The sequence below is a fragment of the Electrona antarctica genome, assembly GCF_951216825.1.
Source record: "Electrona antarctica genome assembly, chromosome: 4".
NCBI classification, from domain to species: domain Eukaryota; kingdom Metazoa; phylum Chordata; class Actinopteri; order Myctophiformes; family Myctophidae; genus Electrona; species Electrona antarctica.
This window is the reverse complement of record NC_136809.1, coordinates 54,695,247-54,767,335: the sequence shown is the minus strand read 5'-3', so window position 1 is coordinate 54,767,335 and position 72,089 is coordinate 54,695,247. Positions and strand designations below refer to the sequence as shown.

The 72,089-nt window shown below is 42.9% G+C and overlaps 2 protein-coding genes and 1 long non-coding RNA gene across 3 annotated transcripts; 1 reads left to right on the top strand and 2 right to left on the bottom strand.

Annotated features, from left to right (window-relative positions):
* The first annotated feature begins 4,343 nt into the window (after positions 1-4,343).
* Positions 4,344-5,358, top strand: LOC306921450. The gene is made up of 3 exons (XR_013789758.1): positions 4,344-4,394; positions 5,108-5,172; positions 5,290-5,358. It is a non-coding gene; the product is annotated as an uncharacterized lncRNA (long non-coding RNA).
* Positions 5,359-30,882: 25,524 nt separating this feature from the next.
* slc22a7a (solute carrier family 22 member 7a) lies at positions 30,883-46,830 on the bottom strand (the record flags this gene model as incomplete). The annotated part of the gene is made up of 12 exons (XM_079498484.1): positions 30,883-30,955; positions 32,078-32,283; positions 32,395-32,507; positions 34,301-34,468; positions 34,680-34,726; positions 35,501-35,610; positions 37,722-37,845; positions 40,411-40,579; positions 42,308-42,462; positions 43,634-43,737; positions 45,924-46,089; positions 46,601-46,830. 12 exons carry the CDS (start codon positions 46,828-46,830, stop codon positions 30,883-30,885), a joined length of 1,665 nt encoding a protein of 554 aa, XP_079354610.1.
* Positions 46,831-60,631: 13,801 nt separating this feature from the next.
* Positions 60,632-71,875, bottom strand: LOC306921372 (kyphoscoliosis peptidase-like; the record flags this gene model as incomplete). Its single annotated transcript, XM_079498482.1, has 8 exons — positions 60,632-61,980; positions 62,067-62,257; positions 63,090-63,281; positions 64,167-64,284; positions 65,097-65,211; positions 67,463-67,716; positions 69,364-69,472; positions 71,717-71,875. 8 exons carry the CDS (start codon positions 71,873-71,875, stop codon positions 60,632-60,634), a joined length of 2,487 nt encoding a protein of 828 aa, XP_079354608.1.
* Positions 71,876-72,089: the final 214 nt, after the last annotated feature.

Below are 72,089 nucleotides of genomic sequence, written 5' to 3'. Positions count from 1 at the left end.
TTTTCATTTCACTACACCTTTAAGCAGTGTCAATAAATATATTTGCTGTAGCATGTGTGGACCTCAGAAAGAGGGTTTGTTTTCTTAATTGTTATGAGCAAACTAGTGCATTCCATGAATTATTTCTGCTCCGTTGTGCAGTTTAATAGTAAATATTAGAAATAATATAGTGAACACAAAGACAGTTTATGACATCAGGAAAACTCATGCCGTTTTATTTTCGTCTTTTGATAGATTTATAAAGTAACGGTTTTGTTTGGAGATATACAGTGAAGCGGTTCTGCGGTGTTCCCAACTCTCGTGGGGACATCTTGCGAGGTTTCGTTTGTAAACAAGTCGCCACGCTGTTTGAGAGGTCCATAAACTGTGGACCAAATACGTTTGTTTACATCCAACGGCATTCCAATAATACACTTCGGGAGTGGGTGCAGATTTGGACCAATCAGATCGTTCTTTACTAGGCATACCAATCGGATCTTCTTTCTACACAAACTAGTCAACAAGACAACGTTGACATTTTTTATTAAAAATAAAACCGCATGAGTTTTCCTGATGTCATAAACGGTCAGAATCAGCTCTTGCATTATGTGCTAATTCAAAACAGGTGGTACAGAGGGCAGTTGAGTGATATCTAACGAGCACTTCCAAACTCCAGCACGTAGAAAAATAATCACCTGTAAAGACACAAAGTAGCTCATAACATGTACTGTATACAGTGGATTTTTATGAAACACACACTTTGAGGATAGAAAGAGAATAATTCAAGCTTTCTGTACAGCTGCAATGTTAGTGAGTTTGATGTTGTTCATTACAATCTTTTCTGTTTGGATGAATGGGCTGCCAATGGAAGTTGCACCTAGGTAGCACCTTGCCATTAACTTATATGGTAAGATGGCTGCGGTCTGCATATGGAGAATACCTGGTTGGCTTCCAAATGTAATAGGAGGGGAGTGGGGACTACAAAAAAGAGAAAAGAAAATAAGGAGGATCAAAGCCATAGCCTATATCAAGCTCAAACTGGAATCACACTGTAGCTGTACCATGGGTAGTCTGTAATATTTTATTTGATTCCTTATTTTTTTCTAAAAATGCATATTGGGAAGGTATTTTGTTTTTGGGTAACAAACTTGTATTTTATTTGTATTTGTATGGTGTATGCATGGTGAGATATACTGTGTTCTGCATTTGTGGTCTGGTGTATGGGCAGCCAGGGCAGGCCGGGTTCATGAGATGAGACACTAATCAATTCATTACAATCACCTGTTGGCAGTGGCGTGCACAGACATTTAGAGGGGCAGGTGCTCAAGTTAAAAAAGGGCACCTTGTGCAGCGCGTGGAACCGGCCGGTTGCCTTAATCCATTTTGGGCGGGAACCCCTTTTGGTGTTAGCATTATGTTATGCTTTAGCTATTGAAAAATAGCAGATCTACAAGCTCATAGCGCGCCACCGAGTGGCGCGCTACGAGCTTGTAGGTCTGCTATTTTTTTTTAAAGAAAAAGAAAAAATATCGTTTTTTTTTTTTCAAAAGGGCACATTGCCAAAAGGGCTAGTGTCTATCTGTGCACGCCACTGCCTGTTGGGTTTGGAAATGTCAGAACAAACAGAGCAGAGGTGAACAGAGGAGCTCTTCGGATAGCGTTGACATCAAATGTTAAATTATGGAAAGGATGGTAACAGATACATGAACTTGAGAAGTATGTTGGCTAGTTGCCAGAGGTGAACAGAGGAGCTCTTCGGGTGCCCAGAAAGAGTCTCTACAAAATATAAAAATTAAATATATAAAAAAGCACCAATAACTTAACTGAATTCCTAAGAGTCTGTGCAGAAGGCGCACGCATCAGTTGGAGCGTTCAGCGTTATTCTATTCTATTTAGGAGCATGTTGAGGGCCCACAAATAGCTCACACCTCAAACAGCATAAAACCCCAAAACCCAAACGCATTAACCCCCTCCTCAGATTCCTCAGGTATAGTTGGGTGCAACCGATATTGTCCCTTATCATTTGACCCATTTAGGCCTGACCTCAAATTTTTAAAAAATCCTTCTAAATCCTCCAGTTTTCTGAAATAAATATTTTCACGATTTTTCAAAAATAGCAGACCTACAAGCTCGTAGCGCGCCACTCGGTGGCGCGCTATGAGCTTGTAGATCTGCTATTTTTCAATAGCTAAATTATAACATAATGTTTAAAACACCAAAAGGGGTTCCCGCCCAAAATGGGTTAACTGTCCTTTTGCGCAGATCACGCAAACCTCAGCAAAAAGAAAAGGACAATATCGATGGCCTCCAACTGTATAGGCCTACTGGCAGATGCAATCCATGACTTTTGTAATGTACAGATGTGAATTATATTCTCATACTGCATTAGAACTCATTACACCTGTGGGCCAACAGATGGCAGTGCAGTGCAGCATGCTGCCACATGCAGTCGACTGAGCATGCACGCACGCACGCACGCACGCACGCACGCACGCACGCACGCACGCACGCACGCACGCACGCACGCACGCACGCACGCACGCACGCACGCACACACACACACACACACAGCTGTGCCACACTATGAGCTTGTAGATCTGCTATTTTCCCAACAGCTAAAGTGTAACATAATGCTTAAAGGGGATCCCTTCCTGAATGGGTTAAAGCAGAGGTTCCCAAAGTGGGGCCCGGGGACCCCCAGGGGTCCTTGAGGGAGTTCCAGGAGGTCCCCAGCTATGATGGATAGTTAGGAACCAAATGGACCCATAGATCTGTAACTCTGAGAGTGTACAAATGTAATTTGGTTCCATTTGTACACTCTCAGAGTTATAACATTGACTTTACAATATAAATTGGGGTCCCAGAGATATAAATGCCATTAAATCCGGGGACCGTAGCCTAATGCATGTCAAACTGGGGGTCCTTGAAATTGAACTGGTTGAGAATCACTGCTAGAGCTGTAAAAATATCCTCTTATGGGGGTCTCTGGCATAGATTTTCAAATGGGCGTCCGCGGGCTGATGAGTGTCAATTTGGGGGTCCTTGACATGATAAAGTTTGTGAACCACTGGGTTAAAGAGCTGGAGAGATGGACCCCTAACTGATCACTGAGTCTATATCAATGATTACTATCAGAGTATAAAGAGTCTATATCAATGATTACTATCAGAGTATAAAGAGTCTATATCAATGATTACTATCAGAGTATAAAGAGTCTATATCAATGATTACTATCAGAGTATAAAGAGTCTATATCAATGATTACTATCAGAGTATAAAGAGTCTATATCAATGATTACTATCAGAGTATAAAGAGTCTATATCAATGATTACTATCAGAGTATAAAGAGTCTATATCAATGATTACTATCAGAGTATAAAGAGTCTATATCAATGATTACTATCAGAGTATAAAGAGTCTATATCAATGATTACTATCAGAGTATAAAGAGTCTATATCAATGATTACTATCAGAGTATAAAGAGTCTATATCAATGATTACTATCAGAGTATAAAGAGTCTATATCAATGATTACTATCAGAGCATAAAGAGTCATATATCAATGATTACTATCAGAGTATAAAGAGTCTATATCAATGATTACTATCAGAGTATAAAGAGTCTATATCAATGATTACTATCAGAGTATAAAGAGTCTATATCAATGATTACTATCAGAGTATAACGAGTCTATATCAATGATTACTATCAGAGTATAACGAGTCTATATCAATGATTACTATCAGAGTATAAAGAGTCTATATCAATGATTACTATCAGAGTATAACGAGTCTATATCAATGATTACTATCAGAGTATAAAGAGTCTATATCAATGATTACTATCAGAGTATAAAGAGTCTATATCAATGATTACTATCAGAGTATAAAGAACTTCAAGTGGAAATACATCTTTATCCCTCTTAATGCCTGCCACTCCCTTGTCTGATTTGTCATCCCCGTAATTTAAGACAAATGTATTAAACATGCTATATTTCCTTCCTCAATTAAATCATTAAACAAACAGGATTGAAAACAATGAACCATCTTGATACGTTTGGAAGTGCCGATTGCACTGTAATTCTATGTCTATTCTATTATGTTTGCATTCAAATGTCCTTTAAAATATGTTTCTTTCATGCACCTTCTTGATGCCCTTGATGTTTTGTGTAAGGAGCTTGTTGTTGCAATGCGCTACACAAATAAACCTGTCTCGCCTTGTCGTATTAGGTGGAGATGAACGATTTCATAATATTAAGTATTAAGATTTGCTGCAAGACTGCATTTTAATGAGCTGTCGACAGAGGCTAAAACACTATATATAAGAAGTGCTCTTGACTTGGTTTCAACAATATCACTGCAGCTGTCCTGAGTCCTGACAAGCATCTGCAATTAAAGAGAAGACTACAATAAGGTAACAACTTCTTCAGCATGTGTATTGATATGTATGCTTTTATAATTAAGAGTCATGGAAATGTGTTAATCTGCTGTGATTTTTATGTGGGTTTTTTATATTTTAAAGCATATGAAAACTATATGCTATATCCATGAATTGTGCCATACAATAGAACCATTGAACTATACTGCAGTGGTTTGTAACCATGCAGTGGTGTTTTTTGTGACTTTCGCCTTTATTTTATGTATTTTGTGGGGGGGCAGGCTGTCGGGGGGTGTGTGGGGGGAGTGGGCGTGCGGTGGGGGCCGTCGGGATCGGGAGTCGAGCCCGCGGAACACTGCCAAGACTGGGTTATCAGCCAAGGTGCCTGGACCGCTGAGCCACGGCCCAGGCCCACCAGTGGTCCTTGAGCGTTCCAGGTGGTCCCCCAGCTAAATGATGTAGAGTTGGTAACCAAATGGACCCTAATAGATCTTTAACTCTTTAACGCGTTATAATTATTGCTAAACATCTGCATTACTTAACTTCCGAGAAGTCTACACAATTAGAGAATGTAGAAGGAATTGTTATTTTTGATATCTCCAATGGTACCAACATCAATACAGCATGGAATGGTTCCGTGGCTTAAATGCTGAATAAATAATGGACCTTGATATGAAAAGGGTTGTAAACCACTGTAACTATACTACTATACTACACCACTATAGAATTTGTTCGTCTTCACTTTACAGCTGAAATCATGCTGAAGATAACACTCTTGTTTGGCTGCCTCCTGAGCCTCGCTTTGGCCTTTCCTGTGAGTATGAAATGATAAAAGGTCAATTATTGTCTTCCACATATACTGCACTGTAAGTACAGTATCACCAAACCAACACTGAAGGTGTACATTTAATTAAATGTTTTACTCCCGTAGGTCGAAGATGAGCACCTGCGAGTTGCGAGATCCGACTCAAACTCCAGTGAGGTTTGTGAGAAGAAAAAATACAACACAATTCCATTTGTGAGAAGACTGAGATTGTTGTATTTAGTGTCATTCATTAATCTACGTATACAATTAGTTTGTGATTTTTTTTTTATGTTCCTGCTTTTGTAGGGTTTTTTCGGGAGGTTTTTCCCTCGCCCAGCCCAGCTGACCCCACAGCAACTGATAGCACTTCTTCAAGCACTGTACCCAGCTCCAGCTCCAGCCCCAGCTCCCGCAGCCCCAGCCCCAGCTCCCGCAGCCCCAGCTCCCGCAGCGCCTGCCCCTGCAGCTCCGGCTGCCCCTGCAGCCCCTGCTGCCCCTGCTGCGCCTGCAGCCAAATGATTTCACCGAGTGATCATTGATTGACCCTATTTTGGTCATGATACACATTTTGAACATGAATACATGAAGTGAAAATGATGTTGTACTTGTAATGAATCACATTTGTTAAATAAATCTGCCATGAGGACAACATATGATTGTTTGAGTTCATTCACAGTCAAGCCTGCATCATGATCACAATCACAAAATGTCAGAATTAGGTTAAACTTACTGAAGGAACTAGAAGTAGCCATAGATAATCAATAGCCTTGCCATGTTGTGGCTATAGAATTGATATGGTTGATATTGATAACATAAGTTAAGGACCACTTTTGTTTGTTGTTATCTTTTGCCGTCTAGGCCGGGAGGTGGAGATTATGTTGTTGCCGCCCCTGTGAGTGATTTGTCACCAATCACCAAAAACCCTTTCCAGTATTAAAACACCCCAACCCAATTCTTTCAAAATATGGTGCCCTTATATAGCTCTTCACGTTGGGGCCAATATAGCTCTTGATCAAAATGTATTTTTCTCTTTATTGCTAAAACAATTATTTTATAATTATTCTACAGATTTTGTTCCAAACATTAGACACATAGCAGGTACACACTAATATCTATAGTGATTTATTTTATATTTTTTATAATTCCATCCTGAATGGCTAAGAGTGGTTTCCAAAGTTTGCACGAGTGGCCATTTTTTAACAAAATGCCTCAAATCATGCACGAATACAGCGTGCGATTAGCCCTTCACTATAGTCCCTCCCCATCCCATCCTTGTCCAATAGGCACGTTAGCAGCGAAGAAAGCTTGACCTGCATAGCAAATGTTGCTAAACTATTTGGATTGGCATTGGACAATCGCTTTTTGGGGTGGGATTTAGTGAAGGGCTAATTGCCATGAAACATTGCTTGCCCACAATAACCTACCTGCCCTGCTCTGATGAGCAGTTTATTATTTCGTATTTTTTTGCAGGCGAAAATAGGGCCCATAACTGGTTGGCTTCCAAATTTAGTAGGAGGAGGGGTGTATGGTGTATGTGTAGCAGAGTGGCTCAGAGCCTCTGCCTGATGGCCTCAAAAGTCTAATATCTCCCCCAGTCCAGAGGGATATCCCTTTGGTCTAGTGGTTAAGATGTTGGACTTCCACGCGGGAGTTCGAATCCCGGGCGTTACATATGCATGATGATGCATTTGTGGTACTGTGTTCTGCATTTGTGGTCTGGTGTTATGGGCATGCCAGAGCAGGCCGAGTTCATGAGATGATTGAGACACTAATCACCTCATTTCAATCACCTGTTGGGTTTGGAAATGTCACAACAAACAGAGCAGAGGTGAAGAGAGGAGCTCTTCGGGTGCCCAGAAAGATAAGAAAAATATATAAGAAAGACAATATAAAAAAGCAACAATAACTTCACTGAATTCCTAAGAGTCTGTGCAGAAGGCGTACAGTTAGTTAGTTACTTACATATAAAACATTGGGTCAAAAAAAAACATGAATCAAAAGGTACAATACATTAAAATATACAATACACAACACAATCCCTTTACAACAGGAGCTTTCTATTGCTCCACAAATGACAGGCAGGCATGTACTGTAACATAGTCTCTCTGTTAGTGCCCACAAAGAGTGAGCTCAAATCAATACCCTCATGTCCATATTTCACTCTGATGTCTTGTGTGAGGGGAGTCGGGGACACACCAGTATGTCCTGTTCGTCTCACATTGACAAAACCGCTGTTCAGGTGGTATGCGGCTCCATCTTCCCATTTCCACAAGCAGTCTATGAGCGGATCGACAACCGAAACCGTGTAAAGGTTATCCTCAAATAGTCTTCAATGTAAGGTGTACTGCTGGTGCTGGTATATAGAGTGGAACAACTAGATACAGAACAGATAGATCTGGATTGATGGCTTGGTATGTCTTATATCTTGTTCCCTCTTTGGATTGTAATTTATGAATCATGTCCCTTCGGTCACTCTCTCTCAATATGATCTTGTGTTACTTTCCATTATCTCAGATTAATGAGAATACATGGTTCTCCTTCTTCAGCAATAGAAGAACATACCACAAGGGGTCATCAAGCATGCCATTTCGCAGCTGTATGTTGGTGAAGAACCTGGCTTGCTTTTCGCTCACCAAAGCTTGCACTGAAGGCTTCCAACAGGCAGGTTAAGTTAGGTGTAAGTAACCCTCACCCCAAGTAGGGATTTCACTGTCTCCAGACATGTAGAGAGTTTCAACAGACTTTAATTAAGGGAGTTTTCAACCAAGCCTCACACCCATACACATGGAGCGTTGTCTATTCTTCTCATACTGCATTAGAAGTCATTACACCTGTGGGCCAACAGATGGCAGTGCAGTGCAGCGCATGCTACCACATGCAGTCGACTGAGCAGACACAACACACGCACACACGCACGCACGCACGCACGCACGCACGCACGCACGCACGCACGCACGCACGCACGCACGCACGCACGCACACACACACACACACACACACACACACACACACACACACACACACACACACACACACACAGTGACATCTTTGCTGATATACACGTTGTGAACTTGTGTGATCTTTTTATCAGATAAAAGTGATATTAGTTAGTTGCTGCGAGAGTGATCCAGGGGAGATATAAGACTGTTAGGTCATCCGGCTGAGGTTGTGAGCCACTCTGCTACATTATGGAATATGAAAAAATATAATTAATTTATAAGTCCAAATTTCATTCTGACCCCTCCACGAAAAGACGTTGTCCGGAACCCTTATCTATCATTTATACATTATGGATCAATAGTGTGGACTGTTTTTCGTCTGTGGCATTCTTGTTTAAAGGGGGACATCGATATGTGGTGCTTGAAACTTCTTATACGTTCTTTACTTGTATTTCTTTATTGTTTAAAGGGGGACATCGATATGTGGTGCTTGAAACTTCTTATACGTTCTTTACTTGTATTTCTAGCCGGGGAGCCACATGCAGGCCGGGAGCTCAAGGGTTAAGGATTAACCTGTGATGTCATGACATGACTTTTTATTTGTGTTTTTTTTTCCATTAATTTGGTCATTAATTCGGGAGACATGGCCAAAGCATTTCCGGGGGTCCCCAAAAACGTTAAAAACGTTGAGAACCCCTGGTGTAAAGTAACTATACGTTTAAGTACTTAAACTTAGTTTACTTAAGTTTTGTAAAAGTATTCCTCTGTCTCTCAATCTCTCTCTCTCTCTCTCTCTCTCTCTCTCTCTCTGGGTGGCAGCGGTGGCCGAATGGTTTGCGGAGCGGTCTTGATACCGGAAGGTCGCCAGTTCGTATCCCCGGACCGGCACGTTAAAATTGCCACCGCTGAAGTTCCCTTGAGCAAGGCATTGAACCACGACCATGAAATGTTCTATGAGCAGGGCCTGGCTGTAAACAAGTATCTGATGCTTAGTCCAGTTACCCTGGGTAAATATAGTAACTTTGCTTTGCTCTCTCTATTTGCCTCTCTCTCTGCCTCTGCTTCTCTCTCTCTCTCTCTCTCTCTCTCTCTCTCTCTCTCTCTCTGTGTGTGTGTTGTGTTTTCTGCAGAAGATCGGGGTCAACTCGGGGTCAGTACGAGGTCACATCCCCACCCCCAGCTAGAAAGTGTGTGTGTGCATGTTTGTCTGTACGTGCGCGTGCGTTCGTGCGTGCGTGCGTGTGCGTGCATGCGTGTAATAGGTCTATGAGACAACGAGAGTACGAGACAATACATTTATTCTAATTGAACGGTACCTACATGAGTCCATATAGTTATAGTTATCTTATTTATCTTATTCTATGCTGTTCATGATGTTAAAATGTGCTCCATATATAAAGTTAGATTTGATGTGACACGCTCCCTTAAAGTCACCCCTTTCGCAACCAGATCCTTTTATTCTTATCCTTTTGGTGTTAGCATTATGTTATGCTTTAGCTATTGAAAAATAGCAGATCTACAAGCTCATAGCGCGCCACCGAGTGGCGCGCTACGAGCTTGTAGATCTGCTATTTTTGAAAAATCGAAGAACGACTGACATAGAAACATAGCTTTTTCAGAAAACTGTCAGGATGTAGAAGACATTTTTAGAATCTGATCTCAGGTCAAAATGGGTTAATGGTCTTTAGAACAAGAAACACTTTCCTGAGGTAGGCTATAGTCACGACGCCATGTTGTTCATGACCAAAGATCTGTCGTGAAAATGTGGTCTCGCTTCCTTCCTGGACTACAAAGTCACACCTCCACGCAGCCTCCCCCCCCCCCTCTCCACAAGGAGGGGACGTGCACTAAAGCATTATGGGCATTGTAGGAATTCAGCAATCCAGTCAAACCCTATATATATAGTCAAACACACAGACTAGTACTACAAATACTATATTAACATTGAGTGACTGCAAGTTTCTTCCAGCGGTGAAATGTCCCTTTAAAAGTGTGTTGTCCTGCATGGGAAGCAGTCAGGTGTTGGAACGGGGGACAGACAGACAGACAGAACAGACAGAGTTCAGTGTGTGTGTGCTTGCGTTGCCGTGCGTGCATGTATGTGTGCATGCGCGTGTGTGTGTGTGTGTGTGTGTGTGTGTGTGTGTGTGTGTGTGTGTGTGTGTGCGTGCGCGTGCGCGTGTGCGTGTGCGTGTGTGTGTGTGTGTGTGCGTGTGTGTGTGTGGGAAGGCCAGCGTCTGGCTCTGCTTATAACCCTGATAACAACTGCACCCACAGTACATGTCGTCATCATCATCATCATGGCTGTCTGACAGGATGAAACTCTATCGGAAGTTATGCGGGAACGCCTACTGAGTGGCAAAAACTACTGTCTGGCCTTGACAACCCCATACATCCACACAGAAAAGTCCTATCTGATTGTATTAAACGACGTTAAATGATGTTAAACTTATTTTTACACTAACTTGATTTGACATTCACTTTATGCATGCGCATACCCTCTACTACCTTGTGTTGTTCTTGCTTACTGTAAATCGCTCTGGATTAAGAGCGTCTGATAAATTGTAAATTTTATTGTAAACCGTTTTTGACATAATGAGGTCTCCACCCGACAGAACATTTGCAGTACTCAAATACTTTATTTTATATTTAATGTCTAATGTCCATTTTTCTATAATCTGTGGTATACTTCTACTCCATTACCAAAGGGTCCATTTGGTTTCATATTAGGCTACATCAAGTAGTTAGATTATTGTTAAACATCTGCATTACTTAATTAACAAAAAGTCTACACAATTACAGAATGTAGAATAATTGTTATTTTGATCGTTTACCTGTTAGCTATCCTATGGTATACCAACATCAATACAACATGGAATTGTGGACAAAACCTTATCCAACGACACCAAAATATTCTTTAGTTTTGGGTCTGAGAGGCTAAATGTCATCAAATGGTGATTTTGTGGCTCAAATGCAATAAATAATGGACCTTGATATGGAAAGGGTTGAAAACCACTGATGACCAAAGTGACAGAAGATTTAATTTAGTAACATAATATGTGTGAAATGAGTAAAATTAAAAAAAACTACATATTTTAACTGTAACTGCAATCTGTTTCATCATGGTGTTCATGCTCTGATTGGACACTGTGTGCATGGGAGGAGACAGCATGCAGCAGAGCACATGGCGTGTGCGTGCATGCGTGTGCGCGCGTGTGCGTGCGTGGTCTGTAGTGCATTCAGCATACAGTAACCAGTGCTAGCAGCAACACGTGGTTGAATCCAACAGAAGAAATGATTTTACAGCATATTTATGAGGGAGAGAACAGGTAAGAAATATTGTTTATTGTTGATTGACTTAACACGTTAACAATGATTTAATCATATATTCTGACATCTTTAAAAAATAAAATGATAACTTAAATGACGTGTCTGTACTCGGCATGGATATTATCTGGTATATATCTACAATACAGAATGAGAATCACATGTTATTGTCACATCACAGATTTTCTAAGTAAAAGTCGGTTGAAATTAGTTTTTTTGTGCATCGTTCCCGACCGCCATATCGTTTTAGGAGTACAGTACACTGAGTACAGTAGGCTAGTACAGCAATACAGCGCCGGTTCTCCAACTGTTTTATATATAGTTATATTTCTCTTTATTTGGCCACACAGTCATGCAGACCCTCCTCGTCTGACAAGGATGTGGTGCCAGACAGGTTTGTTTTGTTCAATATCGCTTTGAATTTTTTTTTAGCAGATCTGCAAATCTCACCCACATAGCAGATGTATATACAGTATGATAGTGGTTAAACCGATGCGAACTGATTTTGCTGCAGGGGCCGGGACCCCCTCAAGGACCCCTGGGGGGTACCCGGACCCCCCTTTTTAGGACCCCTGGGGGGTACCCGGACCCCCTCAAGGACCCCTGGGGGTCCCCGGACCCCCTCAAAGGACCCTTGGGGTTCCCTGGGGGTACCCGGAGCACACTATGAGATGCACTGTGGTACTGTATAGCACTCTGAACTGACATGCTCACAATATGGAAGAAGAGCCAAAGTTGAAAGTATTGATTGATTGAATACTTTATCTAGCAGTATATGCAAAAGTGTGCCTGTGTGTTTTATCAATATAGAATTGAATCCGTTGGAACAAAGGCTGTTTTGAATATTACATACTGTAAAGTTTCACTCACTCGACAGAATATGTCACAGCTGTGCTTTCGCACGTGTATACCGACCGTATACGACTCATTTAAATATCTAGCTTACATTCTGTTAACATGAGTCTTTTTTTTAAACATCATTAAAGTGCTTTAGAGATGTGTATTTAATGTCCACGTGTGTCAGTGCTAAACTGACGGCGGTGGAAATAATAATTAGGAACATGTGTGCTACCATATGGTTGGAGTGAGAAGTGTCTCTTCACCACGTGTCGCGTCGTGCGGAGCTTGTTGATCGGCTACTCTCGCTAAAACAAAATTCTATCATAATTATGATTATGTATGAACGATTTTGGACCGATATTGGAAACAGTAAAACAGCATTTTATCAGGATTGAGGTTTTATAGTGATTAAAGTTGTATTAAAAACCCATTTTGGGCGGGAAACCCTTTTGGTGTTTTAACCATTATGTTATGCTTTAGCTGTTGAAAAATAGCAGATCTACAAGCTTATAGCGCGGCACCGAGTGCCGCGCTATGAGCTTGTAGATCTGCTATTTTTTGAAAAATTGTGAAAATGTAGTGCAACTCTTTGAATATATATTCTTTCAGAGCGAACGCTTTTAACTCAAATCTTTGCTTCTGATGGGGGGTCCCTGGAACTACATATTTTCAGATATACAGATCATTCTGGGGTTCCTTGACATGAAAAAAGGTTGAGCACTGACATAGAAACATGAGGTTTTACAGAAAACTGTCAGTATTTAGAAGGCATTTGTAGACCTCAGGTCTAAATGGGTTAATACTATGACTACTACTATGGGGCGGCGGTGGCTCAGGGGTAGAGCAGCCGGATGGGAGCCGCAAGGTTCCCGGTTCGAACCCTGTGGGCTCCCCCCCAAAGTTATAGTGTCGAAGTGTCCTTGAGCAAGACTCTGAACCCCTAATTGCTCCTGATGTGCAGCTTGGTGCCTTGCATCATGGTTTCCTCTGCCATCACTATGTAAAGCGCCTTGGATATAAAAGGTGCTATAATATGAATGCACCATTTATTATTTACTATACTGACAGCAGCAGCAGCAGTAGTAGTATGTATGATATTAATATTTTATAATCTTGTCCTAAAACAACAGTTCAAACCAGCTTTCGTCCCATCAGTGAAATTATGTTAAGTCCAGTGGTTCTCAAAGTGGGATCAGGGGAACCCTCCCCCCCAGTATGGTGTGGTTAAAATGTGTTTAACCACACCATACTGTCAATTTGAAAATCTACAAGCTCACGACATGTACAAAAACATGTATATTTGAAACATTTTAAGAACACAAATCTTGTATGGGGGGGAAGGGGGTTCCTGACACAACATATTTCCAGGTGGGGGGGAGTGGAGTCCCTGACACAACATTTTTCCAGGTGGGGGGGAGTGGGGTCCCTGACACAACATATTTCCAGGTGGGGGGGAGGGGGGGGGGGAGGTGGGTCTGCGCCCAAACACATATGTATTTGTGGGTCCTTTGAGAACCACTGGTTAAGCTAATAGCAACTCAAACTCGCAGTTATGTGGACAGACAGACAGACAGACAAACAGACAGACAGGCAGGCAGGCAGGCAGGCAGGCAGGCAGGCAGGCAGGCAGGCAGGCAGGCAGGCAGGCAGGCAGACAGACAGACAGACAGACAGACAGACAGACAGACAGACAGACAGACAGACAGACAGACAGACAGACAGACAGGGGTGTTTACGTCCAGCTAGTAGTGGTGTGTCTTTGAAGATAATGCTTCTTTTATCTCCGTCCAGGGTGTTCCATTGTCTCCTCCTCTCCTCATGGTGCTTCCATAGTGCCGTGCCAGTATAGAGAACCTCCTTGGTGGGTCAAGTTCGGTTGCTGGCGGCCACTCCCTCTCTAATTGAAGCTTTGTCTCGGCTCGTTAGCCTCGTTAGGCCGCGGAGGAGTCTTCGGGAAGGTCCAGCGTTCCCACTGTCGTGTCCACTCACCCTGACGGGGATTGTTTGTGGTCATCGTCAGGAGGACCAGGGGTGGGCAATTATTTTTTTTCCCCAAGGGGCCAAAATGAGAAACCCGAAAATATTGTGGCAAAAGGCTGAACTCAATTATTCATAATATATATTTTATTTCTATATCAAAAGATGCATGCATGCACCGCTGAAGCCTCGTTTTATACTTCAGTAATGGGATGTGCCGATGAGACATTTTGGCCGATATCGATATCCGATTGCTGTTATGGACGATAACCGATATTATCGATATGATCTCATTCATGTATTGAAAAATTCTGAAAAATACATGTAACAGGGTGTCTGCACTGCAGGCTTAGGCAAGCCAGATCGGATTTAACTTAAATACCTTTATATTTAAAGTGGAATACCACTAATTTTCAACATTTTACTATGTCATTAATATACCTTTAAGCTGTTGTGTGGAAATAATTAATAAAAAAAAGTCCCCCCATTCTGTGTTTCCTAGAACTGGAGGTCTGAAAAACATCATTAACATGGTGAATCACATCTTGATGTCATCAAGATGTGTTTCACCTGCATGTTAATGCTGTTTTTCAGACCTCGCAGTTCTAGTAAACACAGAATGGGGGGAGTGGAATGACCCCTTTAATATTGTGAGCTTGTAGATCTGTTCAAGCTGTTACTTAGGGCTTGTTTATCTGTAAAAGACAGACCGATTAATCGGACCGGTTAATTAATCGGTCTGATTGATTAATCGAACCGATGCCGATTAATCTAAAAACAACTAAAATCGGCCGATACCGATGTGTTTGATCACTAAGTCCTGATCTACGAGCTTATATGGAATGAGACTCGTTGTGAGCGGTGTTCATTTTGTTGACTAAGACTAAAAGACTAAACTGTTGCTATATTTAGTCAACTGACTAGACTATAAAGACTAAACCATTTCAGATGGCTAAAATAGGATTAAATCTAAACTATTCAAAAGACTATATACGCCTTAATTAGCTTGGGTGCCGCCTTACACCTTGTCGCTACACTTCTTTGCCATGTTTTACTATGTTGAAAAACATTAAAAAAAGGTTCAAATAGCAATAGTAAAATGTGGCTATACGTTTCGGGAAAAGGGCCCTAAGACTGAATCAGAATTTGCTGTAACGCTGGTTCTGAAAGCTTATTTATAGCTCAGCTGATCTTGTAGATTAGCTATAATCTAGACCATTTTTTCCTAAAATCTCCTGAGAAAGTTTGAGAAAATATGTTAGTACTTTTCCTTCATTTTGGGCGGGAACCCCTTTTGGTGTTTTAACTAAGCATTATGTTATACTTTAGCTATTGAAAAATAGCAGATCTACAAGCTCATAGCGCGCCACCGAGTGGCGCGCTATGAACTTGTAGATCTGCTATTTTTGAAAAATCGTAAAAATGTGGCACAAATCTTTGAATATATATTCTTTCAGAGCGAACGTTTTTTTTATTTCGACGTCAGGCCTAAATGGGTTAAAAACAACATTAATAATAATGGTAATAATCTAACATTGCTGGCATGCGTGCGTGCGTGCGTGCGTGCGTGCGCGTTGTGTGCGTGCGTGCGTGCGTGTATGTGTGGGGGGGGGGTGGAGTCCAGTTCATCTGGTCTCCTCCCAGCAGGGGTCCACCCAAACAATAGCCCCGCCCCCCCGCAGGGGGTCCGTCTGCTGCTAATCCACGTGGAAGAGGACCGTTTTATACAGTAGAGCAGAGGTTCTCGGGTCACGCCTGCACCTTTTCATCCATGAAGGACGGAAGGAAGGCCTGAATTTATTTACAACCATTTATGTCATAATTAATAGATGAGTCATTCCACGAAACCGGTACGATTTGCAGTCCCTCTTACCTTTTAAGGTGTATTTTATCGATTGAGTCACCAACATTTATTTTTAGAAGCTTTTTTAATCAATTTAAATGTTCCCTTTAATATTGTGTAAAAATTACATGGACTTTATCTTCATATCAGAAATTATCTTGTTTTCTTTCAGTAGACACCCCCTATTTTGTCAATTTTTTCATGTCCCCAATGGCCTTCGATGAAAGTGGACTTGAGATATGACTATGTATACAAAAATCCATACATTATGCCATTCACATATAAACCCCGTTTATATGGTATTCCACTTTCCACTTTAAATAGATATGTAAATATTGCCCCCTTCGCCTTAAAACAAGGCTCCAGACTTCCCAAAACAAACTGGTCATGCAGGCTACTACTTGGCCTCACCCCCTGGACCCACCTCACCCCTGCCCACTTTGACAGGCTGGAATGGCTTAGGGTTGACGACAGAGTACAGCATCTTGCAATGGGTCTGGTCCACAAGATTCACTACCGCCAAGATACCCATGTACCTGTCTAAATACTTCCTTAATGTCAACGAAGTCCACACCCACCAGAGGGAGTTCAACGAAGCATGTGCAACCCAGATTCGGCACAAACAAGGGACAAAATGAATTTCGCTCCTATGCCACCAAAATGTGGAACGCCCTACCAACAGTCATTAAGACATGCAAATCCCTTGACTCCTCCTTCAAAACCGATCCTACGGACGGCTGCAATTTGAAACTGGCCACCGTAAAATCTGAATCACCCACCCACCCCGTTTCTCCTCACTGTATAGGTTTTTTGCTATATAGAAGTGTATATTTGTACGTCTCTAAATGTTCTGATGAATTGAACATGGTGGACCCTGTTGTAAACAAGTGTAATGCAGTATGGTGTCCACGAAGCCGGCCAGAACCGTAGTAACCGTAGGATTAAATGAATCGTCTAGCCTGCCAGAACCGTAGCCTACGTTTTCCATGGGTTTATATTCTTTAATCCATGTTTTGATCGGATCATATCGTTAGCTGCCGTTCGTTAGCATAACAGTCAAAGTGGGACAGTGGCCGCGGCCATTTTGAAGATGCGTGTCCATCCACTTGCACTCTATGGGCTGCTTTCAAAGGCCTGTATCTCCAAATCGGCGCAATGAATGTCGTTTCTTTAGCGGCCGACAGCAGGCGCTGTGATACTCGTGGTCGGGTTTTTCCACCACCGACCGAGAGAACAACAACCGGTCAAGACTCCACACACAGCATTTTGTCATTGTAACTTCCGGTTACGGATATTTGGCTCTTCAAAATAAGGGTTGCTCGCGATAAAACCCTGGCAATGCGCTATAGATAGATTAATTAATCCTGGCCGTATTGAGTTGTGCTTGAAATGTATTGTAATTCTGCAAACTGTTAATAAATACATAAATCAATCAATCAATCAATCAATCAATCAATCAATCAAACTAAGATACAGCATGTAGCACGGGGACAACTAGAAAGAATAGTAGTTTTTACGACAGATTGAAACTAACTTTTATACTTTACATACATATACATTTAACCACTTGAACCCCAGCATCCCTGCTCTGGTGTGAACATTCTCCAACAAATAGCCGATCTACAGCGATCCGCAATGCGCATGCAGGCATGTGTGTGTGTGTGTGTGTGTGTGCGTGCGTGCGTGCGTGCGTGCGTGCGTGCGTGCGTGCGTGCGTGCGTGCGTGCGTGTGTGTGTGTGTGCGCGCGCGTCAGCGTCACACAAAGTGGACCAGACCCAGGCTGACCGTCTAATCTCTGCAGGCAACTGTGATGTCATCATCAAAGTGTCACAATCACCTGGAGAGGTTGGACCGTCACTCTGACATCAACCAGTGGTGGAATAAAATATACTGTATGTCCAGCTTTGAGGGTTTGTGTAAACACAGACATTATTTTGCTACCCCCACCTATGACTAGTTTTGAGTTTTTGTGTAAAAATAATCACACCCATGTGAAGTGAGGGGCGCTCTAATCAATTATTGACCTTATACCAACCTTGGAACATAGTTACGTCACCAAGAATGGTGGTCCCTGATTGGCCAAAGGTTTCCACCGACTTACTAACAGCCGATTTGTTAGTCTAGTTTTGTCAAATAAATACCACAAGATTTTAGTCGACTAAATCTACAGTTGATTTAGTCGACTAAAATGTATTTTGGCGGGCCTTGATGCCGTCATAATGACTGATTTTACACTTGCTGAAAATAGACGATCTACAAACGTGTCAAGCTTGTAGATCTGCTATTTTCAGCATGCAAGTGTAAAATGACTCATACTGGATCTCTTGTCCACTAGTCCCTTCCTAACATTTTAGTCAAGTTTGTATTTGTTGACGAAATTGTCACTATATTTAGTCTTAGTTTTAGTTAGCATAGCTTACTTTTCATTTAGTTTCCATTTAGTTTTCATCAGTGAAAAAGGGTAGTCGTCTAGTCGAAAAAACATTTTTGTCATAGTATTAGTCAACGGAATCAACGCCGGCAGCCAGCCAGGCAGTCCAAGCTCACCTCTTGCAGCTTTTCCAGAGTCCAGAGTAGTCTAGAGACTAGAGATTGTATGATCTGTCAGCTGGTCCGTGGTAATAGAAAGTTTGGGATACCCTGGTCTAGAGTAGTCAAGAGTGGCGACAGTGGCTCAGGAGGTAGTGCGGCCGCATGGGAACCGATCCCGGGCTCCCCCAGAGTTAGTGTTGAGGGGTGCTCGAGCAAGACTCTGAACCTCTAATTTCTCCCGATGTGAAATGCACCATTTAGACTAGAGTGGCCCCAACAACCGAGCCATTTGTGATACTGCTAATTTAAACCAGGGGTTAAACTATAGTGCTTTAGAAGCAGGGTGTTTTAAACCGGGGGTTAGACTCAGGGTGATTCGCATGGCAGTGCGTCATAGAAAGCTGTGATGAAGGTTAGACTCCGGGTGGTTCACATGGCAGTGCATCATCATAGAAAGCTGTGATGAAGGTTAGACTCAGGGTGATTCACATGGCAGTGCGTCATAGAAAGCTGTGATGAAGGTTAGACTCAGGGTGATTCACATCTGGCAGTGTGTCATAGAAAGCTGTGATGAAGGTTAGACTCAGGGTGATTCACATCTGGCAGTGTGTCATAGAAAGCTGTGGTGAAGGTTAGACTCAGGGTGATTCACATCTGGCAGTGTGTCATAGAAAGCTGTGATGAAGGTTAGACTCAGGGTGATTCACATGGCAGTGCGTCATAGAAAGCTGTGGTGAAGGTTAGACTCAGGGTGATTCACATGGCAGTGCGTCATAGAAAGCTGTGATGAAGGTTAGACTCAGGGTGATTCACATGGCAGTGCGTCATAGAAAGCTGTGGTGAAGGTTAGACTCAGGGTGATTCACATGGCAGTGCGTCATAGAAAGCTGTGGTGAAGGTTAGACTCAGGGTGATTCACATGGCAGTGCGTCATAGAAAGCTGTGATGAAGGTTAGACTCAGGGTGATTCACATGGCAGTGCATCGTCATAGAAAGCTGTGATGAAGGTTAGACTCAGGGTGATTCACATGGCAGTGCAGCGTCATAGAAAGCTGTGATGAAGGTCTAATCTCAGCTGGCAACTGTGAGACGTCTGCTCTCCTCTCACGGCGCCTGCGGGGGTTAAACTGAACATCTCCTTAACGTCTACACAACGCTAAACTGAACCTATAAGACAATTCATTTCATTTGGAGCGTTGCAGGCTTTCTGCCTTAGCAGATTATTTCTCTTAGTTAAACTGAACACGGCCTTAACAGCTACACAAGATGCTCCTGCACTGACTGCAGAGCTTAAACTGTCATCCTAACAATTTAGAGCAGCGCGCCCAGAGAGCAGTTTGTGAAAGGTATGGTATCTGCATAACTGTATAGAGTGTCGCAGTCCCGCCATGACCTGGAAAATAATTCCCCGTTATTTAAAGACGTTTACGCCGCGGACAAAGCCAACTCGAGTTGTGACAAATCATGGCGATAAACACAATGTTTTGGACCGATCAAATAATTAGAAAGAAGAAAAAAAAGGCTTTTTGAAAAGTCTATGAGGAAAATGAACGGGGAATTCTTTTCCGGGTCTCTCGTTGTCATGAGGGGGCGGGACTGCGATGCTCTATACAGTATATGTACAGTATATGTACACTGACTGCTGTGTGTCTTTGTATGTTTTTTGTTTTTGAAGGTTCTTGTCAGATGGAGGCGTGATGGAGGCAGACCAGTTTCCGGCAGAGACTGAAGGAACGTTCTGATGTTGATGATACTGCATCAGGAACTGACTGGATGATATGGAGATACCATCAGTTCCCGATGCACTGCCTTCAGCATCCAAAGAAACTACACACACACTAGCATACTGCCTACAACACCCAGGATGCACTGCCTTCAGCATCCAAATAAACTACACACACACACACTAGCATACTGCCTACAACACCCATGATGCACTGCCTTCAGCATCCAAATAAACTACACACACACACACACTAGCATACTGCCTACAACACCCATGATGCACTGCCTTCAGCATCCAAAGAAACTACACACACACACTAGCATACTGCCTACAACACCCATGATGCACTGCCTTCAGCATCCAAATAAACTACACACACACTAGCATACTGCCTACAACACCCATGATGCACTACCTTCAGCATCCAAAGAAACTACACACACTAGCATACTGCCTACAACACCCATGATGCACTGCCTTCAGCATCCAAAGAAACTACACACATTATAGAGACACACAGGGACTACACACACTAGCATACTGCCTACAACACCCATGATGCACTGCCTTCAGCATCCAAATAAACTACACACATTATAGAGACACACAGGGACTACAAATGTCACGCCCCCAAACGAGACAGTGGCCCCACTTCTGGTCAGTGTCAACGGTGTACTGCAGCTGTCAATGCAATCCCTATGAGAGGCATCATAAAATACCCACATTTCACTGGTCCATTACTGAGGCTGTAGCGATTTTTTTTGTGTGTTCTAATAAAGTGTCCCATATGTTTGATTTTTCCTTTTCAATGTACCTGCCATCTAAATATACAACCCACAATGTATTATAATATACTCCATCAGAGATTCAAAAGTGCTAGCATTGTAAATCTCAAGTTAAAGTGGGCACGGTATAATTCGTCACGGTCGCATCCCTTGAGGTTTTCAATACTATATTTGTTGTGTTTCTTTTTATAGGCTATGTATTTGTGGACCATAAGCTGTGTTCACGTTTATTCTCCCATTGGAATAGACTACAACATTCTTCCCGTCTCCTAATAATGTGTCCGCCCCATTCACGCAGATACGGGAAGTAAAGTGGAGTTTGTGCCTCTTGCTAATTTTCCTCTTGGACTGCACACACTAGCATGATGCACTGCCTACAACATCCATGATGCACTGCCTTTGTGGTGCACTGCCTACAACATCCATGATGCACTGCCTTCATGATGCACTGCCTACAACATCCATGATGCACTGCCTTCATAATGCACTGCCTACAACATCCATGATGCACTGCCTTCATTATGCACTGCCTACAACATCCATGATGCACTGCCTTCATGATGCACTGCCTACAACATCCATGATGCACTGCCTTCATGATGCACTGCCTACAACATCCATGATGCACTGCCTTCATTATGCACTGCCTACAACATCCATGATGCACTGCCTTCATGATGCATTGCCTGCCAAATTCATGCAATTTGAAATATAATTCAGCGTTGTATTTGTCAAGTGTCAGGCCTTCCGCTCACTTTATTGAAGTCAGTATGGCCCTGTGTAAAAAAAAGTAAATAAAGAAGCTGCCCACCTCCTAAACCAGTTGTTTTCAATCCTCGTCACATAAAGGTCCATTATGTATTCTGCATTTGAGCCACGGACCACCATTTGATGAGATTTAACCCATTTTGACCTGAGATCAGATTCTAAAAATGTCTTCTACATCCTGACAGTTTTCTGAAAAAGCTATGTTTCTATGTCAGTGGTTCTTAGATTTTTCAAAAATAGCAGACCTACAAGCTCGTAGCGCGCCACTCGGTGGCGCGCTATGAGCTTGTAGATCTGCTATTTTTCAATAGCTAAAGCATAACATAATGCTAACACCACAGACCCAAAACTAAAGAATACTTTGTCATCGTTGGATACGGTTTTGTCCAAATCCCATGCTGTATTAATGTCGGTACCATCAGGAGAGATAACAGGCAAACGTTGATCAAAGTAACAATAAAATGTATAGTTGTGTAGAATTCTTGTAAATTAAGTAATGCAGATGTTTAATAATATTTTTACTCTTTCCAATTTGGTTTCATTTTACACTCTCAAGAGTTAACCCATTTAGGGAGGGAACCCCTTTTGGTGTTTTAAGCATGATGTTGTACTTTAGCTGTTGAAAAATAGCAGATCTACAAGCTCATAAGCTTGTAGATCTGCTATTTTTGAAAAATAATTGATTTTTATTTATTTTTTTAAAAAGTTAAAATGTGCCGCAAATCTTTGAATATACAGTAGCCTATATTATTTCAGAGCGAACATTCTTAACTCAAATCTTTGCTTCTGGGGGGTCCCTGGAACAACAGGTTACCAGCGTAATGTTTGACCACCTGGAACCCCCTCAGGGACCACTGTTTGAGAACCACTTTCCATATTCTTTTCATACATACTGAGTTATAGGGGAGAACGGGGTAAGATTAACCACTTTTTGCTTAAGTTGTCCTGGAAGCAAGGCAAAATGAGATGGCAGTACAATCTAATGATCTACACATATTTCAGGATGTCTTCTATCAATTGAAATGATGAGTAAGCATCTATGACAAAGGACCATGGAAATATGACCTTTTTTAAAATAGTGGTCATGTGCTCAATTTGCCCCAGGTAAGGGGTAAGTTGATCCAAGTCAAGGGGTAAGTTGAACCACATGATATTTTAATGTAAAGAGCTTAAACTTCTATTTATTTGTTTATTTATTATTTAAACAATATAAAGACAATTAAATAAAGTTTGTTATTCATAACTTTATAATATTTGCAATATTGTTAATACAATATAGCAAATTCGCAAACATTTGCAAACATCCAAATTAAAGGTCATTCAGTATAATTTGAGTAGCAAAGACTAAATAAAAAAAATATGAATAGTGATTCACATTAAAACCCCTTCATGGCCAGTGACGTAATTGACGTAATGAAATCAATAAATCCATCATGGCCAGTGACGTAATGGACGTAATCGATTGATTCCCAATAATCGGGAGCTTATTGTCGCAAAATTTAGCATTTTTTTGCTAATTTGGCTAACGGCCGATGTAATCTTCCTAAAACCGACCGAAAATCCGCGCGTGCACGGTCGATCACACACGCGCGTGATCGCGCATGCATCGCTGCGTAAAATGCGATGTTTTGGGCTTGATTAGAGCTTAATTTGACTTAGTTATGAAAAATACGATGATAGCTTAGCATTCCGGACATCTGAGAGTGTAACACAGTAGCAAAGCTACTGCCGGATATTTTGATCCAAACCGGAAGTGGTCATCGTTCACTCGCTCTCTTTGGTCAGAATCGGCAAAATGGTGACGTTACCGCCACCATCAGGACTGATTGTCCCAATACTATAGTCTTGCCCCGTCAAAATGAGATATAGTGTGTATATCGCAGATTTTTCTATTGGCATTAAAATGACAAATTAAACATTTGAAAAATGCTGGCTGAAGGCACATTAATTAGTTAATTAGGTATAGCAATAAGAGGGTTAAGAAAATTGGCTCAATTTACCCCCGGACATTTGGTTCATCTTACCCACAGCCACCATTTAGGAAAACAATGACTAGAATAATACTTCAGACTATGTATTTGCTTAATTATTCACATGCTTCTATCCATTGGCAAACCACCAACATGTACAGTTGGGTGCCACCAATATTGTCCCTTATCATTTGACCCATTTAGGCCTGACCTCAAACTTTTAAAAAATCCTTCTAAATCCTCCAGTTTTCTGAAATAAATATTTTCACGATTTTTCAAAAATAGCAGACCTACAAGCTCGTAGCGCGCCACTCGGTGGCGCGCTATGAGCTTGTAGATCTGCTATTTTTCAATAGCTAAATTATAACATAATGTTTAAAACACCAAAAGGGGTTCCCGCCCAAAATGGGTTAACTGTCCTTTTGCGCAGATCACGCAAACCTCAGCAAAAAGAAAAGGACAATATCGATGGCCTCCAACTGTATCATATTACATTTTAGACCTGGGTACATTCTGCTTTGTATAACAGTCTTTTTACATGATGTGTCGAAATTTTACTTTGACTGAAAAAAACTGTTTTTTTTTGTGTAAGAATGTTTTCTACTTTTCCCATGTGCCCCCATGTGCTAACTAACTTCACAGCCAGGTGTAAATGATGGATGCTTATTAGATTTAAGGTCACATGGCAACACAGTTTTCTAGTTTTCTAGATAAAGGGGGTGGTTCAACTTACCCGCTGGCTCATCTTACCCTGTTCTCTCCTACAGTATGATCCACTGTCTTGGTATTATTATTAATAATAATACCCCCAAAATATCATTTTTTCTATGGATTATTAGGCTACTCACCCCATGAAGACTTGACTTTATGGACATTTTTTGTAACATTCCTAAGCCAATTGGAGTTTGGAAGCGTTTGTTGGATAATCACTCAACGGCCATGCATACCAGCTGTTTAGAATTTGCACATAATGCAGGAGGCAGCAGGACGTTGCTTTACTGAAAGCCAGCGCTTCCAAACTCCAACACTCCAAGAAAGAAAATCGCGATTTTTTTTACATAAAGTAGCTCATAACATGTCTACGGTGGATTTTTATGAAACAAACACTTTGCAGATAAAAAGAGGGTAATTCAAGCTTTTCGTACAGCTGCAATGTTGGTGAGTTTGACTTCATTCAATACAATAAGGGCCTTTCTTGGCCCCACCCTTCTCCCATTGTTTATATTGTGTTTAGTTTCCAAGATGGCCGCAGCACCAGGAGGGGGTGGGGCGGAGGTGAGCGGGTGGGGCCCTTACTGGGCTGCGTTCACAAATTCAAGACACCTGTCTTGCATTTGTCTTGTGTCTGTGTTTAATGGCTGCTCCAATGCATTTCCAATGGAAGCCCATATGGTTTGACCAAACATTTTTAATTCTGAACATTTTGAGCATCTCAGAACATCTGTATAGTTCCAACAGTTTAGAAGATAGAGCCATGTTTTAATTAGCGGTTGTGTTTAAAAAGGGCGTGGTCATTTCCGGGTTTTTCGTCCCGGATAGAGAATTTCTCACAGTTCCTAAGTTGTTCGCGGAGGTCATATTAGCCAAGAACAGTTGAGATATTCTCCGCTAAATGAATTGCGTACATATTTTAGCCAGGTACTAGCTATAGTCCGTGAGCCAGGGGGGTTGGTCTGTACCATCTGGCTGAATAAGGCTCATAGTGATTTTTGTGAAGGTATACATGTCTAGAGTTAGAAAATATGTGATAGCATTGCACCCGTGGTAGCTTTATGAGTGCTATCATGAATTTTATTTTATAACACTAGGCGAAAATTGCATGGATCAATATGAAATAAAATAGTAATACACCCCCCAAAAATGATAGAAAAGGTTTTTCCAATTGGTTCTGGTACCTCTAGGCATGCTTAAGAATATACTGAAAATATAGGAAAATATATTCTGGAAAGGTGTCATTTTCAAGATGGCGTCCAATATGGCTGCCAGGAGCTTAAAATGGCTATAACTAATACTAATTCATCATTATGGCCGATATCGATATCCGATATAATTAATTGCTGTTATGGCCGATAACCAATATTACCAATGTCGATCTCATTCTGTATTGAAAGATTATAATTTTGTCTATTCTGAAAAATACATGTAACAGGGTGTCTGCACTGCAGGCTTAGGCAAGTCACATCTAACTTAAATACCTTTATAATATTGTGAGCTTGTAGATCTGTTCAAACTGTTACTTTGGGCTTGTTTATCTGTAAAGACAGACCGATTCATTAATTTAATTTCATTTTTTTCATTTTTTTATTTATTCCAAACATGTTAAAATATAAATGAGAAAAGACAAAGGAAATAAACGTCCAAAAATAATAATAATGATCTTTCATAATCCTTAACTTATGTTTATGTTCGAAAGTCGGGCAGATACTGGCACTGAGGAGGATATTGGAAGGGGTATGGGAGCGCAACCTGTCAGCGGTGATCACATTCATTGACTTCCAAAAGGCTTTCGACACCATCCACCGGGGGAAACTCATGAGTATTCTACGTGCCTACGGAGTTCCAGAAAAGTTGGTCCAGATGATAGAGTCAAGCTACAGCCAGACTCGAGCCAAGGTCCAAGTTCGGCCTCAAGCTCAATACCAAGAAAACAAAGGTAATGACAGAGGACAAAACCATTGCCACTGCAGACGGGACGGTGCTCGAGCGAGTCGAGGACTTCAAGTACCTCGGGGCCTGGACTGCCTCAACTGAAAAGGATCTGAAGGTTCGGCAAGCACTTGCCTGGAAAGCCTTGCACGGGATGAGGAGAGTGTGGAAATCAGACATGGGAGAAGACCTTAAGAGGCGGCTGTTCATAGATACTGTCGAGACATGGACCTCACAGTACAACAGGAAAAATCCCTGGATGGAGTCTACACAAGAATGCTACGAATGGCACTAGGTGTCACATCAGAAATGTGGACCTCTTCTATGGGGACCTACCACGGGTCACGGACAAAGTCAGAGAGAGAAGGATGAGGCTGGCAGGGCACTGCGTCATGTACCCAGAACTTGAGGCAAGTAAATTGACTATGGGAGCCAAACCCAGGGCAAAGCCAAGGGGGGGAAAGAAGCGTACCACCTATGTAGACGTGCTGCGGCGCGACAGCTTGGCTAACAACACTGCAGAGCTCAATAACCTGATGTTGGATAGGACATTGTGGAGGGCAGCGATCCAGGAATCCCGAGTTGGTGTTGGCTAGACCTCACTCTCGCATTTACTATGTTCGAAAAAGGAGTAGGGAAAAGTTTATTGAAAAACGTAATCGGTCTGATTAATCAAACCGATGCCGATTAATCTAAAAACAACTCAAATCGTCCGATACCGATGTGTTTGCTGATTAATCTCCCATCACTAGTTAATTATGTATTGCCAAATCCAAAATGGTGTCCATACCACACCCAAAGTGATGTTCTATTGTACTGCATTATGTAAAAACAATACAATTACAAAATGAACAGAATAACTGTCACATAAAATCAATTTCTTATAAGTAGGTCAATCTTATGTGCTAAAGGTCAGGTCAATGTCTGTCTCATAAGCAGGTGTGTCCAAGCATGCAGCAGATACAGTATGGTCACTGGTTGACACGCACAGTATTCACCTTACCATTGATATGCAGCTGTTTGTTGTTGTAACCTACAGCAGGGGTATTCAACTAGATTGAACTGTAGAATGATGGTGTGTGGGGGCCGCACAGCGTGCACGCTTTACTGAAAATGTGGGGGTTCTCAAAATGCATTTGTGCTCAAACACAAAGATGTATACATTTGTGCACAGTAATGAGCAGGATAATATGACTTTACAGCTATATGTTACCATAGAATAGATGTAGACCTATTTGACAGTGCATAAACATAATTGCCTTGACATTAACGACCTTCAATGGGACAGTCCTGTGCAACCTCATATCCATGTGCAAAGGCAAGATCAGAGCACAAAATACTTTGCTGGCAGGGAACTTCCCAGACCAGGGGCGGCAGGTTCCTATAACGGCAGTGGGTGCCTACGTGCCTACGTGACAAAATGACCAGGGGGAGGGGATCTTCAGTGGGTGCTATTTGGCTTATTCTTTTTTCAGTGGGTGCCCAAGCCCTCAGGCACTCCCAAAGTTGACGCCGTTGTCCCAGACTACCCTGATGTGTTGGGTGAGTTGGGTGTCACAATGTAACAATCGGTTGCTGCTGTTGTACCACGACAGTTGTACTCGTATAGAAGTGGAATGTGGCAGACCACCAAGCTCAATTTGAAAGTTCAGGTGATGTCACACAATTTGGATGGGAGATCCACATTTTGCTAAGGGTGACCTGACACCTGATGAGATGTTGAAGCTACAAATGAGAAGTGATGTTGATAATAAAGAGGATATACTTTTGACGATGAGGTAGATCAGGATTTGGGTAAGATATTGCTGCCAATCAGGAGGGCTAGGGGGATGTGGTGGGTTGATTTTATGTTCCTGATTATGAGTTGAAGCTTACAGATATTGAATGTAGTTGCAAAAGATAAATATTATCATATTTTCTTATGCTATTATTACAAATGTATAAGTATAAGTTGTTATAGAAATAGAAATAGTTGTTTCTGTTTCTGTTGTTTATGTGAGATTGACCTGATATAAAGGCCTAAATTGATTATGCCAATTACCAAAGTTTGGGCAACCAAGCTAAAATTGTCTCCAAATACAAATCAACAACAAAAACGTAATATGAAACAGCATTATTAGGTTTGGTATTGAACAGATAGAAGTGTCAAATGGACTAAAAGGTGATGTAATGGTGGAAGGAAAGTTATCTTATGCATTACTTACACTGTACACTTACACTATATTTAGTTTATTGAATTTCATAAAACATTTCATTAGAATTTATGTTCTAAGATGGTTTTAAATATTTACAGTTATTTACAGAGGGAACCTTTGTGCTGCATCTTTCATGAAAACAGAAGTACGTCTCATGTAATATATAGTCCCTATATGTTGTCTCTCCTGTAATAGATAACATTTCTAGATGTGCTAATTTTAACAACTTTTCAGAGAAATATATAGTCTGAGCTGTATCCCAACCATTCTTCAAAGATATATGATCAATAATAGGAGAGAACCATCAGTTTGAAGTAGAATGCTCCATTCGGATTTTGAAATTTTAGTTTTGGCATGTGGTTATAAATGGAGTGATAACACACAGAAAGCTACCACAGATGCAATGCTATCACATTTTTCCTAGCACTAGGGATGTATACCTTCCCAAAAATCACTATGAGACTTATTCACCCCATCGGTACAGATGACCCCAGATTTGGGGTCCTGGCTCACGGCCTACTAGGAGGTTGAGTGTGAAGAGAGACTATCTTGCTTTTTGCCTTCATATCATCTGAGTAAATTGTGCTCAGTTTAATTCAAATTATGTTTCCCTTCTTGAGTAGCCTATTTGTTGAATTTGAAAATTAATGTTTGTTTGTGTGTTTACGCCTTTGTGTTTTTGTCTTCTTCCTGGGAGTTAAATTGTCATTTCAACATTTAATCTGCATGGATTTACAGTATAAACCCACTATATGAACTGACATGTTCTCTGTGCCTTAATGCATTGGTTCCCAAAGTGGGGTCTGGGACCCCCCAGAGGTCCTTGAGGGAGTTCCAGGGGGTCTCCAGCTAAATGCTAGTTTGGAACCAAATGGACCCTTATGGGTCTGTAACTCTGAGAGTGTACAAATGGAACCAAATGGACCCGTTTGTACACTGAGTTAACAGTAATTTTACAATATACATTGGGGGCCGAGAGATATAAATGCCATCAAATGGGTGTCCGTAGCCTAATGCATGCCAAACTGGGGGTCCTTGAAATTTAACGTTTTGAGAATCACTGCTAGAGCCGTAAAAATAATCTCTTATGGGGGTTCCCTGGCATATCTTTTCAAATGGGGGGTCCGCATACAGTATTTAGTCCTAGTTTTAGTCATTATAGTTTTTGTTTAATTTATGTGTAGTTTTTGTCAGTGAAAAAAAAGGCAGTATACAACCTTTTTTTCCCGTTTTAGTCGACACCATTAACCATACCAAACAACACAACATAAAAACATTGTTTTCATGCATAGGCTACTGTCACATTATTCATATTCTAATCATTAGGTGTTACGCTTCACTTAGTGCAGCGTTCCAGCCTATTGTCGTTGGAAGCACCCCCCTGCCCGGGCCCTTACATCTGACAAAAGCTGAGGCCCCCCCTAGCTGCACACAAGTGTGTGCACAAATTCTTATACTAGAAATAGAAAGCATGGCCAATCTACAAGCTTGTAAATGTGAGCTTGTAGATTGGCTATTTGTGCTGTTTTCTTTTGTTTTCTTATTATTCTTTTTTTTTTTTTTACTTTTTGAAACATTTAGAACAGTGGTTCCCAAAGTGGGGTCCGGGGACCCCCAGGGGTCCTTGAGGGAGCTCCAGGGGCTCCCCAGCTAAATGATAGTTTGGAACCAAATGGACCCTTATGGGTCTGTAACTCTGAGAGTGTACAAATGGAACCAAATGGACCCGTTACACTCTCAGAGTTCAATTAACATTGACTAATGCATGTCAAACTGGGGGTCCTTGAAATTAAACAGGTTGAGAATCACTGCTAGAGCCGTAAACGGCTTCTCTTATGGGGGTCCCTGGCATATGTTTTCAAATGGGGGTCCGCGGGCTAATTATTGTCAATTTGGGGGTCCTCGACATGAAGAAGTTTGGGAACCACTGATTTAGAACATATTTTTGAACATTTCTTTTAAAACCCAGGGGGTCTCGGACACCAGGTTGGGGAACACTGGATTTAGTGTCTTGTTGTTGATCTCATGGTTGTTTCGGTTCAATGAATGTCTTCTTGGTCCTATAGGTCAGGGGTTCTCAACGTTTTTGGCCGGGGACCCCCGGAAATGCTTTGGCAATGTCTCGGGACCACCGCCCCGCCCCCTCCCGACCCCCAATATAAATTGACTGCTACAATAACCTTAATTTCCTCTCCTTCATCTCAACCTTCATGTCTTCCTCAGAGGAGTCGTGGTGTGTGTGCCTGGTGAGAACACGAGAAGAAAACGTTAAAAATGCATTCTCAAAGAGGAAAAGAGGAAGGTGACAGCGGTGGCCGAACGGATTGCGGAGCGGTCTTGATACCGGAAGGTCGCCAGTTCGAATCAGCGGTCCGACGCGTTAAAATTACCACCGCTGAAGTGCCATTGAACAAGGCATTGAACCACTACGATGAAATGTTCTATGAGCAGGGCCTGGCTGGAAACAAGTTCTTGAGCTTAGCCCAGATACCCTGGGTAAATATAGTAATAATTTCATTTCATTTCAAGGAAAACCTCTCCTGCTTGTAGCTAGGCTCTTTGGCCTGCAGATGTCACTGTACAGCCAGACATACAGCTTGTGTAAGTTGTGTGTTAGTTAGTAAACCAGTACAGATGACGGACAGCTGGTTCTGTGAAATTGTAGAGGGGGTGATTCATCGGACAAAATATTTTTGGGTGGTTAAATCCCACCCAAACCCCCAAAATGCATAGAAAATTATGAGTAACCACTTTGAATGAGGGACGTTAAGGTTGGCAAAGCAGGGCGGAGCATTATTCAAGCTGCTTGGCTATTAGCATAGGCATATTCTATGGATAATAAGGGGTTAGCCTAAAAGAAATTGCAACAGAAACTCTTTCAACTTGTTTTGTTTCATAAATATGTTGGTAACAACATATCAAAAGTCCTAAAGAAATCCCAGTAGGGGAACATATTGAAAATGCTAAAATAGGTAAATCTACTGTTGATTTAGTCAACTAAATTTTGCCTTGATGCCGTCGTAATGGTTCAATTTACACTTGCTGAAAATGGCCGATCTACAAGATTCAAGCAAGTGTAAAATAACTGGGTATACTGGATCTCTTATAGTCCCTAACATTTTAGTCTAGTTATTATTTGTTGACGGAATTGTCAATATATTTAGTCTTAGTTTTAGTCATCATAGCTTATAGTTTTCATTTAGTTTCCATTTAGTCTTAGTCAGTGGAAAAAGGTAGGCCTATTCGACAAACATTCTTTGTCTAGGCCTATTAGTCGACAAAATCAACACTGACCAAAAATAATCTATATTTGCATTTCACGTTTCTGTGAATGGCACGAGACCAGGAACACACTCTACATGTACCTTCCCTCCTCGATGTCCAGGACGTTCTCTGGCAGCGGGACACCCAGGGTCTCGGGCAGCAGGAAGACCACCGCTCCACTGAGGACCCCCGTGGCGGAGAAGATGAGCGGAGGCAGAAACGTCCCCCAAACGTCTGCCAGTAGCATCACCATAGGTGCCAGGGACCCTCCGATACGACCCGTGAAGGAGGTGTACCCTAGACCGCACTGCCTGAACACACACGCGCGCACACGCAAACGCAACAACAGCAACTAGGTTTACACTGGGGGAAGAGAGGGATAAATATGGGGAATTATCAGCACGCACACTATAGTCACTAACCTCAGCACAGTAGGGTAGAGTTCAGCGGTGTAGAGGAAAGCGGTGGTGAAGGCAGCCTCAGAGAAACCCTTCCCCACCACAGCCACACAGGTACGCAGCACAGCCTGTTCTGAAGGAGAAAGTACACATCAAACAATCAGAGAAACCTTTCCCCACCCTTAAAGTGCAAATAACATGCATTTTAAAACTGCTTTTAATATTTAATATCATATGGTCTATGTCCCTCAAAGTTATTTCTAATGGTTTGAGCCTCAATCACCACTCTGATATAACCAGGCCTTGTCATTTCTTTCTGGACTTTCAAAGCCGTTTTGGCTGCAGTACCACAATGTCCTGAGGTGGTGGGGGTGCTGATATGCAGATTATTTAATATTTGAGTTATTATAATACTGATGCTAGATAAAACCAGGCTTGTTCCCATTCCATGCCAACTTGGAAAATCAACAATGGTGGACATTGTAAACAAAGTGGAAATGCAAATTTGGAACTGAAGACTGAAGAAGAGGAGGAATTATACAAAGTAGGGTGAAATTGATGACATCACGATGAGGCCAAAATCAGTTGAGCTGTTCCTGAGAGCAATTACCATTAAAACACCCATATGATATGAAAGCCTGATTGTTCAAAATTGGTTATTTGTGGGGATAGAAAACACATATGGGAGCCCCAAAAACACAAAATAAATTGAAAAAGTTGAATTTGATGTTATAGGTCCTTTAATGCATGTTCGCCAACCTTAACGCATGTTCGCCAACCTTAATGCATGTTCGCCAACCTTAATGCAATGTTCGCCGCCAACCTTAATGCATGTTCGCCAACCGTAATGCAATGTTCGCCGCCAACCTTAATGCATGTTCGCCAACCTTAATGCACGCGACGCCAACCTTAATGCATGTCCGCCAACCTTAATGCATGTTCACCAACCTTAATGCATGTTCGCCAACCTTAGCGCTTGTTCGCCAACCTTAATGCATGTTCTAACGGGACTTTGGATCTATGGGCAGACACCCCACAGCCACACAGGTACGAAGCACAGCCTGTTCTGAAGGGAAATTATACACTTCAACAGGCTCAACAGGCTCTGCATGTGCACAGCAGCCATATTGGAGAGAGAATTAGCCCTTCAGTAATCCTCACCCCAAAAGCCAATGCCAATCCAAATAGATTAGCAACCGTTGCTATTAATGATGGCTAGCCATCATTGCTACGGCTAGCAGCTGCATTGTTGAACATAATACACAGCTTAACGTCGGGAAAGTTACACGACAATAATTCAAATCACCGTCGGACGGTACTAAGTTGATTGTTGGATACTCTCCCTCGAACATTTCCTCGTATTTCTAGTTCATTGAAATAAATACGTCATGCACATTTGTCCAGTGCATATAGCCTACTGCAGGCCTGGTAGACTAGATTTAGAAGACATGTTGAACCTCTTGCTACTGAAATGATCGATTATGTATACCTATTATGGGTAAATCCCGTCATTTAACATGCATCAGCATCTCAATGGGTGATGTTGATGTGACCTCATACAGCCACACCTTGCCTGTGGATATGGCTGTGTTTAGACCAATCAGCTTCTACCTGTTGGTATGGCTGTGTTTAGACCAATCAGCTCCTATACCTGTGGGTATGGCTGTGTTTAGACCAATCACCTCCTACCTGTGGGTATGGCTGTGTTTAGACCAATCAGCTCCTATACCTGTGGGTATGGCTGTGTTTAGACCAATCAGCTCCTATACCTGTGGGTATGGCTGTGTTTAGACCAATCACCTCCTACCTGTGGGTATGGCTGTGTTTAGACCAATCAGCTCCTATACCTGTGGGTATGGCTGTGTTTAGACCAATCAGCTCCTATACCTGTGGGTATGGCTGTGTTTTAGACCCATCACCTCCTACCTGTGGGTATGGCTGTGTTTAGACCAATCAGAGCTCCGGTGATGATGAGGGACCACGCCTGGACGTTCCTCCGGCCAATCCGCTCCAACAGGAAGAAGGTTCCCAGCTTGGCGGGAATTTCTATGAGTCCATAGACGAACTGGGTGAGGTACATGTTCAGTCCGAACCCTGTGTGGGAATTAAATTAAATTAAATTATAAACTGTGTGTGTGTGTGTGTGTGTGTGTGTGTGTGTGTGTGTGTGTGTGTGTGTGTGTGTGTGTGTGTGTGTGTGTGTGAGTGTGTGTGTGTGTGTGTGTGTGTGTGTGTGCGTGCACGCGCGCGCGCGCGTGCGTGCGCATTAACACAATTAAATAAACAGCTGTATGATACTACACACCTGTGATGTTCAGACTGATGCCGTAGTAGATGAAGGCCACCGCAAACCTACACACACACACACACACACACTTCAGTTGTTATTTTATATAATTTAATATGGCCAAAAAGTACCGTTTATACATGTGGTGGGGGGCTCAGACTCAGAGTCTTTCCACTAAGGAAAGTAGGCTTTCTAATGACACAACCCGCCTTTGTTTTGGTGAGTAGCAAAAGCGTTCTGTTTATTTACGCTAAAGAGGAGAGGCTGGTCTGCATTCATGCGAGCGGCGGAAGTTGAGAGTAACATAGCTCTAAATGCAACGCATTAGAGCTATGGACCAGAGCTACTGTTTATGTAGCCCTGGAGAGTGACAAGCTGGAGTTTGACATTGTTTTCAACGAGGATGTGTGCTACATGACAACTGTTTTAACGTATTGTACAGTGACAACTATAGTCTCTGACATGTTTATGTTGTATTATTACTAAAATAAATGGATTCAAGATCATAAGCTGGGCTGTTGACCTGAGTCCAACTTCCGGTCCAAATTTGTCACTCTTTGCCTAGCACTAGGTCGAAACACCGCAGGAAAAGAGAGAGTCTGGTAGGCCTACTTTACCACTGCACCACCTGAGCACCCTCCAACCATAGGTAAGCTGGTTCATTTTCTCTCTCACACACACACACACACACACACACACACACACACACACACACACACACACGCACACATTGCACACACACACATTGCACACGCGCACACACAACCACAGCTGCTGCTTCATGTGTGTGCGTGTGTTTGTGCTCTGGTTAAAAGGTCAGAGTTCATCTCCATGGATACCAGAATGCTCCTGAACAAAGAGTGATGCTCCTCATCCTGGGGGTCTTCAGGAGGTCCAGGTAAGAGTGACTCCTAGTGGCCACTTCTGGTACTGTCACTTTGCTCAGCGTCTGCAGCACATACACACTGTATTAATTAATAATGGTCAGACAGACAGACAGACAGACAGACAGACAGACAGACAGACCATGGCTGTGCATGCATAACTATCATAATTAATATGTGCTATATACACTGATTTGGCACATAATATTTGTCCTCCAAATTGAACCGGAGCAGTGCGTTTTGGAATCTGAAGGTTCAATTAAGGTTTCAAACCGGTTTGATTCCCGCGGCTCCTCCTGGCTATGTGCCAAAGTGTCCTTGAGCAAGACGCCGAACCCCTAACTTATCATCATCATCATCACCATCATATCATGAGCAGGTTGGTGCCTTGCATGGTTTGGTTTCCTCTGCCATCCGTGTGTGAATGTGACGTACACTAGTGTCAAGTGCTTTCGAGAAAACCACTGCAGTCCATTCACCATCTCCACTGATAGCATCTTTTCTAATGATTTGTTGAATTGACAACACAGATAGAGACAGCTGTGTGTATATGGCCTACCTCAGTAGGCGTATGAACTGTAGAGCAGTGGTTCCCAAGCTTTTTCATGTCCAGGACCCCGAAGTTGACACTAAATAGCCAGCGGACCCCCCATTTAAAGAGATATGATGTAAGAGAAGATTTTTACGGCTCTAGCAGTGATTCTCAACCTGTTTAATTTCAAGGAGGAAATTAACTTTAATTTTACAATATACATTGGTGTTGGAGATAGAAATGCCATTAACAGGGGAACCGTAGCTTAATTCAGGTCAAACCCGGGGGCCTTTGAACTGAAAATGGTTGAGAATCGGAGCCGTACAAATATTCTCTTATGGGGGGCCCTTGGCATATGTCTGGTGTACTTGATGAAGTGTGTTTACTAGTGTATACCTCAGTATGTAGTGTACTTGATGAAGTGTGTTTACTAGTGTATACCTCAGTATGTAGTGTACTTGATGAAGTGTGTATATAGTAGTGTGTACCTCAGTATGTACTTGATGAAGTGTGTTTACTAGTGTGTACCTCAGTATGTAGTGTACTTGATGAAGTGTGTATAGTAGTGTATACCTCAGTATGTAGTGTACTTGAAGTGTGTTTAGTAGTGTATACCATGTAGTGTACTTGAAGTGTGTATAGTAGTGTATACCATGTAGTGTACTTGATGAAGTGTGTATAGTAGTGTATACCTCAGTATGTAGTGTACTTGATGAAGTGTGTATAGTAGTGTATACCATGTAGTGTACTTGATGAAGTGTGTATAGTACTGTGTACCTCAGTATGTAGTGTACTTGATGAAGTGTGTATATAGTAGTGTGTACCTCAGTATGTACTTGATGAAGTGTGTTTACTAGTGTGTACCTCAGTATGTAGTGTACTTTATGAAGTGTGTTTACTAGTGTGTACCTCAGTATGTAGTGTACTTGATGAAGTGTGTATATAGTAGTGTGTACCTCGGTATGTAGTGTACTTGATGAAGTGTGTATATAGTAGTGTGTACCTCGGTATGTAGTGTACTTGATGAAGTGTGTATATAGTAGTGTGTAACTCGGTATGTAGTGTACTTGATGAAGTGTGTATATAGTAGTGTGTACCTCAGTATGTAGTGTACTTGATGAAGTGTGTATATAGTAGTGTGTACCTCGGTATGTAGTGTACTTGATGAAGTGTGTATATAGTAGTGTGTACCTCGGTATGTAGTGTACTTGATGAAGTGTGTTTAGTAGTGTATACCTCAGTATGTAGTGTACTTGATGAAGTGTGTTTACTATAGTGTATACCTCAGTATGTAGTGTACTTGATGAAGTGTGTTTAGTAGTGTATACCTCAGTATGTAGTGTACTTGAAGTGTGTATAGTAGTGTGTACCTCAGTATGTAGTGTACTTGATGAAGTGTGTTTAGTAGTGTATACCTCAGTATGTAGTGTACTTGATGAAGTGTGTTTACTAGTGTATACCTCAGTATGTAGTGTACTTGATGAAGTGTGTATATAGTAGTGTGTACCTCAGTATGTAGTGTACTTGATGAAGTGTGTTTACTAGTGTATACCTCAGTATGTAGTGTACTTGATGAAGTGTGTATATAGTAGTGTGTACCTCAGTATGTAGTGTACTTGATGAAGTGTGTTTAGTAGTGTATACCTCAGTATGTAGTGTACTTGATGAAGTGTCCTTGCCGTTCATCTTGGCACACTGGACCAGGTATTTCTGGGCCTCCTCCACCTGACCGTTGGCCAGCAGCCACCTGGCCGACTCTGGCGTCCACCTGAACACCGGGAACAAAACGCATATGAGAATGATAGACTCTGGCGTCCACCTGAACACCGGGAACAAAACGCATGAGAATGATAGACTCTGGCGTCCACCTGAACACCGGGAACAGAACGCATATGAGAATGATACTCATGGTGTCTACCTGAACACCGGGAACAAAACGCATGAGAATGATAGACTCTGGTGTACACCTGAACACCGGGAACAAAACGCAATATAGAATGATATATTGGCCAAGGGGCCCTTGGCTCTCAGGGGCCTTTTGGGGAAACTGGACCGCACAGTATTGGGTTTGAGGCCCTGACAAGGGCTCCTGGGGCCCTTCATTGACCGTTGATTGTGTTCAATTTATGTTAGAAAGATGATAAACAAGAATTAATCACATAGTGATATAATCAAGTATTAGTCTTGCCGGCGGTGAAGACAGGTAGTGAGGGGGAGCTAGTTGTCTTAAGTCAGCAGGAGGGGAGACTACACCTGCGGTCTCCTGTAGTTAGATAGAGGGGGCTTAGAGAGTGTGTGCTCACATTGCTCCTCCGCAGTACTGCGATCTGAGAAGGACTGGTTAACTGTCCGCACGTCACGTCGTCCGACACGCAGCTCCCCGGGGAGTTGGACGGCGTCACAAGCAAAGACCCCGGGGGAGGGTCCGCCACCACGGCGAGTTAAGTACCCGAATAAAGAGACATTGTATCGTGTATTGCCGGCATGGATGCACTGATTATTTAAGAGACATTGTATTGTGTATTTCCTGTATGTTGCACTGATTATTTAAGAGACATTGTATTTATATAGGCCTGTAGTTTATACCTGGTTTTACTGGTGGTGTTATGTTAATATACTGTAATTCATACTTATTCCGCATACTATACTAATTCTATGTACTTGTCGAGCATTATAATAAAGGTCGCTCATTTGTACATCCTTGTCTGTGGTGCTTCCAGGGCTGATGTTTACCCCTACAGTTTGGGGGACGATAGAACTCACATTTATTACACTAATGGTCATATTAGTATGCTGAAAATAAGCAGACTTGGCAACCCTGCCTGGAGTCGACCAGAGCCAGAGTTACGCAAACTCTGTTCACTTCATGGGGCTTCAGTCCAATGGCGGCTCTTCTACATTTCTATTGAATGGGGACAACCGGAAGTTACCCCCTCAATATCGCAACTCTTCTATTAGAGTCGACTAGGTGGCGAACATGTCGTCTACATTTCACAAGTATATGTTATAGGTCAGGTTGTCACCTGACCAAAAAAAGACTATGGGGGGCCCCAAAACCATTACCGGCCCAGGGGCCCTTGTGTGGGTTAATCCGTCCCTGCATGTAGGCCTAGCTATATTATGTTGGACTGGGCTGGTATCCCTGTCAAAAATGTAGTTAAGTTCATTAGGCCAGTCGTTCCCAAAGTGGGGTCTGGGGACCCCCAGGGGTCCTTGAGGGAGTTCCAGGGGGTCCCCAGCTAAATGATAGTTTGGAACCAAATGGACCCTTATGGGTCTGTAACTCTGAGAGTGTACAAATGGAACCAAATGCACCCTGATGGGTCCATTTGGTTCCATTTGTACACCCTCATAGTTAAATTAACATTGTTTTTACTATTTTTAGAATATAAATTGGGGGGGTCTCAGAGATAGAAATGCCATTAAATGGGGGTCCGTAGACTAATGCATGTCGAACTGGGGGTCCTTGAAATTAAACGGGTTGAGAAACACTGATAGGGTCCATAAATGGACCCTTATGGGTCTGTAACTCTGAGAGTGTACAAATGGAACCAAATGCACCCTGACGGGTCCATTTGGTTCCATTTGTACACCCTCATATAGTTAAATGAACATTACTATTTTTAGAATATAAATTGGGGGTCTCAGAGATAGAAATGCCATTAAATGGGGGTCCGTAGACTAATGCATGTCGAACTGGGGGTCCTTGAAATTAAACGGGTTGAGAAACACTGATAGAGCTGTAAAAATCTTCTCTTATGGGGGTCCCCGGCATTATCTTTGGGGTCCATGGGCTAATTCGTGTCAATTTGGGGGTCCTTGACATGAAAAGGTTTGGGAACCCCCTTAGATAGCACTTTTTAGACTTAGATAGCATTTGAAACAGACTTATAGCATGTCATGTAGACAGCACAATAATTGCATTGTATGTAGTCATAGCACATCATAGTCATGTAGACAGCACAATAATTGCATTGTATGTAGTCATAGCACATCATAGTACATATGTATAGCATAGTATAGTATATATGTATAGTTAATATGTATAGTGTCATTATATAGATATGTTCTAGTTACGTTCTTAGCTTACGCATGTTTCCTGATAAATGCATTTTATATATGTGATGTATTCCCATACTTTTGTTCCTGCCTAATGTAAGTCGCTCTGGATTAAGAGCGTCTGCTAAATGCCTAAATTGTAAATTGCAAATTGTAAATTGGAACCACTGCAGTATTTAGGCTACTCGAGTAAATGTACTTTATTACTGTATGCTGGTAAAAAAAAAACATGAGGCTGGATGGAGTGGCCTCTATGACATGCAGTACTCCTCACCACCAGGCGATGGCAGCAGCGAGGCAGGGAGAGGACACCACCAGCATGAGATGCCTCCAGTCTCTGATGCAGTATGCTAACAGAGCTAGCAGCATGCTACCGGCGCTCCACACCAGGGTGACCACGGTGCCGATGAACGCACGATGTCTCACGTCTGTCCACTCGATACCTAGACACACACGCACGCACGCACACGCACACACACACAGATGTATAGTGGTATAATAATAATAATGTAAGGGCAGTGTTAATTCCGTCGACAAAAAACTATGACGGAGGCCTGGGCTGTGGCTCAGCGGTCCAGGCACCTTGGCTGGTAGTCCAGTCTGGCAGTGAGCCGCGGGTTCGACTCCCGATCCCGACGGCCTTTACTGCATGTCTTTCCCTCCATAAAAAAATATAAAAAAATATATATAAAAAATATATATATATATAATATATATATAAAACAAAGGCGAAAGCCACAAAAAAAACATTTTAAAACTATGACGGACTACCTTTTTTCACGGAAGAAAACCTTTCCTTCTGTGGAAAAAAGGAACAAACCCCCCCCCCTAAAAAGATCTTTAATTTAACTGCTGTGCTGCGTCAGTTGCCATGATGATGATTATTATTATAATTATTGTGATTACTATAGAGCACTGGCCTATACTTGGAACGATGCAAGTTGGAAATGCAGGCCCCACCCAGTAATTATGTATGTGTCCCTTTTATACCCATAGATATTATAAAAAATCACACCCGTGTGAACTGAGTGGTGTAAGGTTTTATATAGCATGATCAGCTGTGGTCTGACGTAATGTCTAACGTAATGAAATAAGGTAAGGTATTATGTAGCCTGATCAGCTCTGATCTGACGTAATGAAATCACACCCGGATGTGATTTCACAACTGGCTTTTTCTGTGCAGAGAAAATGACCATGGTTGCTACGGTCATCCAGTTCACCCGGGTGTGATTTAATTACGTCAGAAATTATTTTGAACATAGCAACCATGCTCATTTTTTTCTGCACACAAAAGCCAGTTGTAGGAGTGGTTTACACCACTCAAAAAATAGATGCCTCACTGGCCGTTGCAGTTCATTGGAGCGACGTGTATCCCAATGAAGGCGGAAGTGCAGTGCTGAAGGCTTTTTTTTTTTTAACAAATCTTTATAACAGTCATGACAATATACATTACAATACAAAACAAGACAAACAAACAAACACAAACAACAAAGTTACTAACAATACAACATCAGAGCCAGGGGGGATTAGATTACTAACAGAATATATTAAAGAGTGAACACAAAGCAACAGTTCTCCGCAGCTTTCTTATTTAGAAGTGCTGAAGGCATTTGCTGAAGGCGACTGCGCCGCTGCCCAAGTGACGTCACTCATGCAACTCCTCCATGTCTCTCGCTGTCACTCAAGTGACTACTGGCCAATCACAGCGCGTCTTTTCTGGGACGCTTGAAGCTTGACAAGCTTCCGCTAATGCTTTGCAAGGAATGTTGGGAAAATTGTGCCTTCAATGGTGACACGCGCCTCAGAGCCGGAAAGGGCGTCTACGTATATATGTCTATGTTTATAGCCATATATGGAGTTCTTTGTCAGGCATGCTCAAATATGGAGTATATGCAGATGTCAGAACATATTTGTGATGTTGGAACCGGTCAGCTCCATAATAAGGACCCTGGGTCCATGTCCAGAGCTCGGGCAGAGGCCTTTTGTTGCGGTTCTGGACAACCGTGGGTCCGACCGACTCGACACCGGCCGCTGCACTCCCTGTGGGGGTGCGGAACGCGTGTGTCAAATTTGTCGGTGGGGCGAACGGTTCTCGAGTTACGTGCATTACAGCCTTACACACAGACAGAAACGTGGTGCATTTGATAGATAGAAGATTATGACTGTTGTACTCAGTGCCATGGTGTTGATGCTGAGGCCGGTCAGAGCCACTCCACACAGCGTCCTGGTGACAGCGAACATGGTGTAGGACGTGGAGAAGGCAGAGATGGTTCCCATCACACCGCTGGACACGATGGAGGCCAGGAGCAGCGGTCTGCGACCGAACCTGGAGGGGGACAGAGAAGACAGCGCAGTGGTGGGAAAAAAGTACTCGAATGTTTTACAATTGGGGGGCACGGTGGCACAGTCGGTAGTGCTGTCGCCTCACAGCTAGAAGGTCCTGGGTTCGATTCCCGCTGGGGACGCCGTGGGCGCTGGGCGCGTGTTCTCTCCTCCGCGTCATCAGTGCCCATAAGGCGGGGTTGGCGAAAGGGCCTTTCTGTGTGGAGTTTGCATGTTCTCCCCGTGTCCCCTAGGGTAGGTACCCTCACAAAAAAACATGCAGTAATCCTGGTCTCTAAACTACCTTGTGTTGCCCCCTGGCCAAAGGAACTGGTTGGAATAACGTACGTGTTCCTTCCACGCGCTACATCTGGCCGGGGAAACTCCCCCCTGTCAGGTGAAAAGAAGCAGCTTGGACTTGCTCCCTTCTATGCATGGAGTCCAAGCTGCTTCTTTTCAGGTCAGTCCGCCACGGCACACTGCCAGGATTACATTAGATAATATTAACTAAAGCCCATTTACCGCTACCATTATTTAATCCCTCCGTCGCGTCCTGCCAGGGTTTTATCGCGCGTGACACTTACTTTGAAGAGCCAGATATCCGTAATCGCATTTTACTATGAAACCATTCCGTGTGTGTTGACGAAGCTGGTGCTTGTTCTCTCGGTCGGTGGTGGAAAAAGTGGACCACGAGTATCACAGCGCCTGCTACAGGCCGTTGAAAACGCTTGTCTGGGACAAAGCGTCCTCTGCAATGTCGCTTCTGTGAGATAAAGCCGTCTGAAAACAGAGCCGGCAATGTAAGTGGATGCGCGCGCATTTTCAAAATGGCCGCGCCCATTGGGTCAGAAGCATAACAAAGCTAACGGACGGTAGATTTCGATACGATCGTATTAAAACATGCATTAATGAATACATCGCTGTTAAAACGGCTTTTCCGTTTGTGGCAGGCTACAAGATTCTACGTGTTAATATTCCTATGTTCCTGGCGGGCAAACGATTAACACTGGGTGAAAAAATGGGTTGCAATATTGTGGGATAAAAATGTAGTGGAAAATTACAAAGTATAAACAGTACTGCAATGTAGAAATACTCCGTTACAAGTAGAAGTCCGGAATTCAAGATGGAGGTGAATCGCACATAGACGCTATAGTTGTACACAGATGAAGTCTTACCTGTCAGAGAGCTGTCCAAACAGCACGGCACCGATGGTCACACCAACGAAGAAGAACGTGGCCAGAGACTGGTTCATTGCTTTGTTGTCACACACCAGATCCCACTGTGGAGAAGTCATATGATTACAATACATTATTATCAGTGTAGAGTGTGTGTTCAGTAACAGTGTTAAATAGCTCTATATTGTGACAGTAATCATTGCTAACAGTTTTAAATAGCTCTATAGAGTGTGTGTTCAGTAACAGTGTTAAATAGCTCTATATTGTGGCAGTAATCATTGCTATAGAGTGTGTTCAGTAACAGTGTTAAATAGCTCTATATTGTGACGGTAATCATTGCTATAGAGTGTGTGTTCAGTAACAGTGTTAAATAGCTCTATATTGTGACAGTAGTCATTGCTATAGTGTGTTCAGTAACAGTGTTAAATAGCTCTATATTGTGACAGTAATCATTGCTATAGAGTGTGTGTTCAGTAACAGTGTTAAATAGCTCTATATTGTGGCAGTAATCATTGCTATAGAGTGTGTGTTCAGTAACAGTGTTAAATAGCTCTATATTGTGACAGTAATCATTGCTATAGAGTGTGTGTTCAGTAACAGTGTTAAATAGCTCTATATTGTGACAGTAATCATTGCTATAGAGTGTGTGTTCAGCAACAGTGTTAAATAGCTCTATATTGTGACCGTAATCATTGCTATAGAGTGTGTGTTCAGTAACAGTGTTAAATAGCTCTATATTGTGACAGTAATCATTGCTATAGAGTGTGTTCAGTAACAGTGTTAAATAGCTCTATATTGTGACGGTAATCATTGCTATAGAGTGTGTGTTCAGTAACAGTGTTAAATAGCTCTATATTGTGGCAGTAATCATTGCTATAGAGTGTGTGTTCAGTAACAGTGTTAAATAGCTCTATATTGTGACAGTAATCATTGCTATAGAGTGTGTGTTCAGTAACAGTGTTAAATAGCTCTATATTGTGACAGTAATCATTGCTATAGAGTGTGTGTTCAGCAACAGTGTTAAATAGCTCTATATTGTGACCGTAATCATTGCTATAGAGTGTGTGTTCAGTAACAGTGTTAAATAGCTCTATATTGTGACAGTAATCATTGCTATAGAGTGTGTTCAGTAACAGTGTTAAATAGCTCTATATTGTGACGGTAATCATTGCTATAGAGTGTGTGTTCAGTAACAGTGTTAAATAGCTCTATATTGTGGCAGTAATCATTGCTATAGAGTGTGTTCAGTAACAGTGTTAAATAGCTCTATATTGTGACGGTAATCATTGCTATAGAGTGTGTGTTCAGTAACAGTGTTAAATAGCTCTATATTGTGACAGTAATCATTGCTACAGAGTGTGTTCAGTAACAGTGTTAAATAGCTCTATATTGTGACGGTAATCATTGCTATAGAGTGTGTGTTCAGTAACAGTGTTAAATAGCTCTATATTGTGACAGTAGTCATTGCTATAGTGTGTTCAGTAACAGTGTTAAATAGCTCTATATTGTGACAGTAATCATTGCTATAGAGTGTGTGTTCAGTAACAGTGTTAAATAGCTCTATATTGTGGCAGTAATCATTGCTATAGAGTGTGTTCAGTAACAGTGTTAAATAGCTCTATATTGTGACGGTAATCATTGCTATAGAGTGTGTGTTCAGTAACAGTGTTAAATAGCTCTATATTGTGACAGTAGTCATTGCTATAGTGTGTTCAGTAACAGTGTTAAATAGCTCTATATTGTGACAGTAATCATTGCTATAGAGTGTGTGTTCAGTAACAGTGTTAAATAGCTCTATATTGTGACAGTAATCATTGCTATAGAGTGTGTTCAGTAACAGTGTTAAATAGCTCTATATTGTGACAGTAATCATTGCTATAGAGTGTGTGTTCAGTAACAGTGTTAAATAGCTCTATATTTTGACGGTAATCGTTGCTATAGAGCAGTGATTTTCAACCCTTTTCATATCAAGGCCCATTCTTTATTCAGCATTTGAGCCACGGACCACAATTTGATGAGATTTAGCCTCTTGACCAAAACGAAAGATTCTTCTGGTATCGTTGACACACAGTTCCATACTGTTGGCAAACGTTGATCAAAATCAAAATTATTCCACATTCTCCAATTGTGTAGACTTCTTGTAAATTAAGGGTCCATTTTGTTACCAACTCTCCATCATTTAGCTGGCGACCACCTGGAACCCCCTCAAGGACCACTGGTGGGCCCCGGACCACTGGTTGAAAACCACTGCTATAGAGTGTTACCAAACCAAACCCTGATTGGTCGTTACCTGAGTGGCGGTGGTGGAGGTGAACTCTGATTGGTCGTAAACCCAGCCGTGCGTGCACGGCACCGTCGTTGCCGTTGACGACAGGTTGGTGTGGTTGAGGTCAAAGGTCAGGGGCGTGGCATAGAGCCTGCAGGAGCCGAAGGAACCGTTGGTGTGCTGGGGGACCCTTTAGGGAGAAGGACAACAATTAAAGAACCGTTGGTGTGCTGGGGGACCCTTTAGGGCGACGGACAACAATTAAAGAACCGTTGGTGTGCTGGGGGACCCTTTAGGGAGAAGGACAACAATTAAAGAACCGTTGGTGTGCTGGGGGACCCTTTAGGGCGACGGACAACAATTAAAGAACCGTTGGTGTGCTGGGGGACCCTTTAGGGCGACGGACAACAATTAAATAACATTTGGTGTGCTGGGGGACGCTTTAGGGCGAGGGACAACAATAAAGAAGCGTTGGTGTGCTGGGGGACCCTTTAGGGCGACGGACATCCATTAAAATAACCGTTGGTGTGCTGGGGGACAACAATATTAAAGAAACATGCATACCTTAGTTACATCATCAAGAATGGTGGTCCCTTATTGGCCGGTGGACAACACCGACATACATACATACCCAGCCGATCGCAGTACTTGTGCGCTCTGCTTGCACAAGTCATAACATAATGGATAGCTGCACCTCTAACCTGAGTACCAGCAGCGTCTCTGGGACTCCTCCTCCTGTGAGGTCATCATGCTCCGCCTCCACCTGGCTCCTCCCCCCCAGGGAGCAGCGGTGAGGGGGCGTGGCCGAGATGAAGTTGTGCAGCATGAAGTGGAGCGGCAGCAGGAGGCGGGGCAGACACAGGAGGTTGTAGATGAGGAACTGGAACCTGGAGAAACCCCCGACGTGGTCTAGGACCTCCTCGAACCTCATCTGGACGGGACACACAAGGCATTGTGGGTATTGTAGTTAGAATTAGAGGTGGTAGATGAGGAACTGGAACCTGGAGAAAAACCAGACGTGGTCTAGGACCTCCTCGAACCTCATCTGGATGGGACACACAAGGCATTGTGGGTATTGTAGTTAGAGTTAGAGGTGGTAGATGAGGAACTGGAACCTGGAGAAAAACACAACGTGGTCTAGGACCTCCTCGAACCTCATCTGGACGGGACACACAAGGCATTATGGGTATTGTAGTTAGAATTAGAGGTGGTAGATGAGGAACTGGAACCTGGAGAAAAACCCGACGTGGTCTAGGACCTCCTCGGACCTCATCTGGACGGGACACACAAGGGATTGTGGGTATTGTAGTTAGAATTAGAGGTGGTAGATGAGGAACTGGAACCTGGAGAAAAGCCCGATGTGGTCTAGGACCTCCTCGGACCTCATACCCCCTGGACGGGATGGACAAAGAATTTTCAGAATGTTTTAGGAATGTTTCGACATTTTTTTAAACTAGACCTGTGCCGTCAGGCACCAGCCTCCTTGGGAACCGCATGCAAGTTGGGAACAATGGAAATCGGGAATGCATGTTTATGCAATAGCCGTTATATCCATTGTCAATTTGTCATAGCACCCATTTTAACCTTTTCTGGCGGTTCTGGACAACCGTGTATGTGTCTGACTCATGGCCGGGCACTGCACTCCCGGGTGGTGGTGTGGAACGCATGTGTGTCGAATTTGGTCGGTGGTGCGAACGGTTCTCGAGTTATTTTAGTTTATTACAGACGTACTTTCGGTCACACGTATACAGAGTCGATGCATTTATTGCAAGATAGTGAAAACCTAACTTTCACTGTATTTTGGTAGTATAGGGGAGAGAGAAGAGTTTCATCCAATCAGGAGAGAGAACCAGGATACAGCAGGAAGAAGTGAAATGTGAAGTGATGACAAACAGATGAGCAGCATTATGTTAAACTAGAACTACTTTAAATAGCTTATGAAAGATTTCTGTGTACTTACGACCCTTCCAAGCCGCATTTCTAAATAACATTACACCTAGCTACATGTTTAAGCATTTATTTCATATATTATAGTCTGTTTTTGTTCCCTACCTATGTTGAATACACTTATTGTAAGTCGCTTTGGATAAAAGCGTCTGCTAAATGACTGTAATGTAATGTAATGTCTGACTGTGGTTTTCAACCCTTTTCACATCAAGGCATTTGAGCCACGGTGGTGAGATTTAGCCTCTCAGATCCAAAACTAAAGTAGCCCATTCGTTGGATTTTGTCTATAACGTTGGTCATAATTCTTTACATTCTCTAATTTGTGTAGAATTCTTGTAAATGAAGTAGTGCAGATGTCTAACAATAATGTAACACTTGAACATCCGCCTTGCTTCATTTACATTGCTATTGTCATTTTGATCAACGTTTGCCTTATATCTGATACCTCCTCCTATAATGGTATAAACATCAATACCGCATGGAATTGTTCTTTACAGTTGAGGTCTTCACAGTCGCGTTTTATCAAGCGGTGCTTAATTTTCAGAGAAACCACAGCTAATTCACGGCAGAGGACAATGTCACGATTCATTTAAATCACAGCGGTACGATTTGCTGTGATCGTTATTCATCACGATGAACGACAATAATGATCTCCTATACTTTACGCCCTCATAGTTAAATGAACATTTAACTGTTATTTGTACAGAGAATACACTGACCTTAGATGTTTTTTCTGGACCAGATCCACTTGATGGTCTGTCTGTCTGTCTGTCTGTCTGTCTGTCTGTCTGTCTGTCTGTCTGTCTATAAAATAATGATCTCTCTTCAATCAGGGAGAACAACATGGTAAGAAGGAGGCGCTTGTGTGTGCGTGTGTGCATGTGTGTGCGTGTGTGTGTGTGTGTGTGTGTGTATACCTTATAAGTCATGCAGGGCAACAGACACCTCTTTGTGTGCGACGGAACACACACACACACACACACACACACACACACCTGACCCCTGATAGTATCAAAGTGTGACCAATACATTCTTCTGGAACACTTCTGTCTGCTTCTCACAGAGAATCACGTGAGTGTCAAAAATAGGATAATTTTGGGTGTAAATAATTTAGTTTTATATAAACGATGTGGTCGATGTTGACACATGTGTACAAAGATGCTAACGCACACCAAAGTCCTTATGTAGCGGTGCCGGCCCACGGGAGAGAACCGCAGAGTGGAATCTAGAAAAAACAAGAAGGTCGCACACGCCATAATAGCCAGAGTTTTATATTTTATTTTATTTTAGAGCCAATATTTTATTAGGACGCAGCAGGTAAGGCAAAATGAATCCAACGTTTCGGCGGTTAAGCCTTCATCAGGGAATACAGAGCACATAACGGTTCACATGCACTTAACCCATTTTGACCTGAGATCAGATTCTAAAAATGTCTTCTACATCCTGACAGTTTTCTGAAAAAGCTATGTTTCTATGTCAGTGGTTCTTCGATTTTTCAAAAATAGCAGACCTACACGCTCGTAGTGTGCCACTCAGTGGCACGCTATGAGCTTGTAGATCTGCTATTTTTCAATAGCTAAAGCATAACATAATGCTAACACCTAAAGGGGTTCCCGCCCAAAATGGTAATATGGTACCCCCTTAGATAGCACTTTTTAGACTTAGATAGCATTTGAAACAGACTTATAGCATGTCTTGTAGACAGCACAATAATTGCATTGTATGTAGTCATAGCACATCATAGTACATATGTATAGCATAGTATAGTATATATGTATATTTAATATGTATAGTGTCATTATATAGATATGTTCTAGTTACGTTCTTAGCTTACGCATGTTTCTTGATAAATGCATTTTATATATGTGATGTATTCCCATACTTTTGTTCTTGCCTAATGTAAGTCGCTCTGGATTAAGAGCGTCTGCTAAATGCCTAAATTGTAAATTGTAAATTGTAATGGTGCCAGAGAGTCATGCAACCAATCAGAAGGGCTTAAATATGGTGCCAGAGAGTCATGCAACCAATCAGAAGGGGTTAGGGGAACACGGGTTAAATAAGACCAGTCCCTGTGATATGAGAGGTCGGGATCACGGTCATGTGGTGTCTCAAGTTCAAATACAAGAGGAGTTGCCTTAAAAATATAAGGCCTCATAAGAGGCTCTGGAATATAAATTCCTTGTCATAGAGACACTTAAATGTATCTGAGAAATACAGCAGATATACAATTTGTGAAATATAGAACCATACAATCTATACAAAATTAAATGCATTCAATGCAATCAATATAGAAAAACAATATTCAAAGATATTAGATGTGTCATATAATGGGCCAAAGTGGCATGACATGAAAATAAATATTTCATACATACATACATACATACATACATACATACATACATACATACATACATACATACATACATATCTGCTGCTGAAGAGATATTTGGGGTCATTGGAAGAATGTTAACAGTACGAGTATGAAGCTTTCCACATCAAGCAAGAAACTGACCGCCAACGCAGACTACTCGATATGGTTTTACAACCAATCCTCAAACTACACAGAGCAGTTTGGTAAAACCTTCACTACTACTACAGAGAGAGAGAGAGGCGGGGGGGGGGGGGGGGGGGGGGGGGGGGGTGTTGGGTTTTCACCATTATTTCTTAATACTATTTGGAATGGAAGAGGAACTGGTGAAAAATTTGCATTGATAATAGTCAATAGTATTCTAGTTGTATTTTCCCCCATTCATGTTAGTGTGAATGTTAAACTAACATTAACAACCGAACCGAGTAGTAAGGAATTTAAATTGAAATGTTGACCATGAATAATCATAGACAGCTAACTCATTAAACGTGTTGCACTCTAAACAACAGAGTAGGCCAGGGGCGCCTAACTTTGTTTCCAGGAATACGAGACGGCTCGCCTCTTTTCCAACTCGCCCAAAGCGGCGAAGATCGTTCGCCTCAACGGGAAGAGCGGTCGCCCCAACGGGAAGAGCGGTCGCCCCAACGCGCGGAGAATTCGCCCCCAAAAGTCCGGAGAATTCGCCCCCAAAAGTCTGGAGAAGTCGCCCCAACAAAGAGAGAGAGATTTTTTACATGTAGCTGTTATGTCTCACTGACAGCTGTTTGATTGTGCTGCGCTCTTGCATATTCCTGTGTTGTTTGTGATGATTGGGGGGATTATCTGGGATCGACTACTTCAGTCTTGACATACAACATGATGTGTGATGATGTTGCTTTGCCTTATTATTGACTCTTGAGTTTTGAAAGTAAAGAAGAGTTGTGTTTAAGCTGTCATGGTCCACTGATTCACAATAGTAGCCTACTTTTAAACAGAGAGAGAGATTTGTACCTGTACTATATTTGTACATGTACTTTGAGATTTTTCCTGTACTTTTAAACAGAGAGAGAGAGGGGGGGGGGGGGGGGGGGGGGTATGTGTCTAGTTATAGTGAGAGTGGAGGGGGCCCAAGGGGGGTCATCAGCCTCTTTTGTTTGAGTGTGCTGGGTCGTTACTACAACAAGAACAACAACAACAGATCAACTGTAGGAATGTTACCATTTATTTGAGAGAAATAATATATACAGATGCCACTTTAAAAAATAGTTGAACAAAAAATATATATACAACGCTTCTTCAATACTAGAAGAAAAAAGGTTGAACAAAAATATATATACAATGCTACTTCAATACTAGCAGCAAAAACTAGTGTCCCATATGGTTAGTTTCAAAGTCCAGCAAAAAGGTAACGGAAATGGTCTTCAGTGTCACGTAGTGGTCACTGGGACAGTGACAGTGGGCACTGGGACATGCACTAGTTGCCCTCCTCAGCAACTGTGGAACGGTTAAGTTGCCCCTTTCAAAGTCCTTCCATAACTGGGCAAGGTTGGACTCTGTCTGCCAAGTGTTCCTTCGCTGGAAACGGCGTAACTGGTTCTCTGAGATCATATGCAGTTGATAGTTGATCAAGAGAGCTTCCTTGTGCAGCAAAGACATCAGTGTATAACTTGCGATTCAGGCGGTTATGCCAACCTTCCACATCATTTAAAAAATCCACCTGTTGGTGGCACTGTAAGTCTGTGAAAGATTAAGATTCCACGTAAATTGCACCTGCCTTCATGATTTGAGTCATTTTCAAAAATCCACCTGTTGGTGGCACTGTAAGTCTGTGAAAGATTTCACAGGCTCCAGGTCACAGGCTCCAGGTCCATACCATGACATGCAAAAATGAATGTTACTGGATAACATTATGTAAACATGAGTGCATATGGCTGTGGCCCAAGTTTAACATAATGGTAGTACAACAACAACTTTCAGTAATTTAAATTTCAGTAATGGTAATGAGGAATGGAACACCTTGGAATTTCAAGTACTGTACTTGGAATGGAATTTCCAGAACAATGGAGGGGAGTAAGCCATTCATTATCCATGCATAATTTTCATTTGACCAACAACAAACTGGTTCTAAATGTTCTCCTTTGATGGAAATTCCAGAACAATGGAGGGGAGTAAGCCATTCATTATCCATGCATAATTTTCATTTGACCAACAACAAACTGGTTCTAAATGTTCTCCTTTGACAAACAATGTTCTAATATGATAAATAAGGTAAAATAAACATGAAATAAACACGGGCGAGATATCCGTGCGTTGGGGCGAGATATCCACGCTGTGGGGCGAGCTGTCCACACTATGGGGGCGGGCTCTCCACGGCTCGGGGCGAGCCGTCATCACTTTTCGAAATTCTGTGGCGAGCCGTCTTCACTACTCTCAGTTCAGTGATGCCTTGAACACAACTGATGGTGAGTAATTACCTCCGCCAGGCCTACCGGTCGGGAGGCGGAGATTATATGTGTTAATTCCCGTCCATGTGTCCGTCTGTCGGTCTGTGAGCAGCTAATCTTGGACACCAATGGACCGATCAGTGTCATAATTTGCTTGCACACTCCCCAGTTGTGGCTATCAAGGAAGATGCACCATCCCAAATTGGTGGCAATTCCAGGTCACTTTCATCTCTGGAGTCAGAGATGTATTCCATTCTAATTGGCTATGATTACCTGACAAATGTTGCGAGAGGGGCCTCTAAACTACATAGATATCACGAAATGGAACGTAACAAATGTCACTATTTATTGCAGAAATATAATTCATTATCAACAACAAATTATCTTGTAATTCATGTGACAAGGACTATCAAAAGGTCTGGGCGATTTTACACTAAATGCCAATTATGCCATGTTTGTTGTAGATTATACTGAATGACTGTAGGTCTATTTATGAAGGTATACCGTAACTAAAATGCTATTGTCTTTGTCGATCCTGTCTCCACGTTCAGTGTCTCCTAGACCTGCAGGACTGACTTCTCTACATGTGGGTCTGATAGTAGGACTTCTTGTTGTGATTTTACTGTCTATCCTGCTGCTCCTGCTGTGGCGATACGGAACATCTAAAGGTGAGAAACACTCACATATTGATTGTTATATTAAACCATTAAACCAACTATTGGCCTTACACTAGCCGATTTTTTTCAATCTGAAATCTGATAGCACCACACACTACAGGATAATCGGAGCGGGGCAGAGCAAATATCAAACATTCTTGATGTTGATCGGGGCGATCCCGATCGCGCTTTGAGCGGCCCCGAGCAGATCGATTGAGTCGGGCACCCCCCGAGCGTCAAAAAATGCCCGATTATCGGCTAGTGTAAGGCCACCTTTAGGCAAAGTGCAAAATGTTCTCTTTTCTCAAAAAGTTTAAGTCAAAACAAATACAAAAACTTAAATAAAATGCACTAAAGAAGCCTTACATAACACCACTTCCCTGTTCCCTTACTTAGTTGTCAACACTCTTTGGTCAAGAAAACCAACATGTCAACCTTTGCTGGTTTCAGACATGAACGATCACATGTGACCACATTGCTTGCTGTACTGAAAAGTGTCTCTGATGTTGAACTTGTGGCTGGTATGTACAGGTATTTGCGAGCCAGATGGCTCAGCATCAGAAAGTGTACCTTACGTTCCTTCCACCAGGAGAGGGGATCTTCCGCTTCATCAAGCTTTGGTGTTGTCATGTAGCTGTTGAGCTCAGCTACAATGGCATCCTTCAGCTGCACAGCGGATGCTGCAGGCCCAGGGGCCACCCCGGCACTCTTAAGGGAGGGAGGGTAGAAGACCCTCCGCTGCATGTCGGGTCTGCCTACGTCTCCCAGCCATTGTAAAATACCCGGTAACCTGAGACCTCACGTGGCTTATTGCTTTATTGAACTAAAGACAAACATTGAACCTGTGTATAGGAGGGGCTGGTGCCCCTCAAAAATATAAAAACAAGACAAGTTACCTTTTGTGCCACTTGTTCCATTTCTGTCTTTACTCTTGCTTTGGTGGTTCCTATAGAGCCGGTATACTCATGTAGTCAAACTTGTATCTTGGATAAAGGAATGTAGTGATGTCTAGGAGCTCCTGACAATCTGGGTCGATGTATTTATCCTCCATATAGGCTAGGACCTATGACTTGATTTCCTTGGTAAGGGTTGTGTCGTCACGTTCTGCAGCCAGGAATTTTGTTATCATATGCAGGACTGGCTTCAGGTATGACACGCTTACATACAATTCCCCAGAGAGGGCATATGTATAAACCCCTTGAGAGGCTGCAGGGCGGTGTTTACGGCTTCGAGGGTCTTTTTGTCTTTAGACAGAACTTCAGACAAGGCCTTCTCCTGCTCCAAAACCCTCTCCATCATCCTCTGCCTCGAGCCCCATCGTGTAGGACAACTCTCTGATCAATGAATGCTCCTTCAGAAGGAGATCCCTCTGTGCCTCACCCAATGCTCTCTTTTTCTTCCAACTGTGGGAGAAACAGCCAACCATCTCTTTACAGACTCCTGTTGGCCGGCTTACTCTGTTGTCATTTTTCACAGTATTTTCTGGAGGGAGAAAAAAACCCAAACAGAGACGTGGAGAAAGAGATGAGTGAGAGAGCTGTTAACTTTTACAAGATATTACATTTTAACAATTGGGAAATTTATGCAAATGCTTATAAAAGCATTATAAGTATTGCATTTTTCAAACTGATAATGATAAACATGTAATGTATACAGCAAAATACAGTCAGAGCCCTATCTTGCACCACCCTGGCCAATCGAGCTTGTAGATCAGCTATTTGAACTATTTGAAAATGTTAAAAAACTTTGTGAACTGGGAAGTTATGTTTGGGGTGGCGCAAGATATAGCTGTCAACTCTGTAGCTGAGAAATACATTTAACAAAATACTCAATTTAACTTTAATGCACATGATTTAAAGCACTTTACTAGAAAATGCACTAAACAAATAAATCGGAAAGCTAGTTATTGAATACATAAAAATAGTTTTATAGAACTTATACAGAGTTGGTCTGTGACCAAAACATTGCAGCCTGGTCCACTACAACTCCGTTTCAACAGCTTTGATCACGTTTGATCCGTTATCAGTAGTAAAGCACGTCAGGTCCTCTTCTTTCAGCCCCCAGCCAGCCAGACTCTCCTTAAGTCCAGCAGCAATATTCTCTCCCGTATGGTCTTCGGGGAAAGTATACATAGTTTGCAGGCAGCGACTCTTCAACTCAAACTTGTCATCTTCGTTCTGCTTGACCACAGATCGGTGGTTGCTGCGTAGTAGTCCACATTGCTCAACTCCAGTTCGACATCTTTTTTGCACTGCGTGTACAGCTCAGGAATGCCAACTTGACTGAAGTATGTGCGAGATGGTATTGCATATATTCTATCCATCGTTCGGAGCAGTTTGAATCCCGGTTTGTATCAATGGCCACGCTGTCTTTAGCGAGGTAGTATGTTACGGCGTTGGTTACATCACGGTTCCTCCGCAAAGTCCTGTCATACGGAGTGACACTTTCAAACGACTGTTTCAGAGTTGTCTGTTTAGTACTAGACTGGGCTTCATCAGTGCTACTGCTTTGTTTTTCACCTTCTTTGATCATTTACTCGTCGTAGAGGTGCCTGTGGTGTTTGTACAAGTGCTGGCGAAGGTTTGTGGTGTTGCCGCGGGACGTTTTGACTGTACCATGACAGGTCTTGCACAAAACTCTCTTCTGTTGGACGTCTGTGGGGTCAAAACCAAAATAATGCCATAACAGCGAAGTGCCTGAGGACCTCTTTGGGATTATATTGTGCCCATTCTGAGTTTCTTCTGGCTCGGGCTCTGCTGCGTCTGCAGGCGCCATGATTCTTGTTCCTTGCTGCCTGCTGCTGCTAGTAAACAACAAGTTCCACACCACCAACGCATGTAGACGTAAAGCATTCCTTTCTTTTGGGTACTGGGCGCGTGCGTGCACTGCAGTCACATGCACTGCAGGGACACTTCTGATTGGTTAGAATATAGAGCACAGTACAGCAGTGTCGTGAACACTCGAGCAGACTCGCTCTGGTTTAAATAAATAAATAAATACAAATCGCATCCTTTGCGATTCGCTAATCGCGTGGTTTCAAATCGCAATTTCGGTTTGAAAACGATTAATCGTTCAGCCTTATGTGTAAGTGTGGAATGGAGAGCTGTTGCTATGGCGTCTTCTGTAGATCTGTTGGCTCTGTATGCAAACTGGTGGGGGTCAAGTGTGGATGGTAGGCTAGCTGTAATATGACTCCGGACCAGTTTCTCAAAGCACTTCATGATGGTCGGTGTAAGTGCCACTGGCCGGTAGTCATTTAGGCTGCTGACATTTGCCTTTTTAGGGAGGGGAATTATTGTGGAGGACTTCAGGCAGGGTGGAATCAAGCCCTGTTGAAGGGACTGGTTGAATATCTTAGTAAAGACACCCGCCAGTTGATCTGCACTGTCCCTCAAAACCCTTCCTGTCACACCATCCGGTCCTGCAGCTTTCCTTGGGCTGACCGCTCGAAGTGTGCGCTTGACCTCCTGCACCTGTACTGTGAGGCTGATGTGGCTGCTATGCTCTGGTAGGTGTAATGAGGCCTTCGGGGTATTCACCTCGAAACGAGCAAAGTGGTTTAACTCTGCAGGCTGCAGCGCGGTTGCTGGGCTTGTAGTCGGTTATGTGTTTATGTGCCCTCCTGATGCCTTTGTTCAGTTGGATTCTCGCAGCCTTATAAAGTGCCTCGTCTCCCGACCTGAAAGCACTGTCCTTCTGCTTCAGCAGGACTCTGACTTCTCTTGTCATCCAGGGCTTCTGGTTTGGGTACACACGGATGCACCTGTCCACTGTGACTGTGTCTACACAGTGTCTAATATAACAGAGAACAGATGAGGTGTACACCTCCAGGTCCTGGTGTTCCAAAATGTCCCAATCAGTGCTATCAAAACAGTCCTGTAGCTGCTCTGTAGCCTCATCGGTCCACGTTTGAACAGTCCTTGTAGTGAGGGGGGCTTTTTTGTATGCTGGTATGAGGAGCAGGGACATGTGGTCAGAGGAGGCTAGGTGTGGCAGCTGTGTAGCCCTGTAGCCATGCTCAATATTGGAGTAGACTTTATCTAGAGTATTTGCACCTCTAGTGGCACATTTTGCGTGCTGATGGAACTTGGGGAGCACTACTTTCACATTGGCATGGTTAAAGTCACCTGCTATGACATGTACGTACTCCCTCAGGGTGGCTATTTTGCTGAAGGCTAATTGCATCATCCAAGTGGCTAAGGGCCGAGTTATATTCCTTGATCAAATATTTATTTGACCATTTAGCCTACGATACAGGGACAGGCAATGGCCTGAAATGAAAAGTGCACGGTAGGGCATTAAGCAACTAGTCGACTACTCAACTAGTCGACTAGTAAATCCACTAGTCGACCTTGTTGGTACTAGTTGACTAGTTGATAAGATGCCGATGTCCCGTCACTCCCATGTAGCTCCGGGTTGTGGTCGGTCACCGGTCACCTCCCAAACGGCAACTTGCAGACAATAGGCCTATCTCACAGCCCGTTTTTCACGCCCACTTCCGGTAAATAGTGGTGACTTTAACATGGGCATTTACACGTTTTTTTCTCTGGAGAATCTAAGTACATTTTCTAATGTAAAAATGTGACAGACCAATATTATTATGAAGCAAACAATATGGTAAATCAGCTCGAACAGATAGAACAAACCTTACCTTGAGAAAACAAAAGTTGTAGACTTCTTAAATTACCTCTGTTAACATGAAGCGTCTATGGAGTGACGTCACGCTATCACCACTAACCCCGAAAGGGGGCGTATTAAGGGGGGCGGGGAAATTCTGTGAGATAGGCTTATTACTGCTGCTGTGTCTGCCGTATGATCCACTCCACACCAAACAAACACGTGCATGTCCACTGTCTCCCCGATCCCCGCTGGTCCGACTTGCTTCCCAACAGTCGTTAAACCGAGGACGTGTTTTAGACCTGTCTGTACTGTAGCTTTTAAACATAGCAACGAGCAAATACACATTCTGTTGATGGCTGTGCGTCTGCCAGGCTCCCACTACGCGATCGACTTTGATGAAGCTTCGAGCTACTGGTAGCTCGCAAACCCCTGGTTGGTTACCCCTGGTATAGAGTGGCTAGCATTACTCAAAAATACACAGGAATGGAACATTTCCCATTGTTTTGGCATCTATTGTTAGGTATGCCCATAATGACCACGGATATGCTCTAAACGTGTGAAAAACTTTAATTTAACTACGTCTTTAAAGTACATGTTCATTTGACAGCAAAGTCCTTATTCTATTCCTTCATTCCAGACCAGTGTGTGGAGTCCAGTCTGCAGGTGAAGATCAGTTCTCCCATTAGGACTATTTCTATTAAACAGGAACCTGGAGACCACCTGGATCTCAGTAAGTTTCAAGCACGGTCTTTATTTATTTTATTGGAGACAGTGGGCCGGTACAGAGGGTGTAAAGATGAACCGATATGAATCGGTTATCGATTTTTAGCAAAAACAATGTGACTACATTGTTACATACATCAGTTTATACAGGTTGTTCAGAAGTCCTCTCATTCAGCTTATCTTGCATCTTCTATGAGAGGGCTGCAATGTAAACAAACAACGACCACACTATTTACAGCACAGACAGTGCAGCATCAAATTACAATTTTGGAAGATGTGGGTAAAGAGTATCTTTCCAGCCACAACTCTGCACTGAGGTACAAGATTCAAAACGTATTGTATTGTATTTTTTTCCCTAGACTTCCTGCACGTCCCTGTGTATAAAGAGGAGGTTTCACATGAAGAGGAGTGGAGCTCCCGTCTGGTCCAGGAGGAACCACAACCTCCACAGATTAAAGAGGAACGAGAGGAGCTACTCCAAAGACCAGAAGAGGCTAGTGGGTCATGTTAACATTACTAGCAGTGAAAAGTGAAGATGATGAAAACAGAGATGAAAACAGAGAGCAAGTAGCCAGCACCTCAACTGAAGACATAAAAACTGAAGACCGTGATGAGTTGGAGCAGACTTGGGAAGACCAGTCTGCTTACACACTGAAATCACACAACACACATCACTGAATGTGAAGGGGGTGACAAAGTGACCTGTTGGGCCATACAACACAGTATAGCAGCCCCCTATAGTACCCCCCTTCACATTCAGTAGATCCTGTGATCTTTTGCGGCCAGATGTAATTTCCTGGGGTCTAGTAGGACTATAGTAAATAATACAAAAATAAATCGCTCTAAAGTTTTGTAAAAAAATACATATTTAGCCCCATGTTCGAATGCCCCTGCCCCCCTGTCAAAAATAGCTAAAATCGCTAAAACGAAAGAAAGCAGCAAAAGGAACACTCATCTTTTACTTTCTCTAATAACAACCTAAAACATGAACCTTGGTTGAAAAAAACTAAAGTTGTCCATCTCTGGTCTGGGGAAACAACTCGTTTGCAGTTTATTATGCCACTTGAGCTTACACTTTGATTCATTCTCTGTATCACAAATGTAAGCATACTTGTAAGGCAGCTGAAGAAAAAAGAAAGAAACGTCACAACTGGCAATAAAGTACGCATTTTATAATTAGGCTCTCGACAAGACTATGACATCATTTCGGAAAGGCAAGCCATGCATTGGAAAATTGCTGTAGGAAAAATGCCTGACAAAAAACGCCATCAATATTTACCCATCACCGGAGCACACTTCCATTCATTGAAGTAAATCATGACTGTTTTGTCCTGTTTGGATCCCTAATTGTCGTCTGAAAACGATTTTGCAATCAACAACATTGTTTTTTAGGATAGCTATGGGCATAATATATGATTGCAAAATGTGCACATTTATTTATTTATTTATTTATTTATTATTTGACCATAACACTCTAAATGAGTATTCTACTAGTCTTGTAATCAGTGAAAATAGTCATGCCATGATGACATTTTACTAGACAATTGATTAGTCACACAAATAATTGTGATTTACAATTTAATTGTGATTCAAACTATTTATTTTTGGGCATTGAACTTTGGAACGTTATAAATAAAAATACATTTCCATTTACAAAGGCTTGTAAACAAACATTTGGCAGATTTGACCAATAACTTAAATAGCGGTATACAATGAAATTACTGACAATAAATAATGTACTATGACCAAATAGGACACACTTAATAAAATAAAAAATTGTGGAAATAGCATATCTACGAACAAGGTATCACGATGTGTCACATCGTGACACGTTTTGACCGAGAACATTTTCAACAGTTGAATTCATACAAAATAATGCCAAACAAGAATTGATCATCTCAAATAATAGCGATCAGGCGACTACAGTATGTAATAAGTGCGACAGGCCTAATGACATATCAGTAGTGCAGTCATCTGCGTCGTCGCCATTGCGCCTCACTCTCCCGTCTTCCGTCGAGTGACGTCGAAGGTCATCATAATATCCATGCTGCCGGACTCCTCGGACGACGCGGCCAGCTCCAGCTTATGCGGCGCCCTCCCCGTGGACACGTCCGCCTCCCACACCCCGCTACCGTTTGGCTCCAGCTGGGTCCGCTCGCCGGCCTCCGCGATGATGCTCACCCTGCGCGCCCAGGGCACCCTGACCCTGAAGCGCACCTGGGAGAGAGGCTCCAGGAGGCCCGTGCGGGGCTCCAGCAGCTCGCAGCCTTTACCCCAGATGGAGTAGACGTGCGGGAACGGAGGCCCCGGACGAGTGCAGCTGTTCCTCACCACAAAGTCACACACAGGGCTGAACTCATTATCTTCGGGAGACGTCTTGGCGTACAGCTCCAGCCGGTAGACGCCTGGCTTCGGCAGGCTGACGCTGACCGTCACCTTGCTGTCGCCGTAGGCGATGAAGGTGTGGCGTTCGAGGCTGGAGGTCGTTCTCGTCTTGTTCTCGTCCCGTTCCAGCACGGCGAGAATTTCCAGCTCTTGCTGGTTGCGGAAGGTGATGTCACATTTCCCCTGCCGCGTGCTAATGAAAGCCCCCGTGTGGTTGAACCCGGAGAGCCCGGCCTCCTCCGCGCACGTCCCCGGACCGCACGACGAGCACAGGTTGGAGGGGAAAAGCTCGTCCGCGCCAACCACCTTCCCTTGGCAATGCAACAGGTAGTTAGCGGCGTTCTGCAACTTGGCACCTGCGTTTTTGGAAACGTTGTAGTCCCTTACGAACAAGGACAGGCGGTAGAAGCCACGCAAGGGGCAGAGCACGTGACACGTGAGGCGGCGGGGCTGGATCTGGGTGGCCAGGCAGCGCTCGGCCACTGCAGGCTCCAGCTCGGGATGCACCAGCTTAGCCACCACCGTCAGGGACCTAGAGGTGTTTAACACCAGCTCAAACACGCCCGCCTCCACCTCGGCTACTTCGCTCCTTTGGTCGCTCCCCGCCACCCCCAGGGACCCGGCCTTGGGCTGCATGCCCCAGGAACTAAAGGGGTTGTCGGGGATCGCCTCCCTGGCTCTGGTTGTGGTAGGGCACTCTACGGTGAAGGAACAGACCAAGCTGAGAGTGGTGGCTGCCAGTTCTGGGCTGGCGAACACCTCCACATCGTACGTGCCGCTGGAGGGAGGACGTATCTTCAGATTCATGCCACGGTCAGAGTAAGTGAGGAATCCGTGGGAGTTCAAGCCGGAGTTGGAGTTCTTGGAGTGTCTGTGCTGCAGGTTCTGCTGCTGACTGATCTTGTACGTGAACTTCATGGGCCTGGAGAAGCCCATGGACACGTTGGCCTCACCGTCAACTGCATGGGGAAAACAACCACATGTGATTTTAGCGTCAACGACTGTTCACCAGCAGCTCTCTGTGTTTGCGAATGGAATCCGTCACCTGTGACTACTTTGTGGTGTTGTGGTTGCAGGCGGCTGAGGCCCATTGTGTAGAAGGCTGCGGTCCTTTCCACCCTCTTCTCAAACTCCTCCAGGGTCATCGGTGGCTCTAAGAGCTGCCATCTCTCCTCTACAGGGAAGTGGGAGTCGATGAACTCCTCTGGCTCCGTCAGGAAATAGAAGTCATTAAACCTTGAAGGGTGTACAGATCACAAGGCACAAGGCTGGGTTGAGAATCAGCTCGGCGCTGCATGGTTTCATTTTGTTTTATCCGCCAGTATTTGCTGATGGATAAAACAGCACTTTGGCCATCTGTAAGAAGTACAGATACAGATGTAATAACATGTTCTTTGCCATCAAGATATTGGACCCACACGTTTTATTTACAGCACTTTAACAGTCACACATCATAGCAAGACATTAGGCATTAGGCCTTCAGAGAACCTGTTAAGGCTCATACATACTCCATCTTTAGGTAATACTCTATCACCTTTTAGGTGATAACTTAATACCTAAACGGTGATAATGAGTCGAGGCCATCATACTCGTGGTGATGTCCTTAAGCATTGACCCCGCCTCCCTTTGCCAACCCCCTGCCCACTCTGAAAGCGGCCTTCCGGAAACAGCAGTTTGGCATTGTGGGAGGAAGTAGAAACGCGAGAGAAACAATTGAGGATGAAAGAACGGAGAGAATGGAAGACGAGTCAGAAGAGTTGGACATGCATCAGCGAAGATGGCGGTTGTTTGTGAGTTGTTGGATGAGATCAGCTATTTTCATTATTAAAAAACATCAGAATGTTAAAAAGTAACAGACAAAATAAGACAAAAGGCCTTTTCCGAGGGGGAGCGACTGACGCGCCTATAGTAATTAATTTTCAATGAGAGGCGTGTGTGCGTGCGCGGAGAAGTTGCCCGGAGAAGTCGCCCCTCATGAGCAGACCTGCCGCTGACCCAGGCGACAACGCCTGCGTCACTCGCCCCCCCCCCCCCCCCCCCGTCTGAAATGACCTTTGGCTTTGTCAACCTTTTCTCGAAGATCTTGCGCTCCATGTCCACTGTCCCTGCACCCCAGCAGGAGTCTATGAGGAACCACTGTCCAGCCAGCAGCACAGCGTTCCAGGCGTGGCCAGGCTTCGCATTCCTCAGGCTCTGGCCCGGGCGATGTTCAACACCTTTACTGTGTCCGGAGACCTCCTGGCACCCGATACCCACCTCCCTGCAAGGGGACAACCAACCGTGGACAGTCATTGCCTCTGTGTTGGATGCAATTCCAAGGTTATTATAGTTTTTCAATAGTTGTTATATTTTTGAGGGGTGCTAGACCCTCCTATATTCAGCTATAGTGTAGATTTCCCTCTTACACAAACATTAAATTCCCATTGACAATGAATGGAGAATTGACATCATATGTGGACATGCAAATCGGCTATTTTCGTCCTACACAAAGATTAAATTCTAGGCATGTAACGATTCACTCAACTCACGATACGATTCGTATCACGATATGAGGTTCACGATACGATTTTTCACTACATTTTAAACAAAAAATATTTTCCAGAAAAAATTGTTTTTATTTAATTTTATATAATTTATCTCCCTCCCAAAGCTCCCCTCTAGTCTACAGTGCTCTACTACTGAAAGTGACTCGGTCTCATTTCTCTCCAAAAGCACTTGAATATGATGGAATGTGATTAAAGCTCACATTTCATATCACACACCATATTTCACTAGCCCCCCCTAAAAAAACAAAATAAACGTTTTTTATTTTTTTAAATCGATTTTTTTATTTTATTAAATCCGGGAATAATATCGATATATATCGATATACGATACATCGTTACATGCTTATTAAATTCCCATTGACAATGAATGGAGAATTTACGTCATGAGAACGCCCCTCACTTCACACAGGTGTGATTTTTCAATTTCAGAGTTTTTATTAATTTATTTTGTACATTTAGAGTGGCAAATGTAGTCGTTATGTTGCTCCCCTGACTACCCCATAGTACACTGCAAACAAAACTAAAACGCGAATTAAAACAATACTAAAATTGAAATATGCAAAAACTATGTAATATGTTTTGTTTCCAGGTGAGTTTACCTGCACATTTGCAGACAGAGGCTGGAGTATCCACAGCAGACACCCTTGCCTGCTGCGATCACCTCCTCCGGAGTACACAGCATCTGTGTCTGGCCCAGGTACCCACTGACATCATATTCTATGATGACATCACACAAATCACATCATACTCTATGATGACATCACATAAATCACATCATATTCTATGATAGGGGTGGTGGCTCAAGGGTAGAGTGGCCGTATGGGAACCGCAAGGTTGCCAGTTCAAACCCGGGCTCCCCCAGTGTTAGTGTTGAAGTATCCTTGAGCAACACACTGAACCACTAATTGCTCCCGATGTGCAGGTTGGTGCCTGGCGTGGTCATCGGTGTGTGAACGTGTGTGTGAATGGGCGGTGTATGAAGGTGTGTGTGAATGGGCGGTGTATGAACGTGTGTGTGAATGGGTGAATGTAATGCACATGTCTATGTCATGCGCCTTGGATAAAGGCGCTATATAAATGCACCTTTTACCTTTATGATGACATCACAAAAATCACATCATACTCTTTTCAGGCTGCGCCCCCTAGTTTAGGAACCGCTGATGTAGTGACCATTATACCCAGTTACCCACCTATGTATAGTGGCACAGCCACACCCAGACGTAGTGAACTACATTACCCACATATGTAGTGCCACAGCCACACCCAGATGTAGTGCACTACATTACCCACCTATGTAGTGGCACAGCCACACCCAGATGTAGTGAACTACATTACCCACCTATGTAGTGGCACAGCCACACCCAGATGTAGTGCACTGCATTACCCACCTATGTAGTGGCAAAAGCACACCCAGATGTAGTGAACTACATTACCCACAGTGGCCCAGCCACACCCAGATGTAGTGAACTACATTACCCACCTATGTAGTGGCACAGCCACACCCAGATGTAGTGAACTACATTACCCACCTATGTAGTGGCACAGCCACACCCAGATGGCCCGCAGTGTCTCCAGCTCTGTTCTGGTTCCCTGTGTGATGCTCTGCGTTATCCTCTTCACGTCATACACACGCTTCTGCTTCAGCTGCATGGGCACATACACACCAACACGCCAACATGCACACCAGACAGACGTGCAGCTAAACATGTATATCAAATATCTAAATACTGAATCGAGCATCTTAAAAACGGTCTGGGGTCTTCACATAAGACTGAGTAGAGTCAGTAGACGATAAAATGACAGTTTTTTTTTTAAGTGAAATATCCCTTTAATACAATAACTTATACATTTGGTGTGGTTGTACTTTTTCCCCCTTCTATTGACATATTTAGATTGTGTCAAAGGTCAAAGGTCAAAGGTCATGTCTCACCTAGACACAGGATCTGACACGAAGTTTGACCTCATGGTCAAGATTCAAATTTTCCCCTGAGCATTTTTTGTAAAGAAAATGTCAGCAGCAATTGCGCAGGAAACCAAATTTGAATCCCTGGTAGGGAGAGGAAAGCTACATAGTGCAGCTTTAAACAAGCAACTTTAAACTACACTTTAAAAACAAGCCCAAATAATCAACTACACTTTATTTTTGTCAAATACATTTTTATTAACAGGTTATAAATTATTATAAAATTGGTACAGTAGGCCTATGCATTATTTTTCTTTAGAAACAAGGCCAACTAATTATAATAAGCAGACATGGCAACACTGCTGGTTGACTAATGGAGGAATGAAGGGAAAACAGCGCCCCCTAAAGTCACAGATCACTGAACTAAAGCTTAGAAGTCCATTTTCTCTGCTTGGTCTTTTTTCCACTACTCCTGCAAGACATTTTTCTATAAGCCATATCTCCAAAACTGGTGGGTCAAACTGAACAACCAATATGTCAATTTGAAGCTAGGATTCCCTGCTTTCATATGACATGAAAAAACGAAAATTCAAAAAAATCCAATGGCAGTCCTTCGATCAAATCTAGTCACAAATCATTGCTGTTGGGTGGAAACCCATTATTTCCAGATTCCAATTCAAAAGTAGCCGATCTACAAGCTGTGTGACCCTGCATGACGAAGAGGAGGGCTCTGCCCAACGCTTAGGGCAGTGATCGGTTATAACTGTTATAGGACATGAATCACCGGCTTATTTAAAAACTGGTCTGATAAAGCATCCAACAGGAAACTTCAAGTGGGGATAGATTAGATAGATTAGGCCCCATTCAAATGAGGCCTAAATTCACTGTCGCCGCTTTTTCTTTTTTACATTACATATACAGCTATATTTGTATTTGTTGGTTGATGACATTTATTAATTATTGTGTTCATATTCTATGCGATGTTGATGAATTGAACACATTGGCCACAAAGGAAGCAAGTGCTCATGACCTTTTGGGGTTATCCCTTTAGCCTAAATGTTTTAAATGTGTTGACTAATAAGGTCTGATCAATCGATCAGTCAATCAATCAATCAATCAATCAATCAATCAATCAATCAATCAATCAATCGTTTAAGAGTCTCTTAAAACACTGTGTTGTGAAATTTCATTTTATCTGTGCCGGTTAATGCTTTTTTGTTGCCTTGTTTTAAACTATAACTGTTTTATTTTATTGTTTGAACTGTTATTGTTTCAGTGGTATTTAGCAGATTTAGCACCTTTTAACTATGTTTTGAAAGGAGCTTTATAAATTAAGTTTACTTATTTACTCATGCAGAATGAGACGGCAGAGGAAAAAGTTCAAGGTCCTTTTTTGGAGCAGTGCAGCTACTTAGTCGGCATTGTGTACCAATACATTATTCATTTGTTTGGCCCCACAGTGTATACAGTGTGATTTGTTTTGAGGGTACTGAAATATTTCTATTCTTTAATATTTTAATCAGGAGGCCACAAGGGGGAGGTAAATTCCCATCGAAGAGGAGTTATTCACTGGGACCTTTCTCCTTTGTACATAATAGTGATTTCTATGTGTTGATGACAAGTATTATTGTAAATGTTTGTATGCTATGTTGATACATTTAATACATAGGACCAGAATGGAAACCAGTCCCCAGGACCTTTTTGTTTGTTTGTTTGTTTATTTCAACATTTAAGCCTAAAGGTTTTACTGTACCACATGCTGTTTACATTTCTGACTAATTCAATCAATCAATCAATCAATCAATCAATCAATCAATCAATCAAAACCTTTTAAACTAGTTTTTTTTAAAGCAGCACTATGTAACTTTCCTCTTCTACTATACTCTTGAACCCGGTTTTGAACATGAAAGTGCGTGCGTGCGTGCGTGCATGCGTGCGTGCGTGCGCGCGTGCGCGCGTGCGTGCGTGCGCGGGTGCGTGCGTGTCCCTCACCTCTGCCCCTGCCCTGACGGCATGCGCGTCGACCCTGTGGAAAACTTCTGTGCTTGTGAAGAGGTCTTTTCGACGCCTCCTCCTCTTGACCGCCACCGCTGGGGTTGTTGTCCTCTGTCCCCGCTGGCTGTTAGACCTCTGCACTGCAGCTCCATCTACCTCCGTCGTCTCCTTCCTCAGCGCACTCTTCTTCAGCACAGCGTCGCTTATCTCTGTCTCGCTGCCGGGGGACAGCCGCCTCTTGGCTGCAGGGGCTGCACGGGCAATTAACCAACAATTATAGAATCAAAATCGATATTTTATTAGAACTAATTATAATAACCGACTTAATCTTGCTCATATAGGTTCATTGAACCTATGACTATATACTGTAATTATTAAGATTAAATCAAGGAAAAAGTGGCGTGTGAATTTGAAGGTATTACGTCTCAAGTCATAACAGCAAAGGTACTAAGGATACAGTCCTCTTGTGTGTATGTGACTGCTAAACTTTCAGTATATTGTTCAGAGCTGCACATTCCATATTATCATCGCTGACGGGTGGAAACCAAGGGGCAGTATTATGCGTGTCTTAAGTACCAGGTCTTATTACTTAACTTAAGACCTGGAGGCGTGGTCAATGCTGTTTGGCCACTCAGAATAGCCAAATGGCATTGATCACGCCTCCAGGTCTTAAGTTAAGTAATAATACCTGGTACTTAAGATACGCATAATACTGCACCTTATGTCCAAAACCGCTTGTGTGTGCGAAGCTTTTGCATATGATGAAAACCAGTGTAGACCAGTGATTCTTAACATGTGGGCCAGGGGTCTGCTCCAGAAAAGTTGGAGAACCTCTGGTGTAGACTGATAACCAGGTTTCACCCTATATGTATGTCCAATGTCATATTGAACTTGAACATATTGAAGTCAACTTTACAGTTGTGTTGCATATATAATGTAAGGTTTAACATAATTGAAGTCAGCTTTACAGTTGTGCTCCATATCATTTAAGGTTTAACATATTGAAGTCAACTTTAAAGATGTGTGTAAGGTTGAACATATTGAAGTCAACTTTACAGTTGTGTTATAATGTAAGGTTGAACATATTGAAGTCAACTTTACAGTTGTGTTAGATATAAAATGTAAGGTTGAACATATTGAAGTCAACTTTACAGTTGTGCTGCATAATGTAAGGTTTTCACATGTGCGAGAAGGGCACTTCAGAGCATACAAGTAGCCTAAAAACCTCACTGTTAATTTAACTCTGAGGGTGTACAAAAAAATTCAGACCAGTCTGAAGTGAGTGGTGCAACAGTGCCCCCTGTTGGTACCCTAAACATAGGGACATAGGTAGGGACGGACATTGCTGTTCCTTGAATGACCCGTGCCATCGGCCGGTAGATGTGAGTCATGACATATGAGCTGTTTTGTCTTTCTAAATAGCAGATTGTCCAGATAACCCTAGCCCTATTTGGTGCAGACCCAATAGCTCCCTCACAATGTACTGTAGGAAATCACAGATGATAAGAATGTCTGCTTTGAAAACACTGGACGACTTTTTTTTTTATGGCTTTATGACTTCACGACTCTCCGCCTTCAACTAGTTGTAATGCAAGGTTGCTTTTGGAGGAACAATCGACAATACACTTTTATGAGGGAATTATGAATCGTGCACGGCGATTCATCTTGGAATGCATTGTTTTCCCACCATTCTGATAAACAGCAGGTGTTCTAGTGTAACCCTTATTATTAATGGAGCCATTAACATATCTCAGCTGTCGGGCAGAAAGCAGCTATCTTAAAATCTTACGTTTTCAAATTTGACCCTCTGCAAATCTGCAAGCCCACGACGTGTCACATCGTGATGCGTTGTGAGGTTTCTGCCAGTGATGAAGTAGTGAAATCATGAAAGCTCTTACCTGTCTCACTTCTAGCAGGAATGGTGCTGCTGCTGTTTGTCCTGTTGTCATCTTCTTCCTCATCACTGTCTGGTGAGTATCCAGCGTTAACAGCTTGGTGGTGGACACTCTAAGGAAACAGGTCAATTCCACATTTGAATGATCTACAGCACAACCATTTGTAACTTTTAAGTTTGAAATGGAAAAACAACCTTCGCCGTATCATTTCATATAAACACCCTAAGGGCATGGTCACACCACACCGCACCTTTATTCTACCTATGAGGGTGGATTCTGCCAGTGCATTTTTTCTTTCTTTTTTTTTTTATCCCTCAATTTTGCAACCCATTTTTTCACAGTGTTAATTATCTAATGTAATCCTGGGCGCTCTCTGCCAACCTGACCTCATACTTCCTTCTATGCATGAGGAGTCCTTTTCACCTGACGGGAGAGTTTCTTTCTTTCTTTCTTTCTTTCTTTCTTTCTTTCTTTCTTTCTTATTATTTTTATCCAACAATTTGTGTAACCCATGTTTTCACCCAGTGTCAATTATCTAATGTTATCCTGGGCGCTACACTTCCTGCCAACCTGGGGAGAGCAACGGACTGACTTCATGCTTCCTTCTATATGCATTGAGAGGAATAAACAAACAAACAGTACAATAATTTGAGCCTAAATAATGCATATGGGACATGTTTCAATGGTTTTGTGCTGTCAAATATCAAACAAATAACTTACCTGATTCTTGTTCTTGCTGCCATCATCATCGATGGGACCTGTTATTCAATTTAAATGTATGCATTAAAGGAGTAGTTCACCCAAAAAATGACACATTAATTGAGTACCACAGACGAATAACAGTCTAAGTCCACACTATTGATCCATAAACAAAATACATACATACATGGATGCACCTGGGACGTATCCTCAGTGATGTATCCTAAGGTCATCGGGGTTTCGGGTCTCCCAACATCATACCCCTCACTCAGGTGACCCAGCCGGGGTGATCAAGTCCCGACTTACGTCCCAGTAGCTACCCTCGATCAGTCCCATTAGGGAAAAACCAGGGCCACACAATCCGTTCTTCCTGAACTACTCTGCCGGGACTGGGAGGTACCATTCTGGCGCGTGGAAGGACTAGGCTCTGTGGGTTGACTCCTGTCCGGGCCCCTCCTACGTCTCACCAGGTCCACTCCTGCTCTCACCAGGTCAGGCCCTGTGCGTTGCACCAGACTCCCAGCACCAGGCACTTTATTCAGGAATGGTGGATTCTCGAGCCGCAACAGTTCCGCAGGCTCCACCTTGCCCTTGGTGGTGCCGCAGGCTCCGCTTGAGGCTTGAATGGCCCTCCTAAAGGCCTCACCGTGGGTTTGTTGGGCTTCTTCCTCACGGAAGACACAGGCTGGGGCGCCAACCCATACTGCTCCCGGGTGCCGTCTAATTTCCGGCACCCGGCTAATATATAAATGATAGATAAGGGTTCAGGACAACGAGGCCTTTTCGTGGAGGGGTCAGTCTGAAATTTGGACTTAGACTGTTTTTCGTCTGTGGTACTATTAATTACATGGAGCCTTGAATTCATGGAAAATTCAAGGAAGCATTTTTTGACGCATTCCTGAGCCAATAATTTGATGACTGTCGGAAAAATGCTAATGTCATTGTGGTATCTGGTGGAACCACATTTAATCAATATAGCCTAAATCATGTTAAACTAGACAGACTAAATTCACATCTAAAATTGTTAACGACTGAATAATACTAAGCCATAGTGAGAGGCTACAGGACCAACAGGGTAGACGTTTAGGCCCCATTCTTCACAGCTGGCACCTATGCTAAATAGCTAGGCCGAGGTCTCCTGTTGTGCTTCCTGTGACCTGTCCAGACAATTTGGTTTGGGTGTTAACGACTGTCTGTTTCAAATGTGTATTGGGATTTGAGCTTGTATAAAACTCCACTCAAATGTTAAATCTGTAGTAGTGTGTCCTGCCGTCAGGCTGAGTGCATGCATGGCTCCGGCCATGCATCTGATGCTGTATTGAACTCTGAAATTAAACCTGGACTCCGAAACCTTCATTCATCTGTCTGCCTCCGCGTTTATCCTGAGTACTTTTGCCTAAGTATTAGAGGTTTGTTCATGGGCTTTATAGAGAGAAAAGCAGTCTCTCTTTGGAGTTTTTATACTTCAATTGGTGCGTCGAAACCGGTGTCTTTGATGCATTTTTTTGCGTCAGGCAGAAGAGAACCGGCGGGGCTTTTTGGATATTTCAGTCTAATTTTGGCGGTTGGTGGTTGGTTTGATTTTTTGGCGAAACGGCGTTCAGTCTACAGCGGGAAGAAGTGGTCTTCTCTTCGGGTGGGGAACAACAGCGCAAACGGTGCGCTCCGGATCTCCGATGTGGAACAGGAGGGGGAGGCCCTCTACGGCGCGTCGACGGGAACCATGCTTCTCTTCACGTCTCGGCGGGGAGCAGCGAGTCTCCGACCCGAGGGCGGCGATGCTCAGCGGCGATTCGAGGGGGATCCTTGGCTTCATCTACTCGGCGATCAGCGGTCAAAGGGAGGCGGAGGACCCGCTTCTTCGGCTCTGCTCTACTCGGCGAGGCGAGGCAGCTTATACGGGCTCGCTACGGTCTGCTTTGGTGACCATCTGCGGTTCTCGTGAATTCGCTTTGTCAGTCATGTGTTGCGATTCATGACTGAAGGGAGGAGGAGGTGTGTAGAATTCATTTCGAAATGGACAAGAGGAC